This window comes from Rutilus rutilus (assembly GCF_951802725.1).
Source record: "Rutilus rutilus genome assembly, chromosome: 8".
Taxonomy (NCBI): Eukaryota; Metazoa; Chordata; class Actinopteri; order Cypriniformes; family Leuciscidae; genus Rutilus; species Rutilus rutilus.
In genome coordinates this window covers 11697329-11761328 of record NC_140222.1, presented here as the reverse complement: position 1 = coordinate 11761328, position 64000 = coordinate 11697329, and the positions used below count along the sequence as shown (strand labels likewise).

At 37.7% G+C, this 64000-nt stretch overlaps 2 protein-coding genes and 1 long non-coding RNA gene across 4 annotated transcripts in view; all 3 read left to right on the top strand.

Moving 5' to 3' along the window:
• The first annotated feature begins 14750 nt into the window (after nucleotides 1-14750).
• Nucleotides 14751-16183, top strand: LOC311296206. The gene is made up of 3 exons (XR_014628522.1): nucleotides 14751-15150; nucleotides 15633-15707; nucleotides 15924-16183. It is a non-coding gene; the product is annotated as an uncharacterized lncRNA (long non-coding RNA).
• Nucleotides 16184-17338: 1155 nt separating this feature from the next.
• LOC311294969 (uncharacterized protein) lies at nucleotides 17339-30809 on the top strand. Its single transcript, XM_084416097.1, has 7 exons — nucleotides 17339-17706; nucleotides 19177-19482; nucleotides 22313-22648; nucleotides 22877-23185; nucleotides 26082-26204; nucleotides 30254-30307; nucleotides 30497-30809. The coding sequence occupies exons 1-6, from the start codon at nucleotides 17661-17663 to the stop codon at nucleotides 30301-30303; spliced, it is 1170 nt and encodes a 389-aa protein (XP_084272223.1). The 5' UTR covers nucleotides 17339-17660; the 3' UTR covers nucleotides 30304-30307; nucleotides 30497-30809.
• Nucleotides 30810-54789: 23980 nt separating this feature from the next.
• LOC311294970 (uncharacterized protein) overlaps nucleotides 54790-64000 on the top strand; it is a 13169-nt gene continuing 3958 nt past the window's right edge. For both annotated transcript variants that reach the window (XM_084416098.1, XM_084416099.1), the window contains exons 1-5: nucleotides 54790-55465; nucleotides 57118-57414; nucleotides 59684-60016; nucleotides 60255-60560; nucleotides 62228-62350. In XM_084416098.1, coding sequence (XP_084272224.1) covers nucleotides 55420-55465; nucleotides 57118-57414; nucleotides 59684-60016; nucleotides 60255-60560; nucleotides 62228-62350 — 1105 coding nt within the window. In that variant the 5' untranslated portion in view covers nucleotides 54790-55419. The remainder of the gene's footprint in view (nucleotides 55466-57117; nucleotides 57415-59683; nucleotides 60017-60254; nucleotides 60561-62227; nucleotides 62351-64000) is intronic.

The window sequence follows — 64000 nt, the reverse complement described above, 5'->3', positions numbered from 1 at the left end:
CACAGCAAGCGTTTTCCAAACAACCCATAATAGCCGACTTCCTGTTGGGCTGGCGTAAAACTTGACCGGGGTAAAGTTGTTCGGCCCGATGAGATCTATATGTGTACCGAGTTTCATATTAATTCATGCGAGCGTGTTTGATATATGGATCAAGTTTTAGAACCCCGTTCAAGGGGGCGCTGTTGAGCCCCCCTGCCACGCCCGGGTACCAGCTTCAGCCCGGCCCTGATGGCCGTGGGTTTTGACCTGTGTGCAAAGTTTCAAGAGTTTTTGAGCACGTTAAGGACCCCAAAAGCCCCTGAAACCTTGATTAACAATATAAAAGCAAGAGTCAAATCCCCCCCTCCCCTCACACACACACAGACACAGAGAGAGGGAGAGAAAATTCTTCAGAAAATCCACATTCAAACCAAAATATCTCTCTTCCTGTTGGTCGGAGATGGTTCATGTAAATTAGAAAGTTGTCCGTCTTGATGAGAACAATACACATACCAAGTTTTGTGATTCTAGGAAAAACTAAGCCCCCATTTTTGACTAAAGGTGGCGCTACTGAGCCATTCCACCATGCCCGTTTCTGAAACTTTGCACATGTCTACTGGCTAATAAATGTGATGTGTCTGTTGAGTTTCATGCAATTTCAAGTATGTTAAGAGTCTCAAAAGCATCAAAAAAGAATATTAAAGTTTGATGCATTGCCACGGTAACAGTATCTAAGATATCAATAATCCTTTCACAGGTTTACATCTGCCGTGTGTCTACATTGTACACATAAAGTTTGAAGCAAATCGGGTAAAAATAAGACACTGATTTCAAAGCATTTTGAAAGTGATGTACTTCCTGCTGCCTGTTGGTGGCGCTATAACTTTGACTCACAATAGTCACATCCATGTGATCGGCCTCTTACAACGAACACACTGCTGAAGTTTCATCAAGATTAGTTAATGTATGCAGAAGTTATAACACACTTCCTGTTTCATTTTTTCGCCATAAATTTGTTTCCTCGCCACGGCCAAACCGTTCGAGATATCAAAAATCCGTCCGCAATTTAGCATCCTCAATGTCTTGACTTCATGCACACCGAGTTTGGAGGCGAATCGATGAATTCCCTAGGAGGAGTACATTAAATTCCACAGCATGCGTTTCCAAACAACGCTAAATAGCCAACTTCCTGTTTGGCTGGCGTAAAACTTAGAGCACGAAAGTTGTTCGGCCCGATGAGATCTATATGTGTACCGAGTTTCATATTATTACATGCAAGCGTGTTTGATTTATGGACACGTGTTCGGATCCCGTTCCAGGGGGCGCTGTCGAGCCCCCCTGCCACGCCCGGGTACCAGCTTCAGTCCGGACCTGATGGCCGCGGGTTCTGACGTGTGTGCAAAATTTCAAGAGTTTTCGAGCATGTTAAGAGCCCCAAAAGTGCCCGAAAGGTTGACAAAATAATAATAATAATAATAATAATAATAATAATAAATAATCCTACCGGAAACAATAGGGCCTTCGCCCTTTCAGGGCTTGGGCCCTAATAAATAATCCTACCGGAAACAATAGGGCCTTCGCCCTTTCAGGGCTTGGGCCCTAATAATAATAATCCTACCGAAAACAATAGGGCCTTCGCCCTTTCAGGGCTTGGGCCCTAATAATAATAATAATAATAATCCTACCGAAAACAATAGGGCCTTCGCCCTTTCAGGGCTTGGGCCCTAATAATCCTACCGAAAACAATAGGGCCTTCGCCCTTTCAGGGCTTGGGCCCTAATTATAACAATAAAAGGGCACTGCTGTAATATATAATAGAGTGAGCTGCATTTCTCTACTCACCATAGACAGTAACATTGAATCTGTATGTAGGCGATGAGCTTCTGAGACTGATCTTAACTTCATAAACTCCAGCATCTTCAGTTCTGATGTTCATGATGGTCAGAGATCCAGTCTTCTTGTCCAGCTCCAGTCTGTCTCTGAATCTCTTATCAAGATCATCAGGGATTGTGTTGTGCACTCCATCAGTTTTAGCTATAAGAGACCTGTTAGTTCCAAATCTCCACATTATATCTTCATCTTTCTGTATTTCAGTGAGACTAGAGTTTAGAGTGACTGAATCTCCCTCCATCACTGACACTGACTCTGTCTTCACTGCATCTGTATCAGCAAACACTCCTGAAGAACACACAGAAACAGTCTCTCAGTCACACATTCAACTTTACAATGTTTTAATGAAGCTTTAACTGTTAGTTTGAAGTGGTTTTGAAATGATCACAAACTTTGAGAAAGTAGAAAGATAGAAACAGCATCATGGGAAATAAATGGCAGGGTCGAAAACACAGATATCGGAGTTCACACACCTTCACATAGTCTACATTTTACATTTTGGTTTAGTGTTATAAGTTCCATAAGTAAATACAACAGTAGGAAACTTCTCATGGTCACATCTACATCTCAGTAATATCTGTGAATAAGAGCAAGAGCTTCTTCTGACTGATTTAAATGGTGGACTGTTGATCTGAACTAACTTTTACCAGAACACCCCAAAAAAGGTTTGTAACTCACCATCCAGACGGCAGAAGCACAGCCAGAAAAAAACAGTGTTTCCTTTAAACATTTTCTTCCAACAGCTCTGAGGTTTGAAATAGGAGTTTAGAAAGATTATCTGAGCACGATGTACTTCTACTTCTGTCTCTGTGTCTCGGCTGATTGAGCATGCGTGGAGCGTGTTTCACAACAGTGGTGTCTTTTCACATTTTCATTGGGCCGTGTGTCACTATGCTAATGATGCTGTATTGATTCAAACCAACACAATCTTGGATTTGAAAAAATAACTGGATGATATGTCTTCAAGAGAACATGATTATTGAGAGTTAATTTTTTTCCCTAAATATAAAATTAATCTGTTGCTCTTCTAAACGTGTGGGGTTTTTTTTTGTGGTACAAAATTAGAAATAAAAAATTTGTGGTACAAAATTAGACATGGCACAGCTGATGGACTTGTAATCTCTTAGTCTTCAGTCTTGCATGTTGAAGAAGTCCACATGAATTCAGGGTGTTTCATTTGTCTTCTTATGATCCTTTACAGTGACTGTGTACCCTTTCTACCCGAGCCTCTCCTCTTATGTTTACTTCTGCCCTGTTGCTGGTTTTCACTCTGCCTGTTTTTGAGGATTGTCTCTTCCATTATTACTATATTAAGACTGGACTGTTTTCTGGATTCAGATTTTTGAGAACAGTTTTGAATGGACTGTTTATGCAACTAACCATAATATATTCTTATGTTTGAGTCCATACTTGAAAACGTTCACAATCGTACACAAAACACTGACATTATTTGATGCCACTTTGATAGGCTACTAATTTAAATGATGAATGCGTGTGAAAGTAAATGATCCATCTATAATCAGGGTTGGGATTTTAACACTTGGCACATATTACATTACATATTCCACATAGTTGCTTAGGCCACTAAATGATATGGGGAGCCATACAGGAGGATATTTGTTGTTTTGCTCAGAAGTGTGCCCTGCCCTCTCATGATGACTATGTGCCAGAAGAAAGAAAAAAACAGACATTATACATTTTAATTATATAAAAATTACAGTATGTTGTCAGCTCCAGCGTGCAATCATCTGTCAAATCCAGTTCTATATATTCAGCTGTGTATCCTGTAGAGTTATGAATAATTCTGTGCTGTGAGGCTGGGCCGGGCAATGTGGCTCTGGGCAGTGTGGCAAAGTTAAGGATTGGTCAAATTTATGCAAATGAGCAGAGACAAGATGTGACGACGACAAGTGGGAGTGTAGAAAGAGATCTTAGAAACTTAGAAACAACAGCGTTGTCAGTGAATGATCCTTAAATCATGTGCTATAAGAGATTAAGATATTTATTTAATCTTTTTCTTTGAAATAACACATAAATTGTACTTACTTGCCAGCTATCACTGAAATTGATGTCCTGACACCTGTCTATATGACAGCTAAAAATTATTATTTAAATGTGAGAGTCTTTAATCAGAAAACTTGAAAGCTCTCTTACCTGTCAATCATTTTGTGCATTCTGATTGGCTGACAGGTCTTTGAGACGGGTTTTGTGAGAGGGCTTGTGGTTGAGGGGGCGTGGCCTAATTCAGTTTTAAGGAAGTTAACAGAATAGTTTAAACTGTTAACAGCTTGTATCTACTCATCTTCACAGCAGACGCTCTCAGGCTTTCACACTTAAGTCTTACTATTTCAGACCACTGAACTATTGAAGAAAATGTTTTACACATTTGCTTTTTGCTGGTGCTGTCTAGTTGGTGAGTTATAGACATGTTTTATGATTTATAGTTGCATGTTATTTGTGTGGATCTCTAATGAACTTCAGTTCCACCATCAATAAATAAAAATGGAGATATTTTCTAACTGTTTACTTATGGAACTTATAACACTAAACCAAAACGTAAAATGTAAACTATGTGAAGGTGTGTGAAGATATCTGTGTTTTCCACCCTGCCATTTATTTCCCATGATGCTGTTTCTATCTTTCTACTTTCTCAAAGTTTGTAATCATTTAGAAACTAACAGTTAAAGCTTCATTAAAACAACTTAAAGTTGAATGTGTGACTGAGAGACTGTTTCTGTGTGTTCTTCAGGAGTGTGTGCTGACACAGATGCAGTGAAGTCAGTGTCAGTGATGGAGGGAGATTCAGTCACTCTAAACTCTGGTCTCACTGAAATACAGAAAGATGAAGATATAATGTGGAGATTTGGAACTAACAGGTCTCTTATAGCTAAAACTGATGGAGTGAACAACATGATCCCTGATGATCTTGATAAGAGATTCAGAGACAGACTGAAGCTGGACAAGAAGACTGGATCTCTGACCATCATGAACATCACAACTGAAGATGCTGGAGTTTATGAAGTTAAGATCAGTCTCAGAAGCTCATCGCCTACATACAGATTCACTGTTACTGTCTATGGTGAGTAGAGAAATACAGCTCACTCTATTATATATTACAGATGTGCCATTTTATTGTTATAACTAAGATGATTCCACTTTATTGTTCATGTAAAAGTATAGATCTTATGACATATAAAATTGGGGACGGGGTCTTGTATGGGACATAGCACACACGATGCAGTTTGTTAAAATGCTTTCTGTGGTGATCTGGAGTGATAGATTAACTATATTTGGTCTCCTCAAGAAGTAAAGACACATTTGTGCATTTTTATTATATGAGATTTATTATCCTCGGACACTGAACTTTTTAGATTTTTGATGATTGTTCTTTCAAGAGAAATTATATTTCCAAAAATATTTTTAAGCAAGTTTAACATCACTTTACTGTCAACTTATCTTGGCTTTTCTATGTGCTGAGATGCTTTAATTGAAATAAAGGTGAATATAAGCTGTTATAGTGAGCACAGATCCACACGAAAATCCACTGGAAATAGTAGACCATCCGGGGACTTCTGGCGTACTCTTTCAACATACTATGCTTTGGGACACACTTATTTTAATCTCACATACTGTTTAGGATGGATAGTGTGGACATAGAGACGCAGGGAGGGAGTGTTCAGGAAACCATTTTGAAAACATGAATTCATTTTTCAATTCCATTTTGTGCCACTAGTGGAGCAGAAATTACACAATATTCAATGATAATAAATGCAGTATTTAAGGTTCCTTTCCCTCAAAAGGTTGTTATGGAAGGAAATGTTCTGTTCTGATTCATATTGTTCTTTTATTTCCTCAGACTGTGTTTTCTGTTGTCATGTTTCTGAAGCTGTCACCCGATTGGTCATCTCTGCTCTGGTGGGGGTGGCTGCTGCCTGTATTGTGGTGTATGACATCACATCCAGAAAAGTTGAACAGGAGAGAACATAACAGACATCATCATCATCATCATCATCATCATCATCATCAGACCCTCACAGATGAATCATATAATGTCACATTGTGAGGAAGAGGAGGAGGGAACGGGGCGTTGGCAGAATATTTTTACAGAAACTGGCTATCAGTTGATCTTGAATGAATTTACAGAGTAAAGTTCAGTTCTTTAAGTGATTCATTCTTTCCCTTTTAATAATTATTTTTACACTTATTCTGTTATATAACTGAGAATAATGGGATTGCTGGCTTATTTTACTCTGTTTTTTTCTGGTTTATGATTTTCTTATTAACATTATTTATTATTAAATATCACTTAAGTATCTATGTGAAGAGGTGCATTAATCTGTGCATGTGGCAAAGCTTAACAACGTTTAATAGCAGGGAAGGTTGCTGTTTTTTTAAAAAAATGTAGCTTTTCAGTGTTTGCAGTATTTTATTAAGTGAGAGACTGTTGTCAAGGCTTTCTCTTTCTGCCTGTGCCCCATTTGGCTTTCACCCAGCTGTGAAATTGTCATGTTTTCCATGGATATTAAAATTTATTTTGGAAAGGAAAAAAATATATATAAAAAGCTTGACTAGTGTTTTTTTATGTGACGGTAGCAAAACGTCCACTGAGAACCCAAAGACCTGGAATCTGAATTGGGACATGTTATTGCCATCCAGTTAATAGAAAATAACATGGATCTTTCTTTCTTTCTTCAAATAAGTAATGACTAGAATTGACTAGTCAAACATTTATATATATATAAAAATCTTTAATGGAACATTCTGTTTAAAAAATGTTAACATAAAATAATCAGTAAATTATTTAGGGAGCACTTTAACTTTGAAGTGATTCAATATGTCAGAGGCCCTGTCCCAAATGGCACCCCAAAAAAAACACTCGGGCTGCGTTCGAAATCGCATACTCACTGAGTCCGCATACACACATACTTAACGAGAGTTAGAGAGTAGGTACTTTATAGCCAGATCTTTACACATTGATGGCCTAAGACACAAAACGAGCGGTTTGTGTGAGAAAACGAACAGTATTTATATCGTTTTTACCTCTTATACACAGCCATGTCGAAGTGATCTGATCTGACGTGTACGCAGACTGGTGCATAGATATATACACACTAGATGTCGCCTTGTCTACGGCAGTTCATTGGAACGAATGTCTTTAAGGCGACATCTAGTGTATCTATGCACCAGTCTGCGTACACGTCAGATCAGATCACTTGGACGTGGCTGTGTTCAAGAGGTAACACGATATAAATACTGTTCGTTTTCTCACACAAACCGCTCGTTTCGTGTCTTAGGCCATCAATGTGTACTTACGATGGGGAATTGTTTAATTTGGACGACGGGGAATTGTTTTAATTTGGACTCTGTGCATGCTCTTTGAGACAGTGACCATAGACCTGCATTATATGACTGACAGACAAGAACGGTCAAAATTGAAACTACTGCGGAAAAAAAGACACCTACATCTTGGATGCCCTTGAGGTAAGCTAAAACATACCAAAAATTAATTTCAAAGTGAACTATCCCTTTAATTATATTACCTTTGTTTTACTGAAAAATATATAATTTAATAAAACAAGAAAAATGTAATTTGTTTTGTCATATGCATGAATACACTGTAGATGAGTGCAGTGAAAACATTCATTTTCAGTCAAGCAATGAATTAATGCATTAATTAAATAATTATATTTTATTTACTGACAACAATAAGAAACATGAATAAATTAGTAAAAGAACAAATAAAAGTTACCATAAATAAACAAATGCATTTACAAGTCAACAACACAAGAAACTTTATTCAAACTACAATCATGTATTTACAGGTGCTGAACCCCACATCCTACTGCCATCTCAACACAGCGGTTCCCATTCTGCGGCTTTATTCTGATGAATCAGCTGACCACCAGAGATGAGCCGTTCCTTCGTGCCGGAGGTTGTTGTGTGATGTGTTGTGCTTCACAATCTGAGGCAATAAGAGCAGGTGGAGTGATGGAGGGTCTCATAAGGGCAGGTGGAGTGATGGTGGGTCTCGTAAGGGCAGGTGGAGTGATGGAGGGTCTCGTAAGAGCAGCTGGAGTGATGGAGGGACTCGTAAGGGCAGGTGGAGTGATGGAGGGTCTCGTAAGAGCAGCTGGAGTGATGGAGGGACTCGTAAGAGCAAGTGGAGTGATGGAGGGTCTCGTAAGAGCAGCTGGAGTGATGGAGGGACTCGTAAGAGCAAGTGGAGTGATGGAGGGTCTCGTAAGAGCAGCTGGAGTGATGGAGGGACTCGTAAGGGCAGGTGGAGTGATGGAGGGTCTCGTAAGAGCAGCTGGAGTGATGGAGGGACTCGTAAGAGCAGGTGGAGTGATGGAGGGTCTCGTAAGAGCAGGTGGAGTGATGGAGGGACTCGTAAGGGCAGGTGGAGTGATGGAGGGTCTCGTAAGAGCAGCTGGAGTGATGGGCTGTGTCCAAATTCAGGGTCTACATCCTTCGGAGTACTCATTTGAAGGATGTTACGTCACAGCGCCGCGACGAAGGCTGTCCAAATTCGTAGGATCCTTCAAATGCGGCCCACAAATACGTCCTCCTTTTCCCCGAATTGGAAGGATGGGTGTGGTGGATCCTTTCCCGTCCTACCTATCCCATAATTCTTTTCGGCAGAGCGTAATGGCGGACGAAGCGAGCGGTATAGCGGAGTGGGAGAGGAGTATGCTTTTCGATGTAAGTTTTTTAAAAACTGGCTTTTCAAAAAAAAAAAAAAAAATTTCAGTGGTTGAATTTTTTTTTTTTTTTTTTTTTTTTAATAAGGAATGGCCAAAGCTCAGGCTTGTCATGTATTTGGCTTTTCATTCTTGGATAAGAATTGTGAACACCCCCATACTGAGATATAATTTAATTTTCACATTAAATTAAATAAAGTTTTCTTATTGTGGGAAAAGCATATTCTGTCATTGACCCGATTTTAGCAATAACAAAGATAACTGATGGATCCTTTATGGTAATACATATGATATGGTACAACTACAGTGCAATGCAAGTAGTAAATATAAGATAAAGTGAGAGGTAGGCTAATAGTAAATAGTTTAGTCAATAAAATAAACAAACAGTATACAGCAAATAAAATAGTAATGAAAAGTATAATTATATAATAGATCATAAGTACTAATATAATAATAATAATAATAATAATATATTGATAATAGTATATAGTTTATGTATAATACTATAATAATAGCAATAGAATATGAAATATCAATTACAGAATATAGACAATAAAAAATAAGTTAAATAGTTACTATGAAGAGTAAAATAATTTAACAGCATAACTATAATAGATTGATAATCGCAAGTGGTATATTATTATAATAACAATAATAAATAATGTAAATTTATACATTTTAACATATTATTACATATAGGCTATATAAAATAAAATGACGCAACCCTGTCTCTTTTTGTTAAATTTCAGTTTTTAAAAGGTATAAGAAGCTACAAGTCAAGAAATAAAGTAAACGATTCAGTCAAACATACAGCAGGCTACACCGTTAAAGTTAAATAAGCCTAAATATATAAAGTTATGAAACTTCACTTTGCCCTCAGCCACAACAATCTGCCAAGGAACAAATTATAGATTAATTAAACCAAAGATCGCCCGTTAGATATACACAAGGGTCAATATATAATTGAGGGAGTTTTCATGTCCATGAGATTTATCTCGCAAACATGCTTATTAAAATAAAATTTTAAAAGTCTTCAGTGTTCTTCATGATCTTGTCTTTACAAATTCCATAGTTAACTATTATGGAAATAATCATTTATTTATAAAAATTTACTAGATATCCCTAAAATGTCAACTAAATAACCATCCGAAATGAATTACAACCACAATCTCATTACCTAAAAAAACATTTTAAAAACTTATTCAAAAACAGTTTTAATTATATTATTTACATTAAGTTGAGGTAATTGTGAACAATGTGTCTTTTTGGGCAATATATCACATTTTCAATAGAAATTGACAAATTGAATATGTGTCCGAGAAGTCGCTGTCATCTAAGTTACCCATAGCAAATACACCCCTCAAGGAAGAGTGTGTTTTCCAAATCACATGACCTGCTCCACATGATGTCATTTCCTCCTGAAGAGAAAACTAGCAAGACCCAAAGGTATGTTCTCCCTCCACATTTTCAGTTATTTCACCTAAAGTAGTGCTTGGGGCAAATGTGTACTTATCATATGTCAACAATGTTACTACAATGAATTCATAAATAACTTTGAATTTCAATTTTACTCAGTTGTACATATAATATTTAGAAGAACCTCTCCGTAAAATGCCATGTGGTGTCTGGTGCTAAGCAACCATTTTGATTTTATCCCTAAAAACAGCAAAAATGTCAACTAGGTTACCAGTCACCTATGTTACTCTGCAAAGGTAACTTAGTTGACCAAGAGTAACATAGTTGACATTCATGACATGTTCTTATAGTTTTCAGGAGTTCATTTAATATTCTAATTGTACAGTAACTATAAAATACTTTGCAATAAATATCCATCCATCCATCCATCTTCTTCCGCTTATGCGGGGCCGGGTCGTGGGGGCAGCAGTCTAAGCAGGGATGCCCAGTCTTCCCTCTCCCTAGACACTTCCTCCAGCTCTTCCGGGGGGACACCGAGGCGTTCCCATGCCAGCCGGGAGACATAGTCCCTCCATTGTTGACATATGATAAGTACACATTTGCCCCAAGCACTACTTTAGGTGAAATAACTGAAAATGTGGAGGGAGAACATACCTTTGGGTCTTGCTAGTTTTCTCTTCAGGAGGAAATGACATCATGTGGAGCAGGTCATGTGATTTGGAAAACACACTCTTCTTTGAGGGGTGTATTTGCTATGGGTAACTTAGTCCTAGGTCTTCCCCGGGGTCTCCTCCCGGTGGGACATGCCCGGAACACCTTCCCGGGAAGGCGTCCAGGAGGCATCCGGAAAAGATGCCCAAGCCACCTCAGCTGGCCCCTCTCGATGTGGAGGAGCATCGGCTCTACTCTGAGCTCCTCCCGAGTGACCGAGCTTCTCACCCTATCTCTAAGGGATCGCCCAGCCACCCTGCGGAGAAAGCTCATTTCGGCTGCCTGTATCCAGGATTTTGTCCTTTCGGTCATGACCCAAAGCTCATGACCATAGGTGAGAGTAGGAACGTAGATTGACCGGTAAATCGAAAGCTTCGCCTTGCGGCTCAGCTCCTTCTTCACCACGACAGACCGGTACACCGACTGCAGAAGCTGCACCGATCCGTCTGTCAATCTCCCGTTCCATCCTTCCCTCACTCGTGAACAAGACCCCAAGATACTTGAACTCCTCCACTTGAGGCAGGAACTCTCCACCAACCTGAAGTGGGCAAACCACCCTTTTCCAACTGAGGACCATGGCCTCGGATTTGGAGGTGCTGATTCTCATCCCAGCCGCTTCACACTCGGCTGCAAACCGTCCCAGTGCACGCTGAAGGTCCTGGTCTGATGGGGCCAGCACGACAACATCATCCGCAAAGAGCAGAGATGAAATCGTGTGGTCCCCAAACCCGACCCCCTCTGTATGCGCCTAGAAATTCTGTCCATAAAAATTATGAACAGAACCGGCGACAAAGGGCAGCCCTGCCGGAGTCCAACATGCACTGGGAACAAGTCTGACTTACTGCCGGCAATGCGAACCAAGCTCCTGCTCCGGTCATACAGGGACCGGATAGCCCTAAGCAAAGGGCCCTGAACCCCATACTCCCTCCACAAGATGCCGCGAGGGACACAGTCGAATGCCTTCTCCAAATCCACAAAGCACATGTGGATTGGTTGGGCAAACTCCCATGAACCCTCCAGCACCCTATAGAGGGTATAGAGCTGGTCCAGTGTTCCACGACCGGGACGAAAACCACACTGTTCCTCCTGAATCCGAGGTTCTACTATCGGCCGGATTCTCCTCTCCAGTACCCTGGCATAGACTTTCCCGGGGAGGCTGAGAAGTGTGATCCCCCTATAGTTGGAGCACACCCTCCGGTCCCCCTTCTTAAAAAGAGGGACCACCACCCCGGTCTGCCAGTCCAAAGGTACTGTCCCCGACCGCCACGCGATGCTGCAGAGGCGTGTCAGCCAAGACAGCCCCACAACATCCAGAGACTTGAGGTACTCAGGGCGGATCTCATCCACCCCCGGTGCCTTGCCACCGAGGAGTTTCTTGACTACCTCGGTGACTTCAGCTTGGGTGATGGACGATTCCGCCTCTGAGTCCTCAGCCTCTGCTTCCTCAATGGAAGACGTGACGGCGGGATTGAGATCCTCGAAGTATTCCTTCCACCGTCCGATGACATCCCCAGTCGAGGTCAACAGCTGCCCACCTCCACTGTAAACAGCATTGGTAGGGCACTGCTTCCCCCTCCTGAGGCGCCGGATGGTTTGCCAGAATCTCTTCGAGGCCGACCGATAGTCCTTCTCCATGGCCTCACCGAGCTCCTCCCAGGCCAGAGTTTTTGCCTCCACAACCACCCGGGCTGCAGTCCGCTTGGCCCGTCGGTACCCGTCAGCTGCCTCAGGAGTCCCACAAGCCAGCCAGGCCCGATAGGACTCCTTCTTCAGCTTGACGGCATTCCTTACTTCCGGTGTCCACCACCGGGTTCAGGGATTGCCGCCTCGACAGGCACCGGAGACCTTACGGCCACAGCTCCGAGTGGCCGCGTTGACAATGGAGGTGGAGAACATGGTCCACTCGGACTCAATATCTCCAGACTCCCTCGGGATCTGGTCGAAGCTCTGTCGGAGGTGGAAGTTGAAGATCTCTCTGACAGGGGATTCGGCCAAACGTTCCCAACCGACCCTCACAGTACGTTTGGGTCTGCCGAGTCTGTCCAGCTTCCTCCCCCGCCATCGGATCCAACTCACCACCAGGTGGTGATCAGTTGACAGCTCCGCCCCTCTCTTCACCCGAGTGTCCAAGACATATGGCCGGAGGTCAGATGAAACAACCACAAAGTCGATCATCGACCTCCGGCCTAGGGTGTCCTGGTGCCATGTGCACTGATGGACACCCTTATGCTTGAACATGGTGTTCGTTATGGTCAAGCTGTAACTAGCACAGAAGTCCAATAACAGAACACCACTCGGGTTCAGATCGGGGGGGGGGCGTTCCTCCCAATCATGCCCCTCCAGGTGTCACTGTCGCTGCCCACGTGGGCGTTGAATTCCCCCAGTAGAACGACGGAGTCCCCAGTCGGAGAACTTTCCAGCACCCCTCCCAGAGACTCCAAGAAGGCCGGGTACTCTGCACTGCCGTTTGGCCCGTAGGCACAAACGACAGTGAGAGACCTATCCCTGACCCGAAGGCGCAGGGAAGCGACCCTCTCGTTCACCGGGGTGAACTCCAACACATGGCGGCTGAGCTGGGGGGCTATAAGTAAACCCACACCAGCCCGCCGCCTCTCACCATGGGCAACTCCAGAGTGGTGAAGAGTCCATCCTCTCTCGAGGAGTGTGGTTCCAGAGCCCAAGCCGTGCATGGAGGTGATCCCAGCTATCTCTAGTCGAAATCTCTGAACCTCACTCTGAATCTCAACCAACCTCATTAATTATTATTAATAAAGTTGTGATTGATCCTTGTAAACTGATGTGTGTCTGTATTTCTCCTTTATGTCATGAAATATTCAACAGGTCTTGATTAAATGCAATAAAAGATTAGCTAACATATAATAATTGATATAGTTTAGGATTGTTTTTGTTAAATACATCATCCTACTTTGTCATGTCCAGTCAACTATGTTACTTTTGTCAACTATGATACTGGGCTGTCAATTAAGTTACCATTATGTTTTTTAAAATATATATGTATTTCAATGGTTCCCTAATCTCCAAGTAAATATTTAGAAACTGAGTAGCTGTCAAATATATACCTCAGCATAATTTCATCAAGAAAATTATCATGAATCAAGCAGTTTGGAAACAAAATATACAGACCGGTTACTTCAGTACTTGAAATTTGGGGTTTCAATTGAACAAAATGTGTATTTTCTTAATTAATTGGGTATTTTAATTGAAAAGGTAGGTAAATAGACACATATTCTTCCAAGAGTAATGATTTTTTTAAATGTCTGCCATTTACTTAAAGTTAAAACTTATAGGTTTTGTCCGTAACATAGTTGACCAAATAATGAGTAAACTTCTTGTTTTTAAAACTAAATATCTGAAATCAATTATGCCTGAGCTTGGCAATGACTAAAAACAAAATATTTCAGGGATTATTTATCAGGGAAGATAATAATATTTTGTAAATAAATATATTTTTTCCCAGAATTATTCAAACTCAAAATCTCCCTCAATTATATATTGACCCACAAGACGAATTATTCTCACTAGACTGACAGCGGCGAACGTCAGAACGGCACTAGCCGAGGCAAGGCTGTTCTCGGCGGGGTACATGAGCGCTGAGCGCCCGGTGATCCCTGGATCTCACAACTCCGAAACCGTCAGATAACATTTTTAAAATGGCGCTCTCTTTATAAATAAACCACAGATTTGAGCTTTAAACAACTACATTGTCGACTGAAAAACTCTTAAAACTACATTTCGTGACACAGTAACATTAGTATTTTTAAATTTCGCGGCCTTTTCTCCTCTGAAAATATGTGAAAGAAGGGTAGGCTGTCCAAATTCACAAACACCGACTTCCGGGCTTTGCGGTCGTCGGAGGACCCCTCCTCCTTCAACCGGGTAGGAAGGATCCTAAGGAGGATGCAGACCCTGAATTTGGACACAGCCGATATCAAGGACACATCCGGGAACTTCATGCGTCCTCTGTACTTGCGTTCTTGAGTATTAGAATTGAACTTCGACGGTTGATGATGACGTAGTACGAGAACACAAGGGCTGCGTCCGAAACCGCATACTTCCCTACTATATAGTATGGAAAAAGCAGTAGGCGAGCGAATAAGTATGTCCGAATCCTTAGTATCCATAAAAGAGTAGGCGAGAATTACCAGAGTGACGTACTAATTATCGCGAGATTCGGGCGTACATATACTTATAGTGCGTCCGAATATGCCTACTTTCCTACTATATAGTAGGGGAAAACAGTACGTGAACGGAGTAGTATGTCCGAAACCTCAGTACTCATAAAAGAGTAGGCGAGAAGTTCCCGGATGGCTTACTGCTTCAACCCAGATTTTGAAGAGCTCGAAGATGAATACTTTTCTATCCCAGGAGGCCACGCGAGAGGACACGTCATTATCAAACATCGCAGAGATCAGCGACGCGGGTGCTTTCAAATGTGAGTAAACACGGGTCCTTGTGTTAAAATTGCATGTGTTGAACTACTGTAGAGTAAACTGTTGAATTGTTGAAGGTGTAAAGACGTTAGTGTAGTTGTGATTTTGCTGTAAAAACACGTTTTATTATGTATAACGTTAGCTAACAGGCGAGCTCCAGTAAGGACACGTAAGTTACGTCTCTAAAGTGGATTTACATAAACCATATACATCCTAAAGACGCTTATTTTAAATGTCTATTTACTTCTGACAGGAAAATCTTCAGTAAGTATTGCAGAAGAGCACATCACAACATGAAATAGACATCTGAGTGATGAATGTGTGCTATTATGTAGAACAAATCTATAAAGTAACTAAACATAAGTTATCTATTTTATTTGTCCATTAGTACTGTTGATAAATTGAGGAACATTTATGTTGGATAAAAAGTTAAAACAAGCTCATAAATCACAGAGGTAATGTGAATCTTGTCTGGATGTTACAGGGTCAGATGAACAGATGTGTTTTTATCCGGTGGAGAGTGGCTCATGAAGCTGAATGCTGCCATCAAAGGCTTTGAGTGAGTGTAATTTCAAACAGAGCTATTACAGTACTTTTCTGATTCTTGATTTCTGTGCATTAGCTGCACAGCTTTTGTGGTGGAGCAGGACCTGCAAGGGAAGATGATGGTGGCGTTTGTGAAAAAAAGTGGTTTTGTCTTCTAAATAATACTGAAATCATATGACATTGTGTGGTTAAAATGACTGCTTTTGTGTTATGTTTGTGCATTTTGTAGAATCTGAAATGTCAGCAGGCTGGTGTGAGTGCTGAGGATGAGGAGCCCAGAGCTGAATCCTGGAGATGGTGCCATGGACGAGACCCTCCATCACTCCACCTGCCCTTACGAGTCCCTCCATCACTCCACCTGCCCTTACGAGTCCCTCCATCACTCCACCTGCCCTTATTGCCTCATATTGTGAAGCACAACACGCAACAACCTCAGCGCCTTCAGCCTACATACATGATTGTAGTTTGAATAAATCTTTGTTTCATGTGTTGACTTGTATATGCATTTGTTTATTGTGTGATGGTGACTTTCATTCATTCTTTTACTAATTTATTAATATTTCTCATTGTTGTCAGTAAATACAATATAATTATTTAATTAATGCTTTATTTAATTGTTTGAATGCAAATGTAGATATGTTCACTATATACTTTTTACTAATATTTTCAGTAAAAAGTAATATAATTAAGTATTGGTCAGCATTTATCGTTGTTATTATTGTATGTTTTGGGGTGGGATATCAATGCAATTCATTCTGGGGTAATATTAATTTTTAATATTAATGATACTTACATTTTATAAAATGAGTATAAAATCAACAGTTTTCTCCAAAGGCAAATCTTTGCACAGCTGCCCTTTGTGCAGACATTACAAACGCTGAGGAAACCCGTTCTAGGTAGGGCTGTTGAGTTACTGATGTTATGAGGTGTGTGTGTATATATATATATATCATGGGTTTGCATACATAATATGAGATTTTTTACACAGGGAAAAAATAACCTAGTACAAGGTTGAATATTTTTATATATTTTTTCTTAAATAATTCATTATAATACATTTAAAAAATAATTTATTTATAGGCCTAGGCCTGAGGGATGAAACGAGAGTTAAATTCAAAAAGAAAAAGAGGAAAACATAAAGCAGTTAGCCACTTTTGCTTGTGGATAAAAATGTTTGGATATAAAATAAAGAAATTAACAACATTCAAGAGATGACCATTTTGGGATTTCGTAATAAAAATAAATAATATTGTAAGGATAAAACGGTGGGTCACATTAGTAGGGTTAAATATAAGAACTTTTATCAACCCTAAATGTATTCAAAAAATAAATGGGCAGCAGTTTCTTCAAAATGAGCAAGTTTAATCAATATCAATATTTACAGATAGATGAATTAAACGTGTCGTTCAAATCTTTTAAGTTGTTGCGCTTGTGATAACGCGTCGTAGGTCACATGATAACGTCAACATGGCAGATGTCCGGTTCGCATTCATACTCAACGAGATTTGGCTATAAAGTACCTACTCTTTTAGCGCTCGTTAAGTAAGTACTCATTGAAAATAAGTACCTACTCATTGAGTACGCGGTTTCGGACGCAGCCAAGGACACAAGATCACTGAAGAACGCATATTGAGAAATGGCTCTGGTTGGTAGGTGGCGCTGTAGACAAGCCTATATCTGATACAGACACAAGGAAGATTCAGCCATTTTTGAAAACGGGACTTCGCTTTTTATTGTTTTGAAGTCCATAAGCAATACCAGTCTCTTTCAGCATAATAGAAATAAGCAATATATATACTACAACAATAAATCGGCGTAAACGCCTCGACGTGTTTTTGTTTGGTTTTTTAGTCGTCTCGTACAATAAGATCTCTGGTTCAGGGCGCGGCTCAGAAACACTGGGAGAACAGAGGACTTTAATAACTCTACGGATCATCTACTATCCAACAATCATCTCTACATCAACATGAAAAGCGCATTTACACATGTTCTTTTCTTATCATTTGCGATCGGTAAGTGACTGTTGTTATTTTTTTAACATAACTGCAGCACTTTCGTTTTCGTTTTCTACACACTGGAAATTAGCATTTTCTTTTAAATAATTATGTTCTTTTGAATTTCAAAATGTAACAGCTGTGATCACTTGCTGTAGGACATCTTTTGTATAGTGCACAATAATGACTACATGATATTTTAGTCGGGAGTAGCCGTATGGTAGACACTGGCAGTGTTCACACAGGCCTTGTTGTTTTCAGCGCATATGTCGCAACATGGTTCGCATACCTGCAAACTTGTCGCTTTTCGGCGACAATCGCCGTTTTCTTGGTCATTTACGTGAATCGCGTAGAACCGGAGAGTTTTTTTTCGAGGGGGGGGGGGGGGGGGGTATATTGTTTCTCACAGTAACTGCCATGCAGGCTAGAATTGCGAAACATTATTGGATAATTCTTATAATTGACATTTCTCTGGGCCAATCGGAATCTTAGCACTTTTTCTCTTGGCCAATTGGAATCTTAGGACTTGCGTCCGAATCTTGAAGCACACAGCGTCAACTGAGCTGAGCTCGCCATTTGATGAGACGCCTGGCTACCGTGCGAGTCTAATGGAAACTCGCGCATGAATTTTCCTGCATTTTAGCGCCCACCAAAATGATTTTTTGTCCCGCCAAAGTCTTATTTGATCGGTGAGTAATGTAGATGAACGGCTGCGTTTGTGACAGGGTGTATGTTTAACTGAAAGAACGAGCAGAGAGAGAGAGAGAGAGAGAGAGAGAGAGCCGGTCGCGCGCGCGCACTCTCTGTGTAAACGACTTCACCGTCGTCAAACTAGGCGCTGTGTTGCTCTCTCTCCCTCGCACGCACATATTAATCAAAAATAAATCGACACGGTGGTAAAAGGTCGAAAGACCTTTTTTTTTCTGAATTACTGCTGGGTGTGAATTTTGCTAAATAAGTTTCCTTATCTTCTCTGAAAAGCGTTCTGGACATTCAGCTGACTTAAACAACACTTTAATTAAACGAAATAAAACTATACAGTGATGAAATGTTTTTATGTTGACACAAATCTTGGATGTCAGTGTCCTAACTGCTGGCATAATCACACAACGCGCACGACACGTCCAATTCGCGAACTAATGACTCCTTTGAACCGATTCATTTTAATGAATGGTTAAAACAACTAATCTTTCCAACAGTGAACTCAGGTGACGTCTGAATCGGTGTAACTAATCAGTAACACTACAATAAGGTTATATTTATTACATAAATTATATAAAAAAGTACAGTTTGCTAACTCAAGCTTAAACTTCAAAATAAAGAAAACCACTTGTTTAAAAAAAAAAAAACAGTGCTGTTTCAGATTTAATGCAGACTGCTGCAAATCATGTGAGATTTATTAGTGCCACTGATCAGTCGGCAAGATTCATGATTACTGAGTGTTTTATATGTTTAATTTCTGACTGACTGTTTCTGTTTGTTCTCCAGGTGTGTTTGGTGATGCAGATAAAGCAAAAACTGTATCAGCCATTGAGGGAGATTCTGTCACTTTACACACTGATGTTACTGAAATACTGAGAGATGATGTGATAGAATGGAGGGTAAATGGAAATCGCATTGCTAGAATCAGTGGTGACTCCATCAAAACTGAAGGGTCATACAGAGACAGACTGAAGCTGCACAAACAGACTGGAGATCTCAAGATCACAAACATCAAAACCACAGACTCTGGAGAATATAAACTAGAGATCAGCACTACCAGAGGGTCCTCAGAGAGGATATTCAGTGTCAGTGGTGAGTGTCTCACAGTTCTTTAATTTAATAATTGCTATTTACATAATTAACACCCTATAAACAATTTAAATTCTCCACAATGTTTTGTTACAGATGTAAAATGTTACTGGGAAACTGTTGTTTATACAAAGAATTTATGAATTCTGTTTTATTTATGAATAAAATATTTGTCATTATCTGACAAGAAAACTGACAAACAGACCCTTTAATATTCAATACAATTGCTTCTTTATTATAAGGAAAAAAGGAAAAACTAATTTAGATTAATTTTAATTCTATGGTAAAATGATCATATCAGCACAGTCACCAGCTGGACTTAGATTTCTTAAAAAGACAATTAAAATATGTAATTTAAATAATTTTCTTCTCAAAACAGCAGTGAGAAATTCTGTATTGTTGAGATGAATTTAGACGAGTAGGTCTAGAGGTCTTCTGATCCTGAACTTTTCCAATATTGATAACTCAGAATGCCTGTGTTTCATTGGCTCTGTGCTGCACTCTGTACAATGGCAATAGAGTTGAATCTGATCTAGCAGATTTACTAATTATCAGTCAATAGTTACAGAAGTCCAAATTGTATGACATCTCAGATGAAGTTTATTGTGCATCTTATTATTAAACAAAAAAAAAATCATTTTGTATATAATGTCAGATTTATAATTATAGAAAATCCCAAAATACACCAGAGACTCACAAACAGAACTTTTTCATCTAAAATAAAATCAAATTCTCATTTGCATAATGTTGACATTTCTGAACTTGGTCTGAGTATTTAAAGAAAAGCCTCAAGAGTCTCAGCGTGATTTGTAGTTCAGATCAGCCTGTAATGCTGAATGTCCTCGGTCACTCAGCATTATATATTTTTTCTAATGTCAGGTATGCATTTTTACTCTTTACTTCAGAGTATTTGATATTTTGTATTGATTATCTTTAAATTGATTCTGTAATTGTCATGATACGTTTACCTGTCTACTAATGAATTGTTACATTTGGATTTATTCTGACTTACTCTGAAATGATTGATTCTAGTAGATTACATTGCATCCACTGTTACCGCAAATCTGCGTCAGGTTAGTAATGGAATAAAGTGATTTTAATCCTTTTTCCACATAATATACAAGAGCCTACATGGTTACATTCACTATATTTGTTTTCATAGCCTTTAATATTAACATTGTTTGTAGGACACCATGGGCAGATGTGAAATAAATATACCGCCGGCCTTATAAAGACCAGCATTTGTGGTTAAAAAGTATATAAATGTTTGTTTTTTTAAATAACCGGTCGTTTCGCTATAGATAAACCCTTATTCCTCCGCTGGGATCGTGTAGAGCCGCTTTGAAGCTGCACTCAAACTGCAATTTGAACCTTCAACCCGTTGGACCCCATTGAAGTCACTATATGGAGAAACATCCTGGAATGTTTTCCTCCAAAACCTTAATTTCTATTCAACTGAAGAAAGAAAGACATGAATATCTTGGATGATGTGGGGATGAGTAAATTATCAAGAAATATTAATTCTGAAGTGAACTAATCCTTTAAGGACATATTTCATATACTCCAGAACTCTAAACATGAACAAGCAGCTCATATTTCATCATGTCTTCTGCAAGTGAAATATACATGTGCAAAAAAAGATACTGATACAGCCATACGTCTGATCATAAACGCGACGGCATGACTTTATTTACATTTACATTTATTCATTTAGCTGACGCTTTTATCCAAATTGCTATATATGTCAGAGGATTCGAACCCGGGTCACTCACACCAAAGGCATGTGTCTTATCCATTGCACCACCACCACCACTGACTTATTCTTATAGACAGAAGACAATAATGTAGACCAAAAATTCGAAGAAGAATGGTGGTTCATGAATCATGACACATTCAGCTGAGGTTTCATACAGTAGTCAACATGTGAAGTGGATCTGTGGTAGATTTTTCCCCTACGCACCTGACTTAGGTTGAACCGAGTGTCCCTGACACCTGAAAATATTAAACTCCGTTGAGTTCACCTCTGAACGCACGAGTGGACGCCTAAGAGTTGCTATTCTTACCGCATAAAATAAAATGATCAAGAATTATAGTTACCTGACCACAATCTAACCCCGCCTAAGAGTCTCACAAAGAATCCAACGACGTCTTGCCCCCTTTCAACACTATCACTCGGGAATAAGGTCTTTAGTGTCTCACTAACCTGTACCATGGGTGAAGCAGGCGTAATGATATGACGCAGCGCATGCCGCCTGATAATAGGCTACCGAGCTGGGGACTATTATCAGGCGCTGCGTCATATCATTACGCCTGCTGGACTCATGGTACTGCAGCAAAGTTTCTTGATTATTACGCCGGAATAAGAGTATAGTTCCTAGCCATATCAGCCTAGAAAATCGCAACTTTACATTTTCCGTCGGTCTTAGTACACGATGTAACTACAGAAGAGTCAAGTTTTAAATAGGAAAAATATTGAAACTCTTTGTTCATTTTTTTTGAGAGAGATGCTAATGGTCTTGTCCGGTTCAATTCATTATGCTAAAATTTGGACCCCTAGACCCGGAGATCGGCTGAATGATTCCAAAATGATAAAACTCAACTGTTTAACTCTGGGGGAGTTGTAAAATAAGCCTATTTCCAAAAAAAGTGGAGTATCCCTTTAAGTGCTGCATTGATGAACATAAGTGTGTAGTATGTGTGTGCTTTCTCCATCTGCTTTGGACCAGAAAAAAAATAAAAATAAACAGAAAAAAATCACTGAATAAATCAAATTTAGACTGCAGAGAGTTATAAAAGTGATAACTGACACAAACTCTTCTGGTTTGTTCTTCAGCTGTCAAGGATCCTAGGTTTGATGGAGTGACGGTTGTGTCAGTGACAGAGGGAGATTCTGTTGTTCTACACACTGATACTGAAATACTGGAAGACGATGAGGTACTGTGGAGGTTTAGAGGGAAAGATGATATTGCTAAAATCAAAAAAGTTCAACAGAATTTATCTACACATGAGGATATTGCTGATGGGAGATTCAGACACAGACTGCACCTGAATCATCAGACTGGAAATCTCATCATCAGCGACATCAGATTCAACACCTCTGGACTTTATGAAGTTGATGTCAAGAAGAGATCATACACCATACACAAGGCATTCAGAGTGACTGTTACAGGTGAGTCGCTTCAGTATTTAAATGTAATAATGGTTGTATTCAAATCAGCACTGTAAATAATTTACATACACAAAAACATCAAGACAAAAATCTGTATCTGAAACTGTTACTTTAGTATTCATTGGTAACCAAAGTTAACTAAATAAATGATGTGTATAGAATTTATTATTATGGTTCTCTGTGAATGTTCTCATGAATTTTATGCATGTATGTTTTATCCTGAGACAGGCAAACTGCACAGACTGTCAGTAAAGGAGGGAGAGAGTGTAATTCTAGAATCTGGTGTTACTGAATTAGACAGTGATGATCTGGTACAATGGAGATTTGAACATGAAGACATCTTAGCAGAAATCAATAAAACGTCTTCCACATATGATGATGTTCGTGATGGGAGATTCAGAGGCAGACTGGAGCTGGATCCTCAAACTGGATCTCTGATCATCATGAACATCAGAACCACAGACTGTGGACTCTATCACCTTGATATCACCAGCGACAGATACGCCATATTCAGGAAATTCGATCTTTCTGTCAGTGGTGAGTATATCAAGTGTTTTAATTAAAAAATATATTATTTATTTACATCAGCATTGTGTGAACCTTTTTGTGTTTTTATATGATGTTAACTTAACTTAAACCAATTTTAATCACTAAAGGTACAATCTTAAATAGATTTTAAGGAGTTTAACAAAACACTGCAAAATGATATTTCAAGATATTTTTAAAGAAACTAAATTATATTATTACTAACTACTAAAACAACATATTTAAATTATTTAGATTTATTTAAATTATTGGTCAAATCTATTTCACTAATTATCACATCATTATGGTTTATTGTAGAAGCAGGAATCTAAAAAGATAAGTATACAAATGGATTTTAATGTATTTGTTTCGAATCACCAGTTTCCTGAGGGACCCACATAAGGAAAGAGGAGTTTATATAATAGAGCTCCTCTAACTTCTAGACTAAACAGAGTCTCCCAGAGTCACACCTCCCACTTAAATGCTCCAGGCATACACAAACACACTTGGGTATTAAAATAGGGAGAGAGAAAAGGCAAAAAAAAAAGTAGCCATCTAACTAGGGTTAAACTTCATAACCTTCCACAAAAAAGAAAACAATAAAAACAACAAAAGCTTGCCTCCTTAGCTGAGCATAAAAACAGGAGAGAACAAAATAAACGAACACTCTTCGGTAACGCTTTATAATAGCTTTCATTAATAAAACAGATCATTAGTTAATATATATTCACATAGCTAGAAAAAATAGATAATGTGCTTGTTAGAGCTGCACAATTTGGGGGGAAAATCTAATTGCAATTTAAAAAATATAAATGTGATTTGATTTTTTTTTTTTTTTTTTTTTTTTTTTTGAGATTTGCGATTTAAAATGCATTTTGTTAACAAATTTTTTAGATATATATATATATATATATATATATATATATATATATATATATATATAACCTGAGTGAATCTGATTCTGTAATGAATAATAAGCTTCGGGAGAGAGAAAGGCCAAACCAAAAAACACAAGTAGCTCCGGGGGTTAATAAAGGCCTTCTGAAGCGAAGCGATGCGTTTGCGTAAGATAAATATTCATATTTAATGATTGATAATGCAATCATCATGCAATATTTAAAGTCCCTGTAAAGGCAATTCTAAAAAAAAATTCTAAACACATTATAAATGTTAGCAATTTATTGCTAAAACATATTACAAAGACTGTGAACTGTGAAGTACTGAATTGTGGAGTTAGACCGTTAAACAGTTTTTCACCATTGCTGTGTTCCGGATTTTTTGGGCGGGGCTAAAACGGGGGCTCGATGACGCACCGGAGCCCCTGAGCTCCTGGACACGCCCCTACTTGATGACGCACTGGAGCCCCTGACGCTGGCCGCTCCCCTAAATAGACACAATCACATCAGTTTGCCGATCGCGAGTTACTGTCAGTACTATTAGTTTCTACAGCCTATAGTTTGCTAGCTAGCTATGCATTCGTCACGGAAATGCATATTACCTGGATGCGATCACGTACAAAACAGATCGGTGTCCTTATTAAAATTTCCAAAAAACGATCACATCAAGAAGAGGTGGATTAATTTAGTGAAGAGCCACCTTGATGGAGAGCTGAGGATCACCGCCAAAATCCGCCTCTGTAGTGATCATTTTACACGGGATAGTTTTATAAACTTTCGTCGGAGACAACTGGGATTCACTGATAATCCGCTGTTACTGGTGAATGGGGGCGAACTGACTATCTCCCGCCTCGGTGTTCATACTCCCGTCGCGCCGACAACTGGTGCCATCATCGGCAGTGCGTGCCCACCAATGAGTGTAAGTTGCCTTGTGTGCTTATGTTATAATTATACTAGGTAGTCCAGGCTCGAACATGTATGGCTTTGTAAAACTGCTGCTAGGAGCATCCATTCGGCTGTAGCAGTGACGGCAGCTTTCCCGCGAGTGGGCGTGGTTTCAGCGCAGCTAGTGGACACGCCCCCAGCGTTTGAGAGCAGAGACAACTGCTCATTTTTTCAAGATTTTGATAGCTTATTTTATGTATTTGCCGGCTTTTTTTATCATTCAAATTTGGCTGGGTGGCTAATAACACATATTTCTGTGGTGTGACAAACTCAGAACACATACTTAATTTTGACTTTACAGGGACTTTAATACATTTATGTAAACATTATCAGGCATGTTATCTCATAGCTATTTTAATATTTTAACTAACGATCCGTTAGCATTATATAATGTTTGTTAATGATTTATTTATTAAGCTTTTTATCCATCTTCACTCAGGTTATATAGTGCTGATGTTTATAGTGTGTGTTATAGATCAGACACACTCACACTAATGTCTGTCTTTATCATTACAGTATCAGATCTACACTCAGGTTATATAGTGCTGATGTTTATAGTGTGTGTTATAGATCAGACACACTCACACTAATGTCTGTCTTTATCATTACAGTATCAGATCTTCACTCAGGTTATATAGTGCTGATGTTTATAGTGTGTGTTATAGATCAGACACACTCACACTAATGTCTGTCTTTATCATTACAGTATCAGATCTTCACTCAGGTTATATAGTGCTGATGTTTATAGTGTGTGTTATAGATCAGACACACTCACACTAATGTCTGTCTTTATCATTACAGTATCAGATCTACACTCAGGTTATATAGTGCTGATGTTTATAGTGTGTGTTATAGATCAGACACACTCACACTAATGTCTGTCTTTATCATTACAGTATCAGATCTACACTCAGGTTATATAGTGCTGATGTTTATAGTGTGTGTTATAGATCAGACACACTCACACTAATGACTGTCTTTATCATTACAGTATCAGATCTTCACTGATGTTTATAATGTTTGATATATAAGACACATCACACTAATGACATTCTATATCATTACAGGTTCAGATGATGTAAAATGGATTGTTCTTAATGCTGTTGCTGTTGGTCTTGGTGTTCTGCTGGTGGCTGCAGCTTCTTGTGTGATTTACTATCGCCGCAGAAACATTATACTTGCAAGCAAGGGTTAGTATCACACACAGTTCATATAATATGAAAACATAAAAGTCTGGTTCCCTTTAAAGGTGGGGTAAGTCGTTTTTGAAATATGCTGTTTGGATGTTAGTCGGTCCAACACAATAAGAAACGTATAGCCAATCAGCATTAGGGGCGTATAACTGAGGAGAGAGAACGATCAAGAGGGAGACTTGAAGAAAGACTCTAGAAATAGAGAGGATAAACAATACAAAAGAGAAAAGCTCAGAAGAAACCACTGGAAAATGAAGGGTTATGTCTGGGCAAGAGCTTTAATATTAGGAAAGCTGTCCAGTGCTGGAGAGAGCTCAGCGGGAAGGCCTGAAAACAGACACGAATATTGCTTTGATTCGCTCCACACATGAGTAACACTGAGTAACACTGGGATTGAGTGTCATTGTGTGTCTGGAGCTGCTGTGCTGTTGGCAACTGACAACCAACTCTTGTTTGGAATTACTATTGTGTGCTGTATGTACATTTTTTTGTGCTTCCTTGTCATTTGTTCATCATCTGTGGTGTATAGAGTTATTGTTAGTGTTAGGGCTGGACAATTAATCGCAATGAAACTGCACTCGATTTGGCAAAGGCTGTGATTATTTTATGCGCAGTTCAGTGTAGCGGCTGATCGTTAGTAAATGATGCTCCATCTGAACATCAAAGAGCGTCGCACGCACACGCACACACGCGCGCACGCACGCACACACACACACACACACACACACACACACACACACGCACATCTATCTGAACACCAGAAGGCGCTCTCACACACACACGCCAAATATGCCCCGTAGCAGAAGTACAATAACACACATCATTCACACACACATTGCTGTATCTGAATAAACAGAAGATTGAAAAGCTTTGATTGATTAAACATGACTAATAAACACACGACTGCCTTATTCTGTGTAAGAAACACATCATCTCACAGAAGGATGAGCTCAAGGAGTAAATGCATGTTATTAAATGTTGTCTTTTGATGGACAAGAGGTTCATACATGCTTCTCATGTTTGGAAAGATGTTTGAAAGATGTTGCTTTTTCAAATGCACGTTATAAGTGACTCAAACTCGCAGTGCTTTCGAGATAGGTCTAACTGCAGAACCGCAGAACCATACGTCATAGCAGTGTGAGGACGACAGCGCCAGCCTGACAGTCTGATGCCGGAAGTGGGCGCAGCAAGGCATTTAAACGATTTAATTGAAAATGTAGTATCTCAAATATGATAAAATATAAGAATTATGTTTTGTCCTATTAACAAAATACAATATACTACTATTAACAAATGTTAATAGTTGTTTAAAAGTTAAAATTATACTTTATCCATTTGTTTTGTTGAGTAAAATGATTAACAATATAAATTGAACAAAGCTTAAAAGACAAAAATAATGATATGAAAACAAAGGTTGAGCGTTTGAACATTTGATATAATTGATCCAAATAAATAATAGTAATTAAATAAAAATACAACTAAATAATAAATAAGTTATATAAAATAAAATCAAACCAAAGAAAATAAATCTTATAAAAGTTATGCAGGCACACATTTAACAATAATTCTCAAGTGAAAAATAAATCGAATAAATCAAAACTCCATACAAATGGAGTTAATCCTGAGGCGCCTTTCATCTCCTTTAACTCCAACCCTACTCAAACTTATCCTATGTGTTTGCATGTTTAATGGGATGCATTCATAGATATGAAATATTATTATAACAAAATATAAATACAGAAATATACAGTGCTATGCATAAGTTTAGACACCCATGCTAAAGTTGACTAAAAAGAGGAATAAAAAAAACATCTTTTGGAAATTGAACTTAATGCCTTAATTAAAAAAATTAGGAAAAATCCAACCTTTAAGGACACCAATTTTCTTTGTGAATGAATAATGTATCGTAAATAAATAAATGTTCTTCCTTAAAATACAGGGTGCATAAGTTTGGACACCCCTATGTTAAATTCCCATAGAGGCAGGCAGATTTTTATTTTTAAGTTTTTTTTTTTTAGTTTTTTTTAGGATACTATGCATCCTGATAAAGTTCCCTTGGCCTTTGGAATTAAAATAGCCCCACATCATCACATAGCCTTCACCATACCTAGAGATTGGCATGGAGTACTTTCCATAAGATCATCTCTCAATGCAAATCAAACTAGCTATTAGGCTAACTGAAATAAAACCATGCCAATCTCTAGGTATGGTGAAGGCTATGTGATGATGTGGGGCTATTTTAATTCCAAAAGCCAAGGGAACTTTATCAGGATGCATAGTATCCTGGATCCATGAAGTAACTGGCCTTTAAAAATACAAATCTGCCTGCCTCTATGGGAATTTAACATAGGGGTGTCCAAACTTATGCACCCTGTATTTTAAGGAAGAACATTTATTTATTTACGATACATTATTCATTCACAAAGAAAATTGGTGTCCTTAAAGGTTGGATTTTTCCTAATTTTTTAAATCAAGGCATTAAGTTCAGTTTCCAAAAGATGATTTTTTATTCCTCTTTTTAGTCAACTTTAGTATGGGTGTCTAAACTTATGCATAGCACTGTATAATTGTTTGTGTTTTGTTAGCTTAAGTTTCAGTGTGGATTGTTTGTGTAACCTTTAGACATTAATGAAGATAATTGAATATTTTGTCTAAATCATGCAGAAAACCATCTAATTCCAAAGGGACTAATATTAAATATGTGTACCTTGAAATGCAATGCAAGTCGCTTTGGATAAAAGTGTCTGCCAAATGGATAAATGTAAAATAATATCTATTGCCACTGTATATTAAAAAATAGCTCCAGATGTCCATACCTCCATAAACAACAGCCTTTTTAAAGTGGATTTTAATGTGTTTATTCAATTTGTCCCGTTTTGTCTGTTTAAAAATACTGCTTTCACAAAAAGGGCAGTGAACATTTCTCCAGCATGTTGTGCATTGCTCCAAAGGTGTTAGCGCTGAACCTCTCTGAATTATGTGGTTCTGTAGATGAAATAAAATACAATTAATGCAATTCTCATGGTCAGAAAATTTAACAAATGTTATAAAATACAACGCTTAACAACAAATTAAATCACAAACCATACATATGTAACCTAACAAAGTGATAAAATCCAACTGTAAAATAACAATACATGATCAAGTGCCATCGTCACAATTCTCACTTAGTCACATTTATTAAGTCAAGTCACCTTTATTTATATAGCACTTTTTACAATACAGATTGTTTCAAAGCAGCTTTACACGGATCATAGGAAAATAATGCAACAAAGTTTGTCTCGGCAGATCTAGAACAAAATAGTGTCATAATCCATCTTATGTAGGTTCAGTGTTGATTCATTTCTGTTGTAAAAAAGTGATTCATTCAGTTAATTAATCTAAAGAAGCCTTGATTCCTGCTCTAACTGCATTATAACATTCATGTAGTGTTTGCGTAAGTCTTCACACAGTTCATCTCTAGACAGCGCTGGAAGATCCAGAGGGAATTTACAGCACTATTAATACAAATGTAGTGTATCATTTAACAGCAGGAATAATGGCTACGTTCATATAGGCCTAGTGTTTGTGTCTCGACAGTTACAAATAAAGCCACAATAATCTTGTGGAGGGATCTTGTCAATCATCTTGATGATGATGCAGAGGAAACGCTGACCAATAAGAGCACAGTTGTACTCGCATGTGACATTTCGGTACGCTTTGAAATGTTGCCTTGTGAAAGTGAACCGGACCAAGAAGAAAATGCAACATTGTAACAAATGAAGTCCCTGTTTCGGAACAAAACAAACGATCTATAGGTGTGAAAACGGCCTCAGACACACTGACCTTCATTCAGATATGAACCTATTTGAGAACATGTGTGTATGTTGCTTTGGAAAATAAATAAGATACTGCAATATAAAAGAAAGGCATTTATTATTTTAACAAAAGATATTTTAGTACATTTAGAAATGGCAAGTATCACCTAGAAACTATAGCAAGAGGAAACATCTCTCTTTTGCTAAATTAGCATTTAATTATTTGTGTGATTTTATTTTTCAAATCAGTCATGGAAAGAAGAGGAGGAGGAGAAGAGGCTCGAAATATAATACAATAATGAGGTAAGATTACTGTAGCTTTTCATTGTGGAGAACTCTGATTACACATTTCTCTGATTTCACTCTGATGACAAAAGCATCTTTAAACATTTGAAATAATCCTATTCACTGATAGATGACAGATCTGTCATTTTAAATCACAGTGTTCATTTATTTCTCTTTACATTCTGTGATTCATTGTTTTCTTACAAGTGAAATATGAAGGTCACATGATCTGCGAGGATCCCTCAGGATCAGCAAATCTCCATCACAGTATTTCCATTTGAATTAAATAGCTAAACAAAAACGCCTATTACAACTGTTGAACTGTAACATTGAAATACTTTGCAGACATTTCAGAATGTACCTTTACCTGTGGAAATGGTAAAATCAGCTGTTACTAGCATAGATCATATTCACTGTGTGGTTTGTAATATTATGATCTAAGTGTCATGATTGTGTGTGTGAAAAAAGTTACGCAGGGCTTTTTCAACCCTGAAGTGTTAATAAAACAACTTTGGTTTAATGATGTGATATCCGCAGCTTATAAACCCAAGTACATTTAGCAGCCAGCTTTATTCAAAGGAGTTATAATAAGTGCCTGTTGTGGGAAAATTCATCTTTTCTTTGTATTTTATTTTCAACGATTTAACAAACGAATGCCATGCGTTCTTTGGCTGTATTTTGAGTTTCTTTTATGATATTGATACAGCTGCAGGGTGTGTGTGTGAGAGATTTCAGAGGTAAGGAGATTCCCGTGCTGGGGAGGGGTCAAGGGGGGTCCCTTTTGTTCCTTGTGCTGTGAAGGGTGACAAGAGATAACACTATAAAAATGCTGGCCAACCTCTGCTCTGGGTCTCACTCCGCCTGCAGCTGGACTGTGGATGGACTGGGAACATTCTTGCAAGAATAAATATCTTTTAAGGACAATTTGAATCCTGATGTCTCTTATGCCTGATGCTATTTTGTTAGTTACTTGTTTTTGCCTCAACAAGTTGGTGTCAGAAGTGCGAACCATGAGGTTTCTTCTGGCCCTGAGAAAGCGTATTGACGGACTGATCACCCTAAAGCACAAAAGGCTTTAGTCTTACCTCGCCGAATTGAGAGAGAAGAGCCAAAACTGCTATCAGGGCCAGGAGGAACCCACTGGATTCAGAAAGAACTCGGAGGCAGTAAAAGCATCTAGGGTAAGAGACAGTTAAATTATTTTGATAATTGCGAGTGAACGTGAACCATATTGGCTGAGTTTTGCTTTTTGGTATGAGCGAGAGGTGAGTCAGTTAATCACAAATTTTATGGGGAGAAATTGATCTGACAAAGCAGACCAGTTTCTGCCTCACTTAGCTCGTTAGTGGACAGGGGATCCACTGGTGATTCAGAGAAATCACAGCTGCTGAGATGATTACGTTCTACTCGAAATTTATGTAAACCTTAGAGAAAGTTTAAAACAGGATTAAGAAGTTTCTGGGTGATTGTGCTCTACTCGAAGTTTTACCACATTGAATTGAGTCAAGCGAATAAGCGCACGTGGGGGAACTTTGAGTGGAACGTAATTACAAGACCAGGTTGAGTTAATCAAGTAAAAAGAATTGAGCGAGCGAATAAGCGCACGTGAGAAAACTTTGAGTGGAACGTAAACAAGCAGAGGTCCGTCCGATCTCGGAGTAAAAGATCGGGTCTGTCGAAGACGTTTGACAGATTCTGTAAGACACGTGTCGAATTGTGAAATCCAGAAAAGAGGAACTCAGCCAAAATGGGGTCATCTAACAGTAAACCAGATCGTTTTTATACACCAATTTATCATCAAATATCACGATTTTCCCGAAGCGGAAACCTTGAGTAAGATAAGACTTAATGTCGTAAAAGAGTCAGTAGAAAAGAACGAGGGAAAACAGAATGGCTGCTGTGTGTGTGTTAAACGTGTGTAAAAACTGTGAACGGACAGTGAATTGTTGGATGGGAAAGAAGCAGATAAAAGAGAACAGAGTCGATGCAGAAGGACACTTTGCATGTAGGGAAAGATACAATTCATATTTATGAACGCCTGTTAAGTCAAATTAAGTTGAAATTGTACGAAGTGAATTTTAGATAAAATAAGGCATTGAGTATGATTAACAGGGATTAACATGATATAAAAGATAAGGAATCATGTACGCAAATGTAAGCAAAACGGGAAAAATTCTATATTTTAGAGATAAAATAATGATTGAAATTACGATGTGAATGCTTTATTGTATTAATGATATGAAACCAAGAGTATTGAAGAATAGATTGCCATATTTTTGTAACAAGAGTTGAAGGTGCAAGCATCTAGGATAGCTGTGTGTAATTTAGAGACTGAGAACAAGATTTAGGGAATCTTGTGGTTTCTGTGAAACAGTAGAGATAAGTGGGACTGAATAATTATAATACAATTTTGTGATTTAAGTTGAATCTGCAAACTAACCATTTGATAGAAGAATAAGCTTTTAAAACCAGTGTTGATGAAATTAATGACACGTTAAAGTTTTAATACTGTATGAAGAGTAACTGAACAGTCCTGATAAATAGTGAGATAAAAGAGAGCAAATACTGTAAGCAGTTCTGCTCACGCTCTGAAGAGATTTGCAGATGATGTTTTGTAAAAGTTTGATTGTGATTGGAAAGATAAACAATAACTTAACTGGCTCCAAACAAAGAAAGTGCCAAAATTACACAAATTTTAAGAAAAGTCTGTGTTAATATGGGTTAGAAAGTAGATCAGTGTTAACATGATGAAGATTATGATTCGGCTATTGTAATTGAATTTGCAAACGAGACTATAATAGAAAAATACAGACAACTGCTTATCAGCGGCTCTGTTTACATTTTCAACACACTGCTTCGGGGGTGTGAGGTAGGGTGGAGATGTTAGAAAGATCAGAGTGATAAGACTGTTGGCAGAATAACAGAGAGTGTTTTATTGCGGTCAGCAGGGTAGTGACTGTAAAAGTAAATGAGGGAGAAAAGAAAGTTGATAGATGAAACTTTTAAAGGTTGTGAGAAGATTGAAAGATTTAAGTGTAAGGAATTCCTTTTGAAAGGAAAGAACTATAAAAAGTACCGGTTGACGTAAAATTACAGATAAGACTAAATGAGTTGCAAAATATTTTTAAAGTACCGGTCACTAAAAGGATGATTGTGTCTTGAATGAAACGCTTTGATAAGGTTTTAGATGGTATGGAGAGACAAATCTAATGAATGATTTATAATGATAATCAAAAAAATGTATCACAAGCAGGGAGCGCAGCCTCAAAAGTTGAATCATAGAAGCAGATTGATAAACTCCTAGAGAAAACATTGAAGTCAGGTATTAAATTATGGTAATTGAAAACCTGACAACTAAAATTGAAATGAAATTTTAAACGTTATTAAGAACTAGAATAATTCTTATTATTTCTTTAAGATAAAATAAACAGAAGCAGTGTTACAGGATTAACAGTTGCTAAATTTAAAATGTGTAAAAGGCATTTGATTAAATAAAGGCTTGTTAATGTTGATTTTAAAAGATAAGAATGTGATTTGGCCAAAACAGGTTTGCTTATCTAAATCTGGCATGTGCTGTGACTGAAACTGCCACAGTTTCAGTGCAACAGAGACTCATTCTGAGTGGAAATTTGTAATGTCTAAATTACAATACATGTAATTTATGGAAAAGATGCCTTAAAATGGGCTACAGTTAAAGAAAAGATGGCAGATAAAGTCTGAAGTTAAAGGTTTATGAGAATGCAGTGTACCAGTCCTGATGCCTCAAGAGTCTCTCTCTCATTCAATGTCAGCTGAAAGCTGTTGTCTGAGCCTGTGTAAAGCACAGTGTTTCAGTTGAACAGATTCATAGATGCGGAAAAGCTAAAACAAATCATGCTATACAGGCAGTTCAGATTTGACAAATTTAGAGGACAATTTGTAAATGTTTTAAAAGTAAAACTGAATGATTTTAAAGAAGTCTTTAAAATAATAATGCAGACCTTAAATGATAGAAGTGACATTTTTGACTAGTTTATTTTAGGACCGCTTCTTTGTCTGATTTTAGCCTCCACCATAAAACAGGGCTGATGGCTCCGGCTACAGAGGTAACAGTACACTGAATGTACGATTGTGATCTAAATTCACTGACTATAATCTAAGCAGGTTGCTACCTTTAAGATGATTAATGAATTTAAGTGATTAAATACTGTTGTTATTAACTTGCTTCCCTGTGAACACTATTAGGTCAGAATGGCTCTGATGACTCTTGAATGCGCCTTTTCCTAAGCTCCAGAAAACAACTGATTATGTTGAAGAAAACGGTCACAGATTCTGTGATGGTAAAGAGCGGTAACCAAGTGTGTACGAAGTGTTTACCCCAGAGACGGGTAAGACCCTCTGGCCAAAAGGGCAACCTAAGACAGGGGAAGTCACGCCACAAACACTGGGCATCTCCTGATGGAGGTGTTTTTATGTGAGAAAGGTATTAGAGTTGAGCGGTGACTGTGAGGCCAGCAGCATCAGCAAACCATTGAGAGGCGAGATGAGCTGTAAGAAGTTACGGCCGTCTGACCCAGAAAATGTGAGTTCCTCTATATACCACTCACCAGAAACCGCGTTGATTGTATGGCTTGTTTTTCTGACAAGTGTCTGCAACTATGCCAGGGGACAACACCCTGAAGAAAAGACAATTATAGGTTAAGAGCTGATCTGAATGGGCATTCAGGAGCCAGCAGAGACCATTGAACTAATGGTTATCTGTTGTGGAGACAGTTAAAAAAAAAAAAAAAAAATTTGTAATGTTAGTTGCCTGATGGGCAAGGAAAACACAGAGATTTGTGTTGATGCTGAACTAATGTGTCAATTCTGACTCCTGTAGATCATTTAGACATGACAAAGGACCACTATAAGACATGGTGGTGGCTAAAGATGACTCAAGAGAATTTTCTGGAAAACAAAGGTTAGGTAAATTGAGTATTTAAACTAAAGATAACCTTAGAAAAGATCATAGAACGATTGAATATGACTATGATTATTTTAGTTACAGTCCTAGGAGGCTGTTGAAAAGATTATTTGCTTATAGTGAGAGTGAAAGAGACTGCTTGGGATGGTACTCTGTCTGTTCTTCTGTTATCAGTCAGCCAAAGAAAGCTGAAGCAAAGTAATAATTATGCACCAAAACAATCCAGCTGACTTTTCTAAAATCAGATGGATAATGAACAGACATGCTTTGAAACTGGTTAAGAGGCCATAAAAACATTAGATAAAAGATACAGGAAAATGTAAGGTTAAAATGTAATTTAAAATTTAAATCTTTTTAGAGAAAAGATATGAATAAGAAATATGAGCAGTTCATAGTCAGGGATGAGTGTGAGTGTTAATTCATGTTTTGTACAGTATGTGTTAGTTTAGGACAACTGTTCTGTCTGAATAGTGTGTATAAATTTGTCATTAACCTCTGGAAAGAGTGTTTTAGCATTATAGCAAATTACAAATTTGAAAGTAAGCTGAGGATTGTGAGTCAATCTGATGAGAAGACAACACAGAACATAGGATGAGCTTTAAGTTGATTGATCATCGAGCTCTGTCTGTTAATTATTATTTTGGTCATTCATGATGTGCAGTAGATTTGAATTACTTTCTGGACAGGTTTAAGTATTGATAAATTAGAATTGTGAAGTTGTAGATAGCCGTCAGTCATGTGTTGAGAAAAAGTTATAGATTTGACAGCAACAAAACACGTAGGCTAAGTAAATATCAGATTATCCAGAGAGCCCTTAACAGTTATGTATTGTAAAAAAGGGGGAGATTGCTATTCGACTGACGTTGACGAAGTGTGCACACCACGACCTGACCTGACCAATTGATGACCTGGAGAATGTTCGTAGATGACAGTTGCTTAAGAGACCAAACAATAGGCTTGAAAAGCAAGAAACGCTGTGAAACTAGGGGCCGTTGCCTTAAAACAATTTGATAAGAAGATGAAATTGTGGCTTTAAGTAATATTTTTATTTCAGAGGCAGAGAAAGATGTCTAAAAGAAATTTGGCTTAAGGACAACGTTTGGGTTAGCAAACTTTATCCAAACAAATGTTACCAAATAAATATGAACAAATATTGCAGTTTTCTATAGCTCAAACAGTAGAGCGTTAGCGCTTGTAACGCCAAAGTCATGGGTTCAATTTCCGAGGGAAAGCAAGAATTGATAAGAATGTAAATGTGTACCTTGAAATGTAAGTCGCTTTGGATAAAAGCGTCTGATAAAAGTAAGAGAATTTTATTATGTTAAATTTATGCACGAGATGGGTGTTGTGCATCAAGAGGAGGATGAATATGCTCATGGCGGGAACAAGAGAACGCACAGTAAAACAAGTGGTCAGATGAGTCTTTGAACTTTTTAGTATGGACAATTTGTATTCAGGCCACAAACAAAGACATTTCGGCCTCACAGGTGGGAAAACAGTAAATCCAGGGGGGGAGGGCTAAACCCATTGTCTTCACAGCAGGCTGAGAGGTTATCTAGCTTTGACCTCATCGGTATATGAGGACAGTAAAAGTCCAGGAGGGGTTTATTTGAAGAACTTTATTTGTATTAACCAGCTAGATCTGGTTTACTAAGGGGTTCACATTTGCTGAAAGCCATCGCACAGGTGGGAAGATAAATGTTGGGAGGACATTGGGTTTAATTGTGTGCATTGTTTGTATTTTAAGTGTGCTAATAACAAGAATTGTTTTGACAGGAAAGGCCGGAGCAGATGTGGCAGCACAGCAGACAAAAGAAAACTATGTGACAATAACCTCAACATTTGTTTTTCTTTACAGAAGATGCAGACTTTTGCGCATGGCATGAGCAAAGTGAAGAAACAGTGCCTAACCCTGTGTAATGCCTAACTTAAAATTTTCATTTTGCAGGATGTCAGGATGGATTGAACCAAACAGAACTGATTCTGTATTGTTTTGTTAACATGAACAACATGGGTTGAATGTTTTTTTCAGGGGAACAAGGACCCTGAGTGCTATTCAATGAGCAAGAAATTATCCGGTGATATGTTTCAGGTTGAAAATTTCACAGGTCACACCAAAGGGACGACAAGACACGCGCTCACTAACAAAATCACTTAAGGCCTCCATTCGCAGGTGACAGTAGACAGTAAATGACTCATTCCAGTGGGGGTGCGATCGTGATCTAAGGGAAAATCTTGTAAGGATTTGAAAATGATTGAAGGATGTTAGACCTGGGTCCAAGCATCTGACCTAAACTATACCAACCAACATCAACAACCTCACACGCCAGCGCAAAGAATAAAGTAGGGGATCAATGATATGTGCTAGAAACATATCTCCCCTGCCAACGTTGGAAAAAAAAAGAAAAAAAAAAATCCTCTCTACGGCATGCAAAGTGTCATATTGGTGAAGATTGGGAACATTCTTGCAAGAATAAATATCTTTTAAGGACAATTTGAATCCTGATGTCTCTTATGCCTGATGCTATTTTGTTAGTTACTTGTTTTTGCCTCAACATGCCTTTTGTGGTTATTTAGATTAAAATGATGAGGGTACATTAATAAAATAAAAAAATATATATGTACATGGATAAATCATTGGAATCACTGCAATATTCCCCCAAAAATCATAAGTGTTCATTTTGATTTCATGGTGGCTTTAAAGTTTATTAAGAGCAGGCGCGCTCAACTCCCAAAATAATATATGGGTGCGAGTAATAAAGACGTTTATCAAAAATAAAGATGAAAAACCGCACTCTCAAGTCATATTTTCGTACATTTATTACTACTATGTCCTCACAGACGCGTTTCGGCCTAAGCCATCATCAGTGTGTACGCACTGATGATGGCTTTAAAGTTTAAACATTTACTTTTTATTTCTGTTATTTGTATTCAAATCACATATAATGTACTTTTTGCATTGAGCTGTATTGCTAAATGTGTACAACAAATGTTTTAGGATTTTTAGAAGGATTAAAAAACACATACATACAGTACAAACATTCAGTTCAGGTTCACTGATGCAGATAAATGAATGCGGTCACTGGCTGAACCATCCCAGCAAGGACACAAAGTCACTATTCTGAACTTTCACTTTCATTATGGTCTCCACACTTTATCCAAAGAGCCCTCTCAAAGTCCACAAAATGACAAGATGCAACAAAGGCATGCCTTATTTCAGTAATCTCTGTAAAATTGTTGCACTTTTACATAGATCTTTTTACTGGAATATTTTTAAACTATTGCAGCACTATTATCCTGGTTTAGTCCCAGACTGAAATGCATGTTTGAGCTGTTTTAACTTGCACTAACAAATCTTGAAATATATCAGTGCCATTATTTTGTCACAAGATGCACATCAGCAATGTTTTTTTCATAGTTTTTTTTATTTTATAAAAGATACTTAAAGGAACCGTATGTAAGAAATGTATTTCAATTAATCATAAAATGGCCCTGATATGTCACTAGACATTAAGAAATCATACACCGCTCTACAGTAATTTGAAAGTGATTGCAGTACCAGTTTTGGCCACAATCTTACATACGGTTCCTTTAAATATCCTAATTGAACTAAGGCCTAATCCTGGTTTAATCTAAACCCTGTCTGTGAAACCGGGCCCTGATGTCATAAAGCTCAGCGGTCGGTGTCTGGAAGTTCAGATAAACCTTTCAAGAGCGATCACCTGTGAGCTTAGAAGTTATGAGATCTTGCTTCTGTTGCAGACATGTACTGTGTATTTAATGCACAAAAATATATTAAATACCCAAATTCCAGGAAAAGAACTGCACTACCCATAATCCTGAAGAAAAAGGGGGGAAATCAGAATCATGGCAAACGTTGTTCACAATTCCTAATAAAAAAAAAAAGTACATCTTTGTCTTTTTTTCTAATCTGCATAAAGTTTTTTGCTTTGAATCAAAGTTTGTATCAGTGTGATTCAGTTCATGGATGGTATGGTTCACGGCTTAAAACTGAGATATTGAAAATTATAGGAAAAATACTTCCAGTACCAAAAACTTCTGAAAAATTATGACTCATTATGAGTGAAAAATTATGAAATATTGCACTCTTTGTATGTTTGAACAATATATTATTTAATTCTTTATGACTAACCCATTGTTTTGAATAAAATACTGCATAGGGTGTAACGGTGACGTTTTTAAACTGTTTAACTGATCACTGTTTAAATTTCCCTTGCTTTTATTTTGTGCCTGTTACACTGAAATTTTAATTCCTTTTATGTTAAGCATTTTGAGTAACTGTTTTAATTGTCCTTGCTTTTATTTTGTGATTATTTGTATTATTTTCTTTGTAAAGCACTTTGAATTGCCATATTATGTGAAATGTTCTATATAAATAAACTTGCATTGGCTAAATGCTATAAATGCAATAGTTTTTTCTTTAATCCACAAAATGAGTCAAATGTGAAGTTCTCCAAACTTTATCCAAACAGCCCTCTCAAAGTGCACAAAATGACAAGCTGCAACAAACGCATGCCTTATTTATGTAATCTCTGTAAAACTGCTGTGAAATCTCTGTAAAATTTAAACAGCTTTTATATTATTGCTGTGATTTCCCTCTACCTTTGCAGAGATGGGCACAAACACATCAGAATGTATTTAAATAAAAAATAGTCCATTTAAACAGATACACATAAAATACAAAATACTATTAGGAAAATTGTATTAAACACAAACACAGTATTTTGTGTTTTGAAAATACATGTAAAATTGGCCATTTAATGAAAGTATCACTATTAGGCTGAAATTTATCTGGACCTTTTCTGAATGCAAAGAACATTTACAACTGCTTTGAAACTTGTGTTTATTTCCCCGACCTCTTCCCTCCTCCTGTGTAATAGCAGGAGGATCAGTAATGTCTGTAGGATGTAACGGGATGGGGGGGAAGTGGGCCTTTCCAAATACACACACTTGCGCTCTTGGCCACTTGAGAGCGTGTGTACATGTCCGAAAGTAAGTGTGCAAGACTGTCCCATGTCTAAAAAATGCCCAAGCGTAGTGCCCTGAATGCACACTAAACACACACTATCTTGAATACTAAGTGTATCCCATCATGCATTAGATTCGGGAAATCGCGAGATGTCAAGGAAAACATTCCACTGTAAGTTAAATAATTAGATATTACTTGTAATTTTGTAGTAAAACAAATTGTTAACGTGTCTCTTGTTGTGTGAAACATGCAATTGATTCTGTTATGACTCATATAAACAGGCTTATATTGGCTATAATAATGCCTTTATGTAAAGGAAAACACTGTAATAGATTTCTTATGAGGGAAATCTTTATGTAAAGGAAACCATTATTATTGATTTATAGAAAAGACACTGAGACATTTTTATTTGAAAGTGGTTTATTGGTTTATAGAAAAGACACTGAGATATGTTTTTATAAAATTGTTTTATTGCTTTATAGAAAAGACACTGAGACATGTTTCTATAAAATTGTTTTATTGATAAATTTGATTGGTTAAAGAAAAAGACACTGTAAACCATTTGTGGAAAAGTCATTAATTGAGATTTATATAGAACAAAAAAAATTACCACACTTAATGTTGTAAGCATTTATTTATTATAGCAGAGTAGAGATACACTGAAAATGTATTAGAAAGAGCTGTGCCAAAGAAAGAAGAAAAATGCAAGCATTACCCGTTTGATGAGGATGAGGTGCAGGAGAAAGGCAGAGGATCCAGAGCCAGCAAGCAAAGGAGAACAAAGGAAAGAGCTTTATATATGAAGTTTGTAAGGAGGTTTCCAGAACGGAGGACAGTTCAAGACTTCGGATTGGACAGACCGTCTGTGAAGGACTGAATCTGTGCGGAGGGCGTGTGGACTATAAAAAGTATTGTAAGGAATGACAAAGAGAGACGCGGATTCAACGGGACCACCAGTCCGCCTCTCCGGTGTTAGAAGTCTCTTGCCATGGGCCTCCTGCAGTCAAAGTTTGTAAACTGCTTGTTTTTGATTTGATTCAATTTGCTTTTATATATTAGTATTTTGTATGTGAACTAATTAACCTAAATTTAATAAAAACTACTTATTTTTTATATAAAAAGAACCAGCCTGCCATATAGTCAGGACCGAATCTTCAAGATTGTGTAACCCTGTAGGCATTTTTGAGGAAAAGTTGTTATACCACATTTTTAGAAAGTTCAATGTCTCCTGAATAAGGATCCACCGTATAACATTGAAATAAGGGTCCCATTTTCTTGTAATTGTTCTTGAAACAATAGGTGCATTATTCACAGCCGAAACACTACAGGTGGATAGGGTAAAATTTTAAAGTTATAGATATCACCATAAAACCTTTCCAGTTTTTCACTTACATAGAGACAGACATTTTTTGTATTACAAGTTTTCTGAAATGTCATGTTTACATATGCAAATGAGGCATACCAGTATATATATATATATATATATATATATATATATATATATATATATATATATAATTCGAGGGGCAGGCATACCAGTACGCGGTTCCCCCTTTCGGGCTAGCCCTGTCTCCTCGCGTCTTCACGAAGGTTGTCGAGGCAGCCCTTGTTCCTCTCGACGACTGGCTGATCCTAGCTCACTCTCGAGACAAGGTTTGCGAACACAGGGACCTAGTGCTCCGGCACCTAGCTTGTCTGGGCCTCCGGGTCAACTGGGAGAAGAGCAAACTCTGCTTCGTGCAGAGGATCTCTTTTCTCGTTATGGAAATCGACTCGGTCGCCATGTGCGCGCAGCTTACGAGCAAGCGCGCGCAGTCACTGCTAACTTGCCTTCGTCAGTTCGAGGGCAAGAGTGCGGTTCCACTGAAACTATTTCAGAGGCTCCTGGGGCATATGGCATCCGCAGCCGCAGTAACGTCGCTCGGTTTGCTTCATATGAGACTGCTTCGCGATCAAGTCCCGAGGTGGGCATGGCAACACGGCACGCTCCGAGTCCCAGTGACTTCGACCTGCCGTCAGACCTTCACCCCGTGGATGAACCTCAGTTTTCTATGGGCTGGAGTGCCCATAGAACGAGTTTCCTGGCATGTTGTTATATCAACAGATGCCTCCACAATGGGCTGGGGCGTTGTGCGTTGCTCAGGGGTCAGCACGTATTAGTCCGATCAGACAATACCGCCACAGTAGCGTACATCAACCGACAAGGTGGTCTGTGCTCCCGTCGTATGTCGCAACTCGCCCGCCACCTCCTCATATGGAGTCAGAAGCATCTGAGGTCGCTTCGAGCCATTTATATCCCGGGAGACCTGAACCGTGCAGCCGATCTGTCTCGGTTTTGGCCTCTCGCTGGAGAATGGAGACTCCATCCCCAGTCGGTTCAGCTGATTTGGGATCAGTTCGGGGACGCACAGGTAGATCTGTTTGCCTCCCACGACTCGTCCCACTGCGACCTGTTTTATTCTCTGACCGAGGGCACGCTCGGCACGGATGGACTGGTGCACAGCTGGCCGCGGGGCCTCTGCAAGTATGCGTTTCCCCCAGTGAGCCTTCTTGCGCAGACTTTGCGCAAGATCAGGGAGGACGAGGAACAGGTAATTTTGGTTGCCCTGTATTGGCACAACCGCACCTGGTTCCAAGAACTAGTACTCCTCGCGACAGCACCTCCCTGGCCAATTCCTCTGAGAAAGAACCTGCTTTCTCAGGGACGGGGCACCCAATGGCACCCTCGTCCCGATCTTTGAAATCTCCATGTGTGGTTCCTGGACGGGACGAGGCAGGTTTGAGTACCCTACCACCAGCGGTGGTGGCTACCATCACTTCCGTAGAGCATCGTCCACGAGACGTGCCTATGAGTTGAAGTGGAACCTCTTCGTCAACTGGTGTTCTTCTAAACTTCAAGAACCCACGAAAGGCCTGATCAGTGTCGTGCTTTCCTTCCTGCAAGAAGGGTTGGAGCGAAGGCTGTCTCCCTCCACCCTGAAAGTGTATGTTGTCGCTACTGCCGCACATCACGGCGCAGTTGAAGGTAAGTCTTTGGGAAAGCACGACCTGATCATCAGTTTCCTGAGAGGAGGGAGGAGACTGAATCCTCCTCGCCCTCCTCTCGTTCCCTCTTGGGACCTCTCAGTGGTTTTAACTGCTCTGCAGAGTGCTCCCTTTGAGCCTCTGCAATCAGTGGAGCTTAAGTTCCTGTCAATGAAGACAGTGCTCCTGGTTGCATTGGCATCCATCAAGAGGGTAGGGGACCTGCAGGCATTTTCGGTTGACGAAGCGTGCCTGGAATTTGGACCGGCTAACTCTTACATGATCCTGAGACCCCGGCCTGGATATGTGCCCAAGGTTCCCACCACATCCTTTCGAGACCAGGTGGTGAACCTGCAAGCGCTGCCCTCGGAGGAGGCAGACCCAGCCTTGGCACTGCTCTGTCCAGTACGCACCCTCCATGCTTACGTAGACAGAACGCAGTGTTTCAGGACTTCAGACCAGCTCTTTGTCTGTCATGGTGGGAAGCTGAAGGGAAAGGCTCTCTCCAAGCAAAGGTTGTCTCACTGGATAGTGGACGCCATTGCTTTGGCTTACCAGCAGCAAGTTCGACCATGCCCCCTTGGTGTGACGGCCCACTCCACCCGGAGTGTGGCATCCTCTTGGGCTCTAGCGCATGGCGCCTCGCTAACAGACATCTGCAGAGCTGCAGGCTGGGCGACACCTAACACGGCCTCTGGGCGACCCCCACGTGTGTAGTCCACTGTAAGTCTCTCTGAGCATGTGTCTTTCCCTCGGCAAGCCACCTTGCCACCCCTGGGTTTGAAATATTCCACCTGCGGCTGGACACCCCAGTGATTCTCAATATGCAGCCCCCTGGGGTCATGTGTATTCCAAGTTCCCCCCTTCGGGCTGGGCATAATTGCATATTTCCACTGATATATGCTTCCCAGTGTACCTTGGTACCTTGGCATAATTCCAGCAGCCATTAAAAACAGTCCCTTTCATGTTAATGTTGTTTTTTCATTGTTTACATGTTTAAATATTCTGAGAATGCATAGTTTAGTTATAATGTTTAGTGTTTAAACTGCAATAAATGCATTAAAACGTTTTTTTTTTTTTTTTTTTTTTTTTTTGGCAGCCATTTTGTTTTTATTGTTTATGCCAAAACAGTGATGTTTGCAACTTGTTATACGGCAGAAATGGATTCAGCACCTAAAAATCATATAGCAACAACACTTGAAGTACTTTTCCTCAAAAATGCCTACTGCATCTTATCCAGGGCTATTTATCTATTTTGGGACTCGACTAATAGTCTCTGCTTTATGAAAGAATGTGCTGAACTAACCGGAGAAGTCTTCTGACTAAATTGTAAGTATGGAAATTTAAATACTTACGAACGGATTCGACTTACTTTACCTAACCTGAGAAAAATCTAAATAAGGTAGAAGGTGTCTTTAATTAAGAACCACGTAGGGGGTTAGATTAAGCACCATAAAACACTCTTTATTGGTGCAAAGATGATTAGGGTATGTGTATATTGTACAACATTTGCAACTGTTTATATCACATAATTAGAAGCACCACAATATTAAAATTGTGTCTTCTGTTACATAGGGAATATTGACCAGATATTTAGAAGTTTATTTTATAATGCAAATGATCGAAAATCAAAATAAAGTTCTGTAAACACTAGCAATTTTGTTTTATCGGGTAATCAAAAGCTCAACACACACTTGCAGTCTTCACACCAACTTGAACACTTGGGGCCAAATAGAGGAAATACGTCATGCAGGTGGTCAAGTGCAAAGACAGCGGGTTTGGGTTAGTGGGTTTTTGGAACAGCCCTGTGTCTTGAGTGTTTAGTGTGTGTCTGTGTGTGTGTGTGTGTGTGTGTGTGTGTGTGTGTGTGTGTGGCTCTGAATAATTGTTAAATGGATAGTTCACCCATAAAATTTTAATTTTGTCATAATTTACTCACCCTCAAGTTGTTTCAAACCTGTATGAGTTTCTCTCTTCTGTTGGACACAAAAGAAGATATTTTGAAGAATGTCAGTAACCGAACAGTTGACTGTATACTTGGACTTCCATAGTAGGAAAAACAAATTACTATGGACGTCTATGGGGTCTATTAACATTCTACAGAATATCTTCTTTTGTGTTCGGCAGAAGAGAGAAACTCATACAGGTTTGAAACGATGTGAGGGTGAGAAAATGATGACAGAATTTACATTTTCTCTGTGAACTAACGATTCACTGAAAGATTCAGTAAAAGTTCAGATGAAGTAATTAATCAGGGCTGGACATTGGATTGTTCTCCACATGAGGCTTTATTACACCCTGCACCGCACAGGTCTTTCACAACATCACTAGTTTTGATTTCCTCACTGTTGATATGCATTACACTGACTACGTTTACATGCTGTCAAATATCGGGTTATGGTCGGGTTAAGGTCACTATTTGGGTTTCTGAAACATTCGGAATAACCCGTTTACATGCGTGAGTAGAGAGAGTTACTCCTGTATACATGGAATTTGTAATCAATTGGCAATATCCCGATGTAAACGGCGACGCACGGTTAGCGTCTGGACGTACGGACAACGTTTAGACGCAATGTGCGTCATTTCCGATTCTTCTTTCTGTATCCAAAGGCAACAACAACAGCAGCAGCACGCGGATAATGAATAGTTCGGGGCAGATAGCGATCGCCTTTGTTTGCGCTTTCCTCCTCGCTCCAAAAGTGTGGTGCTGTGCTGCGTCTCGCCATTCCTTGCGAATAGAACATGCGCAGAACACAAATCAATGTTCCTTTTGATGGGGATATGCCGATACGCGTTTACATGACCAAATATTCGGGTTAGAAAAGGGGTACCCCAGGGGTAATATCCGGGTTTTTGCCGGTGTTTACATGGCCGTGCGCGACCGGGTTATTGCTATATCCCGGTTTTGAACGGGTTATTGGCTGCATGTAAACGTAGTCACTGACTGGTGAGTATAATATAGCTAACTTAATATTTGAATGGAAGTAAAAAAAAAAAAAAACAGTTGACAGCAGTTATTATGTTTTTAGCAACAAGTAAAATCAACCATATCATCGTCATCTTATATTAATTTTGGTATCAACTTGATTCCAGGTTAGATTCCATAAATTCCAAGAATTGATTCTGAACCAATATTTCCTATTTTTATTGAGTCAGAGATCATGTGTGATTACCATGGACTGTTTTCAGTTGAATTGTGCAAATTACTAAACAAACTGTGAAAAAAAAAAAAAAAAAAGAAATGTCATGCAGGCGTAAATGTCATTCTGTGTCATTCTGTAGGCCTACTGCTAAATTTTGTACAAAAAAATAAATTGATAGTATAAATTAGCTACACATCAGTCAGACAAATCAGATTAAGGAAGACAATACAAATATATAACCCTATAACTAATCAAATAACAGTTAATACTATTGTGCATGTGAACAGTTGATGTCTCAGTTAGCTTTGTGTGATAATGAATTAGAATATTAGCGCTGCTGTTGAACTGAATGAGGCTCTTCTGATTACTTGATTCCCTGAGGCCGGTTGCACCAGCTGGACATACATCCGGTTCTAAGTCTAGGATTGACATACAATGCAACTTAAGTCCTGTCTAGAATAATACATGTTTCACTTTTATCCTTAGATCACGTCTGAGACAATCTTACGTCTTTACTTGTTAATACAATGCTGATACAATGGCACATCTATACAAAAAAAGAGTGATGAGAGACTGCAATATCAATCCTCTAGAGTCTAGATAGACAGAGAATTTATTGAAAGATTTTGCATATTTTTACATTTGTAATTGTGTAGTACCTCTGAAGAAGAAGTACAAAAAGATTAAAGAAGAATAAAAAAGAATAAAATAACAGAGAGCGCTGCAGTGATTACTTCTTTAACAGTGTATTGATTCTGAATGGGAAATAGTAAAAACATACATGTATGTATAACATTATGCTCAGTACATTACATTATCAGTGCATATAACACTTTTCTTACAAAGTAATGAATTGTAAATATAACTTCAAGCATGTCTCATGAGTCATCACACTAGAGAAGTGTGGCATTTACAACTGACACAGTGACACTTGTTATAGAGAGAAAACACATTTTCAGACTAAATATTTACCCGAACCCACTAAATGACAGTATGAAATTGATGACAACAATGCAGCTGAGATATCAATTACATGCTCATGTCTGACCAATGTTCACTCCATCGTCCAATGTATTTCCTACAATAAAGTCACTTACAAAATTGATGAAAACTATTGAAATGCATAACTCAATTCACAGACATGAAGGAGTAAATTACCCAAATGTGCAAGTTTCAGATAACTCATAAAACTGAAACAACCTAATAAACTCTTATATTCAAACAATGTTGACATAAATGACTTTCTCTCTCGTGTATAGCGGGCTAACGCGCTAATCGCGAGGCATCTATGCTAACCATGTGCTCAGAAATGCTAACACATGACACACTATCACTAAACTAAAAATGAACTACTTTCAATCTGTACAACTCATCAGTGTTGCATTAAACAATGTTACTACTCAAGACCGAAGTGTTTAAGTTACCTGAAGAAGAAGTACAAAAAGATTAAAGGTCCCGTTCTTTGTGATCCCATGTTTCAAACTTTAGTTAGTGTGTAATGTTGTTGTTAGAGTATAACTAATATCTGTAAAATTATAAAGCTCAAAGTTCAATGCCAAGCGAGATATTTTAGTGTACAGAAGTTGACTACATAAAACGGCTCGATTGGACTACACCCCTCTACTTCCTTCATTAATGACATCACCAGAACCGTGTTTAGACTAACCTCCGCCCACAGGAACACAGGCGTATTGATGGCGAAATGTCAACAGACGGTTGATGTTTACCTATAATCGGATACCGCAAAAGTTTAATTCGAAGTTGTTAGTTTGCTCTGTCCTTTCACCACGGACTGTTTTTCTAACCTGGGATAATATCAAGCAGGCTTCTCTCAGCGTTTCATATTGACGAAGGGGGAAATTTCAACTATATTCCAGCAAGCGGTAAGTACAAGTAGTGATTTAATATGGAAGTAGCGATCAACTTCACATCGTTTCTCTTAGTAGGATGAAAATAATCTTACTTAAACTGTGATTAATATACAGAAAGCGATCAAAGAACAACCCCTTTCCAATCGTCCAAGCTGTCAATCACACAGCGCGAGTTTAATATGGACACTTGCCAAAACTCGTTATGAAATCAATGACGCTGTTACACTGCACAACGAAGCTCTTACTGTATTTATATACCTCATGTTTGCATTGGTGAAATCATTAGTGAGTGCAGAAACTGCGTTGCAATGATAAGATCTTTTTTCACACGATCAACAGGCTGTCATCTGCTCAATGCTCGTCACTGCAATTTTTTATGTGATTGAAATAGATCTAAATACTTAAAAAACTTCTCACGATTCGTTAATCCCGATAGCTGTAATAGTAAAAACGTATAATAGCTGTAATAGTAAAAGTTTTCCAGATAGTTTCACATGTAATGCCAGATATTTCATATGCAAGCATGTCAGCCAATCACAGCAGAGGGCGTTTACACTGAAGTCTCTCAGCAGACACGCCCCTTCAAACAGAGTGTTCAAACCAGGGAATGAAATCAGGCTAGGAAATATGCCTTTTATTTCTAAATTATAACATTTTTGATCTAAAAAACATACTAACATTATAAGGGCACCCCTGGAAACATGATAAAATAATAAAAAATAATCCATGGAATGGGACCTTTAAAGAAGAATAAAAAAGAATAAAATAACAGAGAGCGCTGCAGTGATTACTTCTTTAACATTGTATTGATTCTGAATGGAGCGTATCACGGGCATACCGAAGTGTAAGATGACGTCATCATGCTGGTATGCCAAATGAAAATAATTAAATGGATTAATGCACATAACGCTCTTACTCATTTCGGTTACCTAAAGCACAAATAAACATTCAAACAATATTAGCAATATCAAGAAAATAACATTGAACAATTCTATAATGCATTTGAAGAAATTAATAAACATAAAAATCACTATATCACAATTGCAGGGTTGCTGCTTATTAAACAAACTGGGAAAAGGCAACATAACATAAATTAAGAAAAAAAATTAAAACTGTGATCAACAAAGTAATGTAAAATGGATGGCATTAAAGAATATTCCAGAATATTCATCGTTTTGGCCACCAGATGGCCCAATACACCAGATTCAGGTCATGAACCTAAATTAACTTTATGATCCAATTCAGAGCATTGGTAAGTAAAGCTTTGTTTCACATTTCTAAATAATTAGACCACACATATTGTTTCATTTTTACTGATTAAAACTTGAATATATGTCACAATATTTATGACATCTCTTCTGTTTTCTCTTGCTATCCTCTTGAAGCTCTGACGTCATTGACCAGAAGAACAGCAGCAGCCGCAGAAGCCACGCCCATCAGCGCAGTGACGACCAATCGCAGCACAGCTTCAACTGAATCACAACAGGGGGCGTGGCCTTCTGGAGAAACAAATGAAACAAATGAAAAAATAAATTTATATTTTCAACAAGCTGACATTAGTCTTTCATGAATTTAAAAAGATCAAATTTTCTGCTCCACACAAGAAAAAAAAATTAAAAACAGTTTTAAAAACATGAGGAGACAGAAGCACATTCATCATGTCTGGCATCTTAGGTAATAAGTCTCGATAAAATCAACACATTAGTGAATGAATGTGAATAATATCATCAGTGCTGTGGTACCTGCACATGTGTGACAGAGTGTGTTGATGTCCAGATGTGTGGTCTGGTTGCTGATGGGATTGTTCAGCACACAGCTGTAGGTGTTTTTATCCTGATATTCCACCTCCAGAGGTAGAGAGAGACTGATGCTGAGATCACACACACTGATGCTGGACAATACACTGATTCCTGCGTACCAGGAGAGAGTCGCATCACACACATTCACCACTGATGAACACACCAATGAACATGATGATGATGATGAAGAACAGTGTGAAGAGTTTCTGATGATGACAGGAACAGGCAGACGAGCTGAGAAAGATTAGAAAAATCAGGATCAATCATATCAGTAAATAAAACGGATATTTTTTACCATTTTAATGTGATGAGAGAGTTTCTGATGTCATTCACAAACAGTAGACTACTGTGATTCCAGATAAAAAAAAAAAATATATATATATATATATATATATATATATATGTATATATATATATATATATATATTTGAGATGCCAGTTTCACAATAATTAATCAAAAGCAAAATGTTCAATATGCTGAAAAGGAAAGTCAGAAATATGTGTGTATCTCAATATTTATAATTTTAATTTATTTAGGATTAATGCACTTTAATTATAAAAGTGATGTAACTCACCGTAGATGGTAAGACTGAAACTCTTGCTCACACGATCTTTAATCTCTAGTTGATAAACTCCAGCATGTTCAGTTCTGGTGTTTGTGATGGTCAGAGATCCAGTTTGATCGTCCAGCTTCAGTCTGTCTCTGAATCTCCCATCAGGAACATCATCATATACAGCGATTCTGTCGTCCAGTACATTGATTTCAGCTATTAATGTGTTTTCATTTCCAAACCTCCAGTAAATCAAATCTTCATCCATCATTTCAGTGAGATCAGAGTTTAGAGTGACTGAATCTCCCTCCATCACTGACACTGACTTCACTGCACCTGTACCAGCAAACATACCTGAAGAACAGAGTTTATCACAGATTAATTGTCCCAAATAGCTTAAATAGATCAGTTTTGTTACTGTAATGAAGAACAGCAGCACAGACACAGAAGTAGGTGGGATTAATATTATTTTGTGATGTTATTTTTAGTTATCAATACACTGTTATCACAATACAGGTGATCTGTGGGAGGAGCCACACGGGTGATTGTGTCTCATCTTAAATCTGATTGGCTCCTTCAGTGCCTCTGCTCTGGAGAATGAAGGATTATGGGAAGCCAAATAGTGCAAATCAGGAAAAGTGGTTGAAAAACACTCCACTAATGTTTCACAGAGAAACATACTTGAACCAAAACACCAAATGAACAGCCCTTAAAGCCCTCAACTTTCCTTTGAACTTATATGAAGATATATATTTTTATATTAGTATCCAGTGTATTTTTATTAAGAAACCAGTAAATACAACAAAGCTATAAACTTCAGAGTAGCGAGATTCATCAATAATCATCTCATGTCATTGTTTCGGGTGATGAAGCATGAATTATTTTAAATAAAACAGGATCTGCTGTTTTTGAACCTGTCATATTTTTCTCTTGTGGTTTAAAGTAGATCTCACAAAACACAATCATAATTTAGTTTGAGCATCTTTTATCTGGGAAATCATCTGGCTGATTAAAAAAAGAAAATGTTTTATGGCTCTGTATTAAATCTTTGTAAATAGTATGTATTTAAAGTAAAGCAAGAACTGTTAAACTGAATATGATTATAACTCACCGACCAGACGGCACACGCAGAACAACACACACATGTGAAGCATTTTCAGATAATAGCACTATATGTGAACACTTCAGAGACAGAGAGAGTGAACTAACAGGACAGTGTTAAACTGTGAGATAGTGTTACTACGTCTGATTCTCCACCAATAATATTTGAGACCGCCCTCTTACTGTACATGTACGGCTACTCTTGCACTGGTTATTAATATTCATCTGTATTAGTATTGCACTGTTGTAGGTGGCGGACCGGACACAGTAGCTTTTAAGTTTTTGTTTTTGCAAGCAGCAGTACATGTATTACATTTTATTGTAGGCCTATGATCAATATTTTGCAAATAAAGTGTGAAGGTCTTAGGATGGTCACTAAGGGTTACTAACACTAACTCTAACTTTATTTTCCATCAGCCGATCACACTCACAAACCACAGGCCTGAATATAGACACACTGATGCTGAAGGTTTATCAACAGATCAAACCACATCTCTGTATACTGAAGTCAGTAGAGGATTCACTTTGAGCTGCTCGAGTCCAAGTCAATCATGAGCTCATACGGTCTGTGCTTCTTGAGTAAATTGCTATATTATATATGTTTCGCATTAGTAAAACATTCCTTCAAAAAAAAAAAAATAATAGATAAAGATAAAAAGATGAAAAAGGCAACAGTGCCAAACCAAACCTCCATCAGGTGGCAGAGTGGAGAAAAAAACCTTTGGAGAACCCAGGCTCAGTCACTCAGTTCTCCTCTGGCCAATGAACGAACAGTGTATGATTATGATCCAGGCAGCGTGAGCAATAACGTCAGTATGGACTCTTGGTTTGTTGAGGATCAGAGGTCGTGTCTAGGTGCAGGTCCACCATCTGATCTGGATACGGCCCGGATATGGCCAGTAACTTTTATTGTATGAAACTATGGTTACTAGGGTAAATTGCTTTGTTGATAATCAGTGTATAATTTCCTTTGTGGTGAACATTTTTAATAATACTTATATAAGCAATAGTAATAGTGAACTGTTGCCTAAGCAAATAACACATTGCAAGTATAATTTTTTTTTACTTTTTTTTTATTGAACACCAAGAACGTAACAAAAACAGAATATACATCTACAATGGCACTGGAAACACAGACAAATGTGCATTAAGCAAGGCACATGTCAGTCAAATAAATGAATAATGACAAAAGAAAAATACATATATTTGAAGATAATAAAAAAATAAAAAATAATAAAAAATACAACAAAAGCACAGGAAGGGGTCTCTTCATTCCTCTTCTAAGAGATCAAGGTCTCTTATTATTCTAGCCAATTTCTGGGCCTTTTTACTTTTCATACATTGCAACGATAGAAAGAAATTACAAATAAAGTCTCTTTTAAATACAGAAAAATAAGGTTTTGTCTTCATACATTTGCATTTATGAATGAAAAATGTGCCCAGAATCAACATTACATTAATAAAAAATAAATGTATTTTCTCATCCAATAGCATTCCAAACATAATAAGCTTTCTAGCAAAAGTGGGCAGTGAATAATTTTTATTCTCCAACCAATAAGACAGATTTTCCCAAAAAGTATTTGAAAAAAAAAAAAAAACACAAGAAAAAAAAGAAAAGAAAAAGATGATCAGTTTTCTCTATGTCAACTTGACAAAAAATACAGGCATTTTCTTCAAAATGAAACCGCTGTCTTAAAAATTCACTTGACGGGTATACCCCATTGAATATTTTCATAGCAAGTATAATTGATTAGGAATACATGACCCATCCCTCTAGTGGTCAAATCAAATGCTGTTATAGTTTCATTTGTGAGTGTTGTTTACATCATTGTTTACACATGTAGGAAGGCAGTGAGATAGTAGATGAAAGTAACACTTATATGCTGCTTTATAGAGCTCTGTGTAAGTTATCTGAGCTATGTATGAACTGACAGAATATTTGATTTTGTATTTGACATTGGAAATGCAGGAGGGTATGTTTACAAAACAGGCGCACGTGGAAAAAAAATGCATTTGTTGTGGGATATTATGTACGAAACAATGTGGTAAATTTGGATAAACACAATATGCTAGCATACATAGTGTTTCAAGTGTGCGATTATCAACACGTTTCCTAAATGGTTTCATTACAATATAATTGTAAAGAACTGTAACTCATTTTATCCACTTTGCTTAAAAAGGAATATTTGTATTGAGTGTAAACAACTCACAGGGTGCCGCCAGAGCCCGTCTACGGAGAGCCTGCCCACTCCCTATTAAGCTCTATTGTACCGAATTTTGGTTGTAGTACCACCAGAGTTCCACTGGGGGCGATCGCCATGAGTGCAGAATGAATGGGAGTCAATGGAGCTAGATGGCTAAATTTGTCTCTTTCACCCGATTGCTGTTGAGAAATATCAGATCTGATTGTAGATTTTGCAAGTTCAACATAGGTTTTAGGTCGAAAGTTGAATGAGTACTTATGGCCTTTTGATTTCTTACAGGTTGAGTTGTTGTTGCCCATAACACGCTAGCATTCTGCTAATGAACACTGATTGGTCAGTGAAGGACTGATAAAAACTGAAATTTAACAAAAAGAGACTGGGTTGAGTTTTGTCATTTTAAATTGTAATAATTGTATGTAAAAAATTTAAAAACTGTAATGTTGTTTACTGCAAAATCTGTTGTTTAGTACAAATGCACATATTGCCTGGACCATATTAAAATGTTTAATGTTTTTATATTATATTTAAAACGAAAAGAGGCAGGTTTGTGTTTTATATTTTGTTTTGTTTTATAATAGGCAATGTGCAGTGAATATAGTCAATACGCGTTGCCTGAACCACATTTGTGTGGCTATCATGTTTAAGATTTCTTTAAATGAAAACGAAAAGAGTTAGTATGGTGTTTTACCACATATTTCGTTGTCTAAAATATACACAGAGATAGCCGGAGTAGCAGAGCGAGCTCGAGTGACGCGCGCTGCGTCAGAAGGTGGGCGGGGTTAGGATTTCCCAAGATTTTCCATGATGAAAGTGACCAATCATAAGAGGGTCAGTGCCCTCCTTGGTTTCCGCCCCCAAATTGTCAAAAGTCATGTAGACTCGAGCGAGCAGAAATCAGCTGAGCGAGCAAAAATCCACTGCGCGAGCAAAACAGCACTCCGCGAGCAGAAGCCCGCTGCGTGCGAGCAGGATTCCACTGTACAAGCAGAGTTAACCCATGAGAGTATGCCAGGCGCTCGCTCGCAGCTACTTGTACACCTCTCGGTTGTTGAATTTGTGCGCGAGTACTTTTATCATGCCAGCTGAAGGTTCATTTTTGCGCGTGTGAAATAACATAATGTGCTCGTGAGCATGTCTTACACGCTCATGACATTTGACTAAAAAATAACGCCATAGCTATAGCCTATATCTGATACAGACATAAGGAAGATTCAGCCATTTTTGAAAACGGGACAAGTTCGCCTTTTATTGTTTTGAAATCAATAAGCAATATATACCAGTCTCTTTCAGCATAATAGAAATAAGCAATATATAATACACCAATAAATCGGCGTAAACGTCTCGACATGTTTTTGGTTTGGTTGTTTTTTTCCTGGTAATTTAGTCGTCTCGTACAATAAGATCTCTGGTTCAGGGCGCGGCTCAGAAACACTGAGAGAACAGAGGACTTTAATAACTCTACGGATCCTCTACTATCCATAAATCATCTCTAACGTTACATCAACATGAAGAGCGCACTTACACATGTTCTTTTGTTATTATGTGCGATCGGTAAGTGGTTGTTGTTTTTATAACATAACTGCAGCACTTTCGTTTTCGTTTTCTACACACTGGAAATGAGTATTTTCTTTTAAACATTTTCTTATTTGAATTTTAAAAATGTAACAACTGTGATAACTAGCTGTATGACATATTTTGTATAGTGCACAATAATGACTAACTTACATGATATTTTAGTCGGAGCAATATTCATGGTACACTGGCAGTGTTCACACAGGCCTTGTTATTTTACAGTCTGTTTTCAACGCATAGGTTGCAACATGGTTCATTGAGTTCCAATTAATCTAATGCATTGAATTAAATTCTATTGTTTGTTTGAGACGAAACTCGAATATAGCCTAATAATTGTTTACTCATTTCTAGGTAATTGATATTAGAGTGAGTTATAAGTTTGGGTTCCTCAAATGAAAATATTTATCCGTTGTTGTTTGTTGCCATATATATATTTTTTATATTATTATTTTTAAAGTTTCCAATTGTCATGCTCTTAACCCTTCAAATTGTTCCTTTATATAAGAAAATACAGCATGCCAGTTTTTATGGCAGTAACATAATAATTACTGGTAGCTCAATAGCTTTAAACTTTCTGAGATTTTGATGATTTTTGTAAAAACAGATAATTTGAATTGGTATTGTACCTGGCTAGTAAAATTCCCCCCAAAAAATCTCCATAAAAGCATCTAATGCACCATATATTCCTAAATATGTATTTTAGATGCATATCTCAGTTTACTTATTGTAGAAACTAAATCCAAATTAATCCATCCATGACACGGTTTAGCAGATTTACCTTTCCTGGTGGAATCAATACATATTTCTATTGATGATCACCTTGGTTATTGTTTGGGTTTAGAGCACATTTTTTGGTTTAAAAAATTACATTACGTTCCTTGAAATTGACCCGGAACTTTGGCCGAATCAAGCAGATTATCAGGAGGCACAGGCAATTATACATGCAATCAAAGTAGTCAATGATCACGCCGAGAGAGGAGTGGCTCTGATTCAAGAATACAATGGCTATCTCACACACTCTGAAGAACAATTGCAGTTTCTCCTTCTCCTTCATGTGGTGGAAGATCACCGACGGATCTATCCAGACTGCAAAAAGTCACTGGCTGCTGAGCAAATGAGGGATTGTTGAAAACTTTGTGCTTTTTTTTTAGATTGTTGTCATTGTTGTCATGTCAGTGTTGCTCTGATTTCAATCAAATGTAGTTCATTTGCAGCAACTTTTAATATTACTTGCATATCACAATAACGCCGCACAGCTTAACATAGGCAATCTTCCACATGATTGAGCTACCTCTAAATATATATATTTTTTTGTCAACATTTTTGCATATTTCTAATTTTGAAGTTAAAAGGAACAGTTTAAGAGGTTAAGACATTTTGCAACAAAAAAAAATTGGACTTGATAAGGACCACCCTAATATATATATATATATATATATGTATATGTGTGTGTGTGTGTGTGTGTGTGTCACATACATGGGCATAAACAGAACAATGTAGACTCAGATTTAATGCAGACTGCTGCAATTCATGCGAGATTTATTAGTACCACTGATCAGTCGGCAAGACTCATGATTACTGAGTGTTTTATATGTTTCATTTCTGACTGTCTGTTTCTGTTTGTTCTCCAGGTGTGTTTGGTGATGCAGATAAAGTATCAGTCATTGAGGGAGATTCTGTCACTTTACACACTGGTGTTACTGAAATACAGAGTAGTGATGAGATAGATTGGAAGTTAAATGGAAATCGCATTGCTATAATCAGTGGTGATGACGCCAGAACTGATGGGATATTCAGAGACAGACTGAAGCTGGACACACAGACTGGAGATCTCAAGATCACAAACATCAAAACCACTGACTCTGGAGAATATAAACTAAAGATCAGAAACACCAGAGGGTCCTCTGAGAAGACATTCAGTGTCAGTGGTGAGTGTCTCACAGTTTTTTATTTTAACAATTGCTATTTACATAATTAACAGCCTAAGCAATTTAAATTCTCCTCAATGTTTTTTTACAGATGTAAAATGTTACTGGCAAACTGTTGTTTATACAAATAATTTATGAATTCTGTTTTATTTATGAATAAAATATTTGTCATTATCTGACAAGAAAACTGACAGACCCTTTAATATTCAATACAATTGCTTCTTTATTATAAGGAAAAACAACAGATTTCATATTAATTTTAATCCTATGGTAAAATGATCATATCAGTACAGTCACCAGTGGACTTAGATTTCTTAAAAAATACAATTAAAATATGTAATTTAGCCTAAATGATTTTCTTCTCAAAACAGCAGTGAGAAAATTTGTATTGTTGAGATGAATTTAGACGTGTAGGTCTAGAGGTCTTCTGATCTTGAATTTCTCCAATATAGATAACTAAGAATGTCTGTATTTCATTGGCTCTGTGCTGCACTCTGTACAATGACAATAGAGTTAAATCTGATCTAAGCAGATTTCTGAATAATCAGTCAATAGTTACAGAAGTCTGTATGACATCTCAGATGCAGTTTATTGTGCAAACAAAAATTGTATTATTAAACAAGAGAAAAATCATTTTTTGTCTGTAATGTCAGATTTCTGTAAATAATCTATAAATATTAACTATAAATAACCCCAAGATACACCAGAGACTCACAAATAGAACTTTTTCATCTAAAATAAAATCTAAATCTCATTTGCATAAAGTTGACATTTCTGAACTCAGAAGAGATGTCTCAAGAGGCTCAGCGTGATTTGTAGTTCAGATCAGCCTGTAATGCTGAATGTGTTCGGACGCTCAGAATAATGTATTTTTTCTAATGTCAGGTATGCATCTTTTACTCTTTACTTCAGAGAATTTGATATTTTGTATTGATTATATTTAAATTGATTCTGTAATTAGCATGATACATTTACCTGTCTATTAATGAATTGTTACATTTGGATTTATTCTGACTTACTCTGAACGATTGATTCTAGTAGATTACGTTGCGTCCATTGTTACTGCAAATCTGCATCAGGAGAGTAACAGAATAAAGTGCTTATATTTGTTTGCTGCGCAGCATTAACTAGACAGACTCCAGACAATGCCGTTAAATATGCTTTAATCAGGAGGATCTCAGACCAATTTCAGAGAGAATCCCACCAGCAAAAAGATACAACAGTTTTTATAGACTAGGAGCATGGCAATGGTGGGATGATACATTACATAATTTCCCTACAATTTGATTGGTTCTTCATCTGCAAACCCTTCTGTTGCTAGGTAGAAGCAAACTCTGTTTTCTTGATTGCTTCACTTTGTTCTTTAATCACGAGTTTATAAATGTAGATATCTGTCTAGTTTAATTTCCCCTTTTATCCAGACATGATTCACTAAAACACACACACTCAGTCACGAGTTTATAACATTTATAAGTTTGGAAACATTTAGTATTGAAAAGCATATGTTATTCCTGCAAGAAAAGTAACTGTTAGTTATGATTAATTAAAAAATCCATCAAAGATCGAAACCTTTCCTCAAAGTTATACATGAATTTTGAACAATACCCGTTCTTGTCTTAGGACACCTTTGATGAACTTTTTTTGATCCACTTCAAATGTTGACTACTGTATTTTCTGCAGTAAATCCCATAAGTGTTTCTGGCCTGAAGGGCATCTTATCACAGACCGTCTGGTTAGGACATGATGTCACTGTTTCCAGAACACCTCAAACTCAGATTCATTCAACAGCGTCTCACAGTCTCTCTTCACTGATGAGATGAAGCTGTTATAGTGTCCTGTTCAGTGAAGCTTCCACTGAGCACTAGTGAGGGTCTGTTTCTCAGATTAGTTCCACTGAGTTTGCCTTCATTTTGTAAGGTTTGACTAACAAGTATATTTAAGACTTAAGCAACTAAAACAAAATATTGAAAAAAAAGATCTGAGCTTTGCCAGCACAGAGGATAATGGAAATTTTAGCTTTTAAATTGTTTAAAAAAATTGTTTGTAGATTTAAACTTTTATATTATTAAATGCAGCCTTGATGAACATAAGTGTGTGCTTTCTCCGTCTGCTTTTGACCAGATAATACAAAACAGAAAAAAAAATCACATTTAGACTGCAGAAAGTCACATGATGTGTATTACACAAAACTGTTATCTTCTGTAAATCTCTTTACTGACAGAGATATAAAAGTGATAACTGACACAAACTCTTCTGGTTTGTTCTTCAGCTGTGAATGATTCTAGGTCTGATGGAGTGACGGTTGTGTCAGTGGCAGAGGGAGATTCTGTTGTTCTACACGCTGATACTGAAATACTGGAAGACGATGAGATACTGTGGAGGTTTGGAGAGAAAGATATTGCTAAAATGAAAAAAGATGAACACATCTTCTCTACATATGATGATGTTCCTGATGGGATATTCAGACACAGACTGCACCTGAATTATCAGACTGGATATCTCAGTATCAGTGACATCAGATCCAAAACCTCTGGACTTTATGAAGTTGATGTCAAGAGGAGATCATACACCATACACAAGACATTCGATGTGACTGTTACAGGTGAGTCGCTTCAGTATTTAAATGTAATAATGGTTGTATTCAAATCAGCACTGTAAATAATTTACATACTCTGATGTTTACACAAAAACATCAAGACAAAAATCTGTATCTGAAACTGTTACTTTAGTATTCATTGATAACCAAAGTTAACAAAATAAAATGTGTATAGAATGTATTATTATGGTTCTCTGTGAATGTTCTCATGAATTTTCTTCTTGTATGTTTTATCCTGAGACAGACATACTGAGCAGACTTTTAGTGAAGGAGGGAGATACTGTCATTCTAGCATCTGGTGTTACTGAATTAGACAGAGATGATCTGGTACAATGGAGATTTGAACATGAAGACATCTTAGCAGAAATCAATAAAACGTCTTCCACATCTTATGTTCTTGATGGGAGATTCAGAGGCAGACTGGAGCTGGATCCTCAAACTGGATCTCTGACCATCACAAACACCAGAACCACAGACTCTGGACTCTATCACCTTGATATCACCAGCGACAGACACGTCATATTCAGGAAATTTGTTCTTTCTGTCAGTGGTGAGTATATCAAGTGTTTTAATTAAAATATATATAATCTATTTACATCAGCATTGTGTGAACCTTTTTTGTGTTTTAATATGATGTTTACTAAAATTAAACCAATTTTAACCACTAAAGGTACAATCTTAAATAGATTTTAAGGAGTTTAACAAAACTCTGCAAAATTATATTTCAAGATATTTTTAAAGGAACCAAATTATATTATTACTGACTACTAAAACAACATATTTAAATTATTTAGATTTATTTAAATTATTGGTCAAATCCATTTCACTAATTATGGTTTATTGTAGAAACAGGAATCTAAAAAGATAAGTATACTAAATGGATTTTAATGGTATTTGTTTCGAATCACCAGTTTCCTGAGGGACCCACATAAGGAAAGAGGGCTTTATATAATAGAGTACCTCTAACTTCTAGACTAAACAAAGTCTCCCAGAGTCACACCTCCCTCTTAAATGCTCCAGGCATACACAAACACACTTGGGTAGTAAAATATAAGGAGTTGTTAATTTAAGCAGCAACTAATTCAAGACCAAACTAATAAGCTTCAGGAGAGAGAAAAGGCCAAACCAAAAAACACAAGTAGCTCCAGGGGTTAATAAAGGCCTTCTGAAGCGAAGTGATGTGTTTGTGTAAGATAAATATTCATATTTAATGATTAATAATGATGTTAATCATCATGCAATCTTTAATAAGTTTATTTAAACATTAACAAGCATGTTATCTCATAGCTATTTGAATATATTTTAACTAACGATCCGTTAAGCATTATATAATGTTTGTTAATGATTTATTAATGAAGCTTTTTATCCTTGTAAACCATCTACACTCAGGTTATATAGTGCTGATGTTTATAGTGTGTGTTATAGATCAGACACACTCACACTAATGTCTGTCTTTATCATTACAGTATCAGATCTACACTCAGGTTATATAGTGCTGATGTTTATAGTGTGTGTTATAGATCAGACACACTCACACTAATGTCTGTCTTTATCATTACAGTATCAGATCTTCACTCAGGTTATATAGTGCTGATGTTTATAGTGTGTGTTATAGATCAGACACACTCACACTAATGTCTGTCTTTATCATTACAGTATCAGATCTACACTCAGGTTATATAGTGCTGATGTTTATAGTGTGTGTTATAGATCAGACACACTCACACTAATATCTGTCTTTATCATTACAGTATCAGATCTACACTCAGGTTATATAGTGCTGATGTTTATAGTGTGTGTTATAGATCAGACACATTCACACTAATATCTGTCTTTATCATTACAGTATCAGATCTACACTCAGGTTATATAGTGCTGATGTTTATAGTGTGTGTTATAGATCAGACACACTCACACTAATGTCTGTCTTTATCATTACAGTATCAGATCTACACTCAGGTTATATAGTGCTGATGTTTATAGTGTGTGTTATAGATCAGACACACTCACACTAATGTCTGTCTTTATCATTACAGTATCAGATCTTCACTCAGGTTATATAGTGCTGATGTTTATAGTGTGTGTTATAGATCAGACACACTCACACTAATATCCGTCTTTATCATTACAGTATCAGATCTACACTGATGTTTATAATGTTTGATATATAAGACACATCACACTAATGACATTCTCTCTATATCATTACTGGTTCAGATGATGCAACATGGATTGTTGCTGTTGGTGCTGCTGTTGGTTTTGTTGTTGGTGCTCTGGTGGTGTCTGCAGCTGCTTGTGTGATTTACTCTCGCTACAGGAGGACTAAACGTACCCCCAAGGGTAAGTATCACACAGTTCATATAATATGAAAACATAAAAGTCTGGTTCCCTTTAAAAAGGGGGTAAGTCGTTTTTGAAATATGCTGTTTGGATGTTAGTCGGTCAGACACAATAACAAACATTTAGCCAATCAGCATTAGGGGTGTATGACAGTGAGGAGAGAGAACGATCAAGAGGGAGATTTGAAGAAAGACTGCAGAAATAGAGATGAGACACAATATAAAAGAGAAAAGCTAGAAAATGAAGGGTTATGTCTGGGCTTTGGGACCCGTGTTAATATTAGGAAAGCTGTGCAGCGCTGGAGAGAACTCAGCTGGAAGGCCTGAAAACAGACACAGATGTTGCTTTGATTCGCTCCACACATGAGTAACACTGGGATTGAGTGTCATTGTGTGTCTGGAGCTGCTGTGCTGTTGGCAACTGACAACCAACTCTTGTTTGGAATTACTATTGTGTACTGTACACACACACACACACACACACACACACACAGACCACGTATACATCTAAACACCAGAGGGCGCTCTCTATGGAAGGCATTTTCTGCCCAATTTAAATAAATAAATTAAATGATTAAAATTAAAATTATAACCAGATTAACGATTTCATTACAGAAAACTGTATGCAAAATATGTGACAAAATTGAGAATGAAATTAAATGATTTAATTTTCACGGTGACAGTGCAGCATCCCTGTCAAATTGAAAAATAAAATGCAATTGGTGATTTCACATTTCATTTTCACTACAGTCTCGAGGCAAGACTGCCAATATTAAAATGAAAAGCCAAACGTGAAAAAGAAACTACAAATATAGTTTTTACAAAGCTCTTTATTACGCTTACACAATAATAGTGACACAATTCAAATTCAAATGTAAATTTTAGTTTTCATTTTAATTCCTCTTTTATTTCACAGTTTTCATTTTCAAAGACAATTTGCATGCAAATTCTTTGTTAATGAGTGGGTGTGGCTTATTCAAGTAACAGCGCTAGAGACACGCCTTCTGTAAAGCGAAATCGTCGCCGTTCCGTGTGCATGAGTTGAATGTGTGAAACGAAATTATTTAAATGTGATTATATTGTAATCGAGATGACGAGATATGGCGAGCTTTTGCGGGAAGCAAAACGTGGAATTAGAACGTGGAAACAACCAGCCTGATCAGCATGCGTCAAACCCTCGGCGCACTGCAGTTCCTCGGCCTGAGTCACGGGCATCTTCAGTTGCGATGAGGTTCATTCATGTATTAGGCTGTTTTGGAAATTCAACTATTTGGGTGTACAAAAGTCTTAATAACACAATTTCTACAAAATAAAAAATAATTTAATTTCATTCTCAATTTTGTCACATATTTTGCGGACTGTTTTCTGTAATGAAATCGTTAATCTGGTTTTAATTTTCATTTTAATCAATTAATTTCTTTATTTAAATTTGGCAGAAAATGCCTTCCATAGCTCTCACATATACACGCCGAATATGGCACGCCGCAGAAGTACAATAACACAAATTATTCCAGGAAATCCCTATGGGCATCATCACTGTAGCTGAATAAACAGAAGATTGAAACGCTTTGATTAAACATGACTCATAAACACACGACTGCCTTATTCTGTGTAAGAAGCACATCATCTCACAGAAGTATGAGCGCAACTG

Coding starts and splice junctions, on each gene's coding strand:
- LOC311294969 (XM_084416097.1), top strand. CDS start 17,661: ATGAAAAGCGCATTTACACATGTTCTTTTCTTATCATTTGCGATCG. Junction 17,707..19,176: donor TTTCTTATCATTTGCGATCG/GTAAGTGACTGT, acceptor TTTGTTCTCCAG/GTGTGTTTGGTGATGCAGAT. Junction 23,186..26,081: donor ATTCGATCTTTCTGTCAGTG/GTGAGTATATCA, acceptor ATATCATTACAG/GTTCAGATGATGTAAAATGG.